Source organism: Benincasa hispida, chromosome 3, assembly GCF_027475165.1.
Source record: "Benincasa hispida cultivar pf3 chromosome 3, pf3_genome.v1.1, whole genome shotgun sequence".
Taxonomy (NCBI): Eukaryota; Viridiplantae; Streptophyta; class Magnoliopsida; order Cucurbitales; family Cucurbitaceae; genus Benincasa; species Benincasa hispida.
Window position 1 is genome coordinate 8474934 of NC_143480.1, and position 72089 is coordinate 8547022.

The 72089-nt window shown below is 34.4% G+C and overlaps 2 protein-coding genes, 2 long non-coding RNA genes and 1 pseudogene across 12 annotated transcripts; 1 reads left to right on the top strand and 4 right to left on the bottom strand.

Moving 5' to 3' along the window:
- Positions 1 to 3187: 3187 nt before the first annotated feature.
- LOC120073421 (GDSL esterase/lipase At1g28570-like) lies at positions 3188 to 20774 on the bottom strand (annotated as a pseudogene).
- A 2193-nt stretch (positions 20775 to 22967) lies between these two features.
- On the bottom strand, positions 22968 to 26642 carry LOC120073802 (tRNA dimethylallyltransferase 2-like). 9 transcript variants are annotated; one of them, XR_005480803.2, is made up of 6 exons: positions 26208 to 26642; positions 26015 to 26094; positions 25428 to 25508; positions 25254 to 25343; positions 23685 to 23778; positions 22968 to 23192 (listed from the first exon to the last, which is right to left on the bottom strand). XR_005480803.2 is itself a non-coding variant. In XM_039026650.2 (6 exons), the coding sequence occupies exons 1-5, from the start codon at positions 26356 to 26358 to the stop codon at positions 23746 to 23748; spliced, it is 435 nt and encodes a 144-aa protein (XP_038882578.1). In that variant the 5' UTR covers positions 26359 to 26642; the 3' UTR covers positions 22968 to 23192; positions 23724 to 23745. The 9 variants fall into 9 exon arrangements, 8 of the variants coding, with proteins under 8 accessions (XP_038882578.1, XP_090167580.1, XP_038882579.1 ...); XM_039026650.2 differs by having other exon boundaries at positions 23724 to 23778; XM_090311454.1 differs by having other exon boundaries at positions 23720 to 23778.
- An 18902-nt stretch (positions 26643 to 45544) lies between these two features.
- LOC120072679 (GDSL esterase/lipase At1g28570-like) lies at positions 45545 to 47553 on the bottom strand. Its single transcript, XM_039025120.2, has 5 exons — positions 47092 to 47553; positions 46765 to 47010; positions 46531 to 46679; positions 46190 to 46460; positions 45545 to 46084 (listed from the first exon to the last, which is right to left on the bottom strand). Exons 1-5 carry the CDS (start codon positions 47360 to 47362, stop codon positions 45831 to 45833), a joined length of 1191 nt encoding a protein of 396 aa, XP_038881048.1. The 5' UTR covers positions 47363 to 47553; the 3' UTR covers positions 45545 to 45830.
- Positions 47554 to 49372: 1819 nt separating this feature from the next.
- Positions 49373 to 51439, bottom strand: LOC150037001 (uncharacterized). Its single transcript, XR_016528768.1, has 5 exons — positions 51134 to 51439; positions 50923 to 51039; positions 50665 to 50833; positions 50516 to 50580; positions 49373 to 49552 (listed from the first exon to the last, which is right to left on the bottom strand). It is a non-coding gene; the product is annotated as an uncharacterized LOC150037001 (long non-coding RNA).
- Positions 51440 to 57098: 5659 nt separating this feature from the next.
- Positions 57099 to 58100, top strand: LOC150037002 (uncharacterized). Its single transcript, XR_016528585.1, has 2 exons — positions 57099 to 57494; positions 57837 to 58100. It is a non-coding gene; the product is annotated as an uncharacterized LOC150037002 (long non-coding RNA).
- The last annotated feature ends 13989 nt before the right edge of the window (positions 58101 to 72089 follow it).

Here is a 72089-nt window from a genome sequence, read left to right on the forward strand (position 1 = left end):
GGGTGGGCGAAGCATGCTTCGGGTGATTTAATAATTTGAGTGAAAATCTGAAAATTTATGTCATGATGAATGCTTGAAAATTTTTGTTTGCTCTGTTTGTTGTTTCCTTTCAATGACAATTTGATGATGCACTCAATGGGTTGCTTCTTCTTAAAAATGAGTAATTTTCACAATTTTAAGCTTTTTAAAAAAAATCATGAGAACCATGTAAAATGAACCTAGGTTGAAATTTTTTCTATTTTAAATCCTTTAAAGTCTTAGAAACGGATTATCCATCTTGGATTTTCGATGTCACATCGAAAGGCCCCCTATTGGCTTGAGAGCAATTTTTAGTACCTAAAAGTAAAATTAGATAGTGAAAAAATAGCAACCTTGTGTGAGAAAAATAAATAAATAAAATAGAATTATACTAGTTGCTTTTCTCTTCTGGAAAAAAAAAATAGAGAGCGAGAGAGAAATGCATATAAAAATGAGGCATAACTAGTGTGCCTACAAAAAACAAAAGAACAAAAATAAAAAATTGTGCGTGTGTGCATGGATAGAGGTAAAAAGAGCTACCTCCATCGTGTCCAGTTAGGGCCCGCGAGAAAAGAGTGATAGGTCCCGGTGATTGAGTGTGAAAGCTACTCCTCTAGGTAAAATAATGCCTTCTTCGTTTTGTGTGCATGATTGGGCACTCCTAGATAGTGGTGCTCTTTGATATACAATAACAATATGTCTCGAGCTGATGACCGAGCCAGAGTAAAGGGAAGATGAAATGAGAATAAGATAAAACTTTTTTGGATACTTTTCGATTTACGAAAAAGTTTCTTGTCTTAGTGTTCAATTCATACATGGCTTTGATTGAAAAATAAATTTTTATAACAAGTCTCAATTGAGTGATTGTTTGATTTTTGATATATGATGCGACCCTTAATACTGTTGAGATTAAAGAAAGGACTCGATGAATAGAGTGAACGATTATCTTATCAATTTCCACGACTTAGTGTTATAATCTTGCTCAAGATGATCAAGTCTTAAGTTGGGGGTGTTTGTTCGCTTTCAAAAAGAGTTATCATTCCTAGCTTAATTCTAGCTCGTTATCGGATTTTACGTGTTTATTTTTCTATTTTGTAGATATCGAGCAATCATGAGATAGAATTGGCGATTTTGAGCCGAACGAGGTTAATTTGAAGCAATTCAGAGTTGATTTAAGCATCTGGGCTTCAAAGGAATTGAAATTACCAAATCACCGTCGAGTATGGTCAGCCGTCGAGTATCATCGAGTAAAATTCTACAAAGTAAACAAGCATTGAGCACTGAGTAAACGAGCAGTGAGTATCGAGTTGTCAAGAAGTGAGTAGCGAGTTTCTGGTAGAACACTCAGCGTTGCAATGCTCTTCAAAAGCCTTAGTTCAATGCTCATTCAGCATTGGAAGGCAGTAACATCATGTGCTGGGCAGTGTTGAGCGTCACGATGCTCCAGAGTTGGGTCATCGTCAGCGTTGCAACGCACCTCAACACTCAATCTTCAACTATGTAAAACAGAACACTCAGTGTTGCAACACTCCTTCCAAGTGTGGCAATGATGCAACGGTTGACGGATAATTATTCAACGTGTGGCGCAACCAAGTCGTTGCAACGCCTACCCAATGCTCTCCTACCCTATTTACCAGTGTCACAACATTGCATGCAACTTATAAGTATTGCGTTGGTGTTCAACATTCGATATGGGAGAAAACAAGCAACCTCCTATCGAATTCCTCAAGCAAAAATACTTCCGAATTGAGTGAATTTTGAGAGCTTAGTTCAGTTTTGTGAGCTATTGAAGCCAAATTGCATATCAATCATCGCCATAGTCAGCCTCGACTCTTTTCTTTGATCATTATAATTCAAATATGCCTTTTAGAGGCTAGGTAATTTTATTGGGATAGTTTGTATGTCTTAATTCTTGAAATTTACTAGTTTAATCTATTCAATTGTTGTGAACCCTTTGGGTGGATTTGATTTATTAATAATAGAATTTTGATGAATTTTTCTGACAAATTAATTTATTGAATTTCTTGTATGCAAAATCATTCTAGCCTATGCATAATTGATTGATTAAGTTGCATGTATTAGGATCGCATGTTTAGGGTCTACACTGTTTCTGGTCAAATTCAAGTATGCCCTAGTATAATCCTTACCAAATAAATCATGTCATAAGATGTGTCTGTCTAGTTTGTAGTATGTCTTGACAATTGAGTTTTAACTTGTATGTCGCTGAGAAGAAAAAGTGTTAAACTGAATTAGAGCTAATTAAAATTTTTATCAAAACTGGCTAATTGGGCTATTAGAATTTCTAATAGGTTGAGGGGTTCACATAATTGGAAAAATTAACTAGTATCTAATGATATAAAATAAAAAACATACAAACTAATCCCAAAATTTTTCATCAATTTGATTCAACCCTTTTCTGTGTTAACTCTTATTTATTCCTCCTTGTTGGATTTTTAATTTACTTTATAAACAAAATCAAGAACCATAAAAAATCCCTTTTTTTGGAATTCATAAACTGGTCTAAGTTAATTCAACAGCCTCCCTATGGATTCAACCACGATCTTACCACTTTCCTACATTTGCATATAAGTCTTGGATCGGTGAAAATAAATTATCTTTGCTCGGGTCGGGAGCGGTTATGACACGCTAGTCTTGGAGTCCGAACAAGAGTCTCTGTAATTGTGCATCTATTACAGATAACTACTGCATTGTAATTGCTTATCATTGATATTAGTGAAGTTATCTTTTCTAGGCATCCTACCCCCCAGACGTAGGTGATTTACACCGAGCTAGGCTACCAATCTCCGGTGTTATGATTATTTCTTCTTTCTACATTTTTTTATAACTGTCTTGTGAAATGCTATAATATAAGTCATAAGATTGTTAACGTACAGTAAATATCTCCTTATCTTTTTTTTTCACACAAAATACATGAGATTTTAGATTTAATTTTTATATCATTTTGATTAAGTAAGAAAACTCAAGGTGTACAAAAGCAATTAATTCTCTAATTTCATAATATTGCACGAAAACTTATATGGTTGCCAAGTATAAAATTTAATAAATTTAACCAAGCCAATATTACAATAATGTGGCCTTAGAGGCCTCAAAATTAGGACAACTTTCACACACATACAAGCAAAAGAGAAGGACAAAACAAACATAAAGTTTAATGCAATTGAAGTAAGTTAGTTGTAAGATTGTGTGGCATGCATAGAGCAGTGAATTGAGGATGAGTATATGGGCCTTGTAATAAAGCATTGGCAATTAGCCTATATGTTGCTTCTGTTAAGTGCAAACCATCCCAACTAGCATACTTGGAAGGATCCTCACACATTGTTTTTGTTTTTGCTTCCAATCCATATGTCCTACCTTTCTTCAATGTTTCATGTGTATCCACCAAACAAGCCTGCAAGTATTTGTCAATCCTGCATTACACATTACCAAACACTTAGAAACAAATGAATCCCAAATTCATTTTGTATTGATTTTTTCTTGAAAATTTGAAAAACATGTCTATGTCTATTTAGTAATGTTTTTTTTTTCTTGTTTCTAAATAAGTCCAAAACGATCTCAAAATACATACCAAAATTTTTTGGATGATTGAAGAAATGCATGGCCGAATTGTAATAATCTGCATATATGACTTGGACATTTGGATGTCGAGTTCGAATTCGATTCAATTCTTAGAGTATTGATTCAGCCAATCCAAACAACCATTTTTAGAGTATTGGATTGAAGTTGAATAAATTTTGAGATAGGTTGGGATACATCCAATTGAAAGATTTCCAGGAACCGTTAAAGTTTGTACACCTAATTGAATCAACTCCTGCAACAATCAAATTGTAGAAATTTCTTTAGAATTGGATTAGTAAATACGATATTAAAGAATAAGATATCATATTCATAAGGTAATTGTTGAACCAATTGCTTTAACCACCAATGGTACGAGTGATTTGATTTCTCCAAAGCTATGTCGATCGAAAAATGGATAATTGTAATCATTGCCTCCTATTTCTTCCACCACAGAGCGAATTTTTCACGATTTTTCTGCATCCTGTAAATCAAAGTGAAAATCAAATCATATCTAAGCTTCCATTTAGAAAACCTAAGTTAGGAGACATAAAATTTAGGTTATCAGTCTATTATTAAGGGAGAAAATTAATGAGAAAAATGGCTTCAAAATGTTTCTGTTTACATATATTTCCAACTTTCGGCTTTTGAAGAATACTTTAAAATATTTTTCGAAACATCACCAAGCTGCATACAAAAATTTAGGTAAAAAGAGGGAAATAATTTAACAAGAACCAACGTTACCAACTCGTCTAAAATATTAGAATATTTGCAATTTTTGCAAATATTGCTGGTGTTTTGCAAAAATATGACGATCTTTGAAAACCCATTTGGATTGATTTGAGAAAAAATATTTTCCAAAAATTCATTTTTATTTATATACTTTTGACAAAAATGGTTGAAAATATGTTTCAAAAGCTATTTTGAGTGGTTGCCAAATACTTCAATTTTTTCCAAAATGACTTATTTTTTTAAATTAAACACTCAAAAATGCATTTTAAACACTCTTAGACTTGTTTGATAATCATTTAGGTCTCATTTGGTAACCAATTCGTTTTTTGGTTTTTATTTTTTTAGTATTAAGTCTATTTCCTTCACATTTCTTACAATGATTTACATCTTTCTTAAGTATAATGGTTGAATTTTTAACCAAATCTCATAAACAAAAACAAGTTTTCAAAAGCTACTTTTTTTAGATTTCAAAATTTGGCTTAGTTTTCTAAACCATTGATAAAAATTAGATAATAAAGGAAGAAATTAGGAAATTGAAGTATTGTCTATAGACCACAAAATCAAAAATTAAATGGTTATCAAATCGGACCTTAATTTTTATTTTTAGCTTTTGAAAAGCAAACTTACAAATACCTCTACAACCTCTAAATTTTTTGCTTTGTTATCTACTTTTATCCATGTTTTCAAATACCAAGCTAAATCTGGGAACTAAAAAAAGTAGTTTTAAAAACTCGTTTTTATTTTTAGAATTTTGCTAAGAATTCAACTTGTGCACATTAGAAAGATGCAAACCGTTGGAAGAAAATGAGAGAAAATAAAACTTAATTTTCAAAAACAAAAAATTAAGGTCATGTTTGATAACCATTTGGTTTTTTGTTTATGTTTTTTAAAATTAAACCTATTTTATCCACATTTCTAATAATAATTTGTATATTTCTTAAGTATAATTGTTCAATTCATAGTCAAATTCTAAAAATAAAAGCAACTTTTTGAAATCTAATTTTTTTTAATTTCAAAATTTGGCTTTGTTTTTTAAATCATTAGTAAAAAGTATATAACAAAGAAAAACATATGAAGGTGGAAATAATATCATAAGCTTATTTTTCAAAAACAAAGTGATTATAGTCTAAAAAACGAATAGTTACGGCCTTAGTGGTTGATTTTCCCCCTTTTCTCTTTTAGCAATACTTGTTTCCACACAATTTTTTTTTTAGAGAATTCCGTTAATTCCCAACCTTCCGCAAAACCATATTTAAATTTTAAACAAAATTTAAAAAATTATTGTTTTCCCATATCAATTTTTGGTTTGGTTTTTTAAAATATATTTAAAATTACATCATAAGACAATAAGACTTTAGAAATCGTATTTATAACCTTAACTTTCAAAGACATAAAACATAAAACAAAAAACAAAACAGCATATAACAAATTAGGTATAACAATAATATATCATCATTCATATGAGTCATAGAAGACATATTTAGGTTATGAAAGATAGACATCCCATCTAAAAGCTAATAATACAACACAATACAATTCAATTAGAAAAAATGATACCCAGCAAAGAAAAATAAAGTATGTCATTGGTGTATTATTAGGAAAAAATAAACTTGGGTGTAGTTCGTTTTTTATGCAGTCCAAAAAATATTCAATTACAATTGGTCATGTGACAATTTTCTTTTTAAAAAATAATTATTTTAAATTTATTTTTAGTATGTAATGAAAAGGGAAGCATAGATTAAGTGTAGTCAAGTTGTATGTAATTATTGTCCTATTATTAATACATTAAGGATGTATTTGGAATACATTTTCAAATATTTAATTTAAAAAATAAGTCATTTTAAAAAAAAATTAGAATGTTTGGTAACAATTCAAAATAGTTTTTCAAGTATATTTTAATATATTTTTATCAAAAGTGTTTAAATAAAAATATTTTTTAAAAAAAATAATTTTTTTCAAGTCAATCCAATAGGTTCTAACTTATCATATAGTAATGACCGATGATAAGTGAATGTACTATAATAGGGCAATGATTAGGTATAGTTAGACTACACTTAGTCCATGCTCCCCTTTTCCTTATAAAATTTTTTTCAAAAAATGAACTTTTTCTTTGAAAAAAATTATCACATGACACTTTCATATTGGTTGGTATCTGACCACACAAAAGATGAATGAAGTTGGGTTGCTCCCAAATTTCTTTTGTATCGTACAATATGTACATTAATAGTTCTGTATATATTATTGGTTAGGATCGGTTGTTCATTAAGGATATATTGATCTTTTATTTTCTTCTACCTCGGTTGGAACTTCGTATTATTCTTTTCTTGCAAATTTGAAAAGTGGTTGTTGCTACCATTCTAAGTAATTCCTAATAAGAGTATTAACAATAGAGTCTATTATGTTATGGTTGAATGAGAAATTTTGGACCAATCACAAGTCACCACATTGTTTGTTAAATTAACGACGAATTTCTAAATCATTGACTTTGGGTCCAATTAGAAGTTAACACATGTCCCGAATTGAATTGAAGACAAGTTTCGATGACGTCACGCGGATGAATCAGATGAGATCAAATTCAATTTGATATTATTATTTAGGCCTAAAGTCCAAACTACAAAAAATGTTGAATTGGACTCGAATTCCAGATCAGGCCCAAAACCAACTAATTAGACCCAAGGGTTAGGCCCATGGACCAACCAAGCCCACGAAGCCCACCTGAGAACTCTATAAATAGAGAAGTTCTCTTCATTTGTAAAGGTAACATTTTCTACACTTAGAAGACCCAGAGAGAGTTCATTAACAAGCAGAGGACTCTCAAGACTCCTAAAGCTGCACTCCTATAAGGCAGAAGACCTTTGAAGACACAAATACTCTTCCAAGACTTTTACTTCAAGCTTTCAAGACTCCTGAAGCTGCACTTCTATAAGGCAGAAGACCTTTGAAGATACAAATACTCTTCCAAGACTTCTACTCCAAGCTTCCAAGACTTTTACTTCAAGAACGTTCGGTGCTTTCCTTCTCCAAGTCAAGCATATTCACTCAACTGAGAGAGAATCAGAGGATCAAATATTAGAGATCGAACCACATCGCATCAAATCAACTCCAACATCAACACCAACTCAAGTTCAACTCCACAAAATACGTTTCTCTGGAAACCTCGTGCGAACAAATTGGCACGCCCAATGGGAGCTCTTTACCTCTCATCTCTTTCTCAGCATTCAAACAAGCCAAATGACACCAAAGAAAGTTGCATCCAAAGCTACTGTCGCAAGCAACACTTACATAAGCTCTGTCATCACGGAGGAAATCTAGGGCCAGCTGATGGAATTTTCTAAAGGCGAGATCGTCATCAGAGAAAATCCCTTGTTTGAAAACTATGCTTCTGTTACTGATCTATCAGAGAAAAAATCACATCTTGATGTAGTGTCTATCATGATGACTGACATAACGACTGAGTCAACCATGGCAGAGATTGAGGTAAAGATAAACCTCTTAATGAAGGCTGTAGAGGAGCGAGATCATGAAATCGCTGCTTTAAGAGATCAGATACAAGCTCGAGATACTACTCAATCAAGCCTAGCACCCACGATGAAAGAAATCGAGAAGGGGAAGACCGTGCTACAAGAAAGCCAATCGCAACAGTCAGCCTCGGTGGCCTCTTTGTCAGTCCAACAACTATAATACATGATCATGACCTCCATAAGAGCTCAATATGGAGGGTCGGCCCAAACCTTCTTCATGTATTCCAAGCCATACACTCAGAGGATCGACAACCTGAGAATGCCTACTGGATATCAACCCCCAAAGTTCCAATAATTCGACGGAAAGGGCAACCCAAAACAACACATCACCCACTTCGTAGAAACATGCAAAAATGCGGGAACAAGAGGAGATCTACTGGTCAAACAGTTCGTCAAAACCCTCAAAGGGAACGCTTTTGACTGGTACACAGACTTAGAGCCTGAGGAGATTGATAGCTAGGAGCAACTTGAAAAAGAATTCTTGAATCGCTTCTACAGCATCAGACGCACTGTCAGCATGATGGAGCTGACAAACTCCAAACAACGAAAAGGGGAACCAGTCGTCGACTACATCAATTGATGGAGAGCTCTGAGTCTGGATTGCAAAGATCGACTCACCGAGTTGTCTTCTGTGGAAATGTCCACGCAGGGTATGCACTGGGAACTCCTCTACATCCTACAAGGGATAAAACCTCGTACATTTGAGGAGCTGACAAAACGTGCTCATAATATGGAGCTGAGCATTGCCAATAGGGGAACTAAAGATTTCCTAGTCTCTGAAGGGAGAAAATACAAAAATGATGCCAAGAGCACTGAAAAGATCGTGAGTAGTGCCACAAAAGAATCTATGGTCGTTCATGTGACCCCGCTAAAATTTTCCTCCAAAGAAAAACAAACAAAATTTGAAAGAAGGCACAATGAGGGCGAGAAGCATCGTCCAACTCTTAAAAAATGACAAGAGAAGGTTTATCCATTCCCTGACTCTGATGTGGCAGATATGTTGGAGTAACTACTAGAGAAGCAACTTATTCAGCTACCAGAATGCAAGCGACCGGAACAAGAAGGAAAAATAGATGATTCTAACTACTGCAAGTATCATCAGGTCATTAGTCACCCAGTTGAAAGGTGCTTCGTGTTGAAGGAACAAATTATGAAGTTGGCTTGTGAAAAGAAGATTGAGCTAGATTTGGATGAAGTAGCTCAGACAAATCACACTACAGTAGCGGTGACTTCAAATGTTCCAATACTGTCTGTGTCCCATGCTCAAAGACAAAGTCCCATCCAGTTTGGAGAATTCGAGCCTATAGTTGTTCGTTTCCAACAAGAGATTCAAACAGCAAATTCCGAAAAGAAAGATGAGCTTGTTGAAGATGAAAACGAAGGGTGGATAGTAGTGACTCATCGAAAGAGAAGACAACCAAACTCCACCTAAAAAGAGTTGCGTTCCTATCGAAGCTATAGAAGAAGAAACAAAACTCATAAAAAGAAAGACAAAAAGATGACACGGAAGCCTAAGCCTGCTAAGAAAGAAGACAAAGACTTCCCTCAATTCCAACGGCTGGAAACTTCGGCAGAATTTCTCCCAAGAAGCTTTCTCAATAATCATCCAGAGAAAGTATCAGAAGTTATTGCATGTCACACTGTCGGTATAGTGGAAGTCGACAACAATCATGTGACTGCTGAAGAAGTCAAAGACTCAGAAGAACTGAAGCAAAGAACTTTTGTCTTCGATCATATTAAGCTTTCAAGTGCTCGATCTTCAGTCTTTCAAAGATTGAGTATGGCCACGGTAGGAGAAGAAGACCAATATCCAATGACTACTTCTGCTCGAACTTCAGCCTTCAAAAGGCTAAGTATATCCACATCAAAGAAAGATCAACCTCCAGCATCTGCTTTTGATCGTCTCAAGACAACAAGCGATCAACGTAAAGGAAGGATGAAAATCTTGAAGCCAACGTCATTCCATGAAGAAAACAACGACGAAAAGATTCACAGTTGTGTCCCTTCACGCATGAAGAGGAAATTTTCTATTGACATAAGTACAGAAGGTTCCTTGATAGTGAAGCCAAAACTCATCATATTAACGAATCCTACAAATGAAGAGGATAATCAAAACCATGATGAAATAAGAGCTTCTGAAGTTTAAATGAAGAAGCTCCTCATCGCAAGAGCCTAATCTGCATGATGCTCCTAGCCCGCATGAGCTTAAAATGTGAACGGCGCCTAAAAAAATTGTATGAACTACGTTACGACTTGATCTCTTTCATTATAAAGGGTACGTAGGCAACTTAAAAAAATTCAATTTCAGCCGCGCATAAAAAAAATCTCTTCGAACTACATTATGACTTGATCCCTATCATTAAGAAGGGTATATAGGCAACTTGAAAAAAACTTCAAGTTCAGTCCAGTAAAAAAAAAAAGAAAAAGAAAAAAATACTTGAACTACGTCATGATTCGATCCCTTTCTTTAAAAGTACGAAGGAAACTTAAATAAATTTAAGTTTAGTCCATCAGAAGAGGTACCACAACCACCTAAGTATAATACTACAAGATTGATGTTGATCATCCCCGTCAAAGAATGACACTTCAGATTGAAGATGTTCATCCTTATTGGGGGAAACACAATGGGTTGAAGATGTTCATCCTTCGTAAGGATCCAACACAGTAAATAAAAGGCACACACGTGGAATGCACTTCGCTTCCTCTTTAAAAGTAAACTTATATGCTCCTCCATCTTCAAGTTTAGAGGCTCCATCGAAGTTTCATCTTCATGCTCAAAATCATAAAGTCAAGCCTACTGTCAAAGCTTCATGCTTCATCAAACCCAAATGCAAAGAATTGTCGATGCTTTGTCAAACTTAAGTGCGAAGGTCCTGTCGATGCTTCTCCATATTTAAGTTCAAAGGCTACATCGATGCTTCTCCATCTTTAAGTTCAAAGGCTTCGTTGATGTCTCTCCATCTTTAAGTTCAAGATTGGCATGCATGGCCCCACTTCCATCTTCAAGTTAAAGGTCGGTGTGCATGACTCTGCTCCATCTTCAAGTTCAAGGTCGGTGTGCATGGCTCGGCTCCATCTTCAATGACTCGGTCTACAAACTAATGACGTGGCTTTGCTTCATCTCCAAACTAATGACATGGCTTCGTTTCATCTCCAAACTAATGACACAGCTTCGCTTCATCTCCAAGTCATGGCGTGGATTTGTTTCATCTCTAAACTGATGACGCGACTTCGCTTCATCTTGAAAGTCGTGGTGCGGTTTCGTTGCCTCTCCAAAATATTGGTACAACTTCACCTCTTCTCCAAAATTTTTGTAGCTTCGTTTCCTCTCCAAAAATGTGGGTGTGGTTCCACCTCATATGCGAGATCAAGTTTGGTTTGTCTAGCTCTATCTCATATGCGAGGACGACTCTAGTCCATCCGGCTCCACCTCATATGCGAGGACAACTCCGGTCCGTCTGGTTCTGCCTTGTAGGCGAGATCGACTCTAGCCAACCTGACTCCATTCAAAATCTTGATGGCACATTCTTCTCATCTTCAAGGTTTGATGGCATATCCGCCTCATCTTCAAATACTCAACGGCATATTTCCCTTATCTTCAAATTTTGATCAAGGAGTAACATAACAAGGTAGACCTTTCCGATATCCTCCCGAGGGTGATCGAATGGGAGAGTTGTAAGCCTTTGCGGGACCCCTCCCATGACGATCAGGATACACGAGCGGCGCTACAAGGTAGACCTTTCCGAGACCTCCCTAGGGTAATCGAATAGGAGAGTTGTAAGCCTTTGCGGGGTCCCTCCCATGATGATCAGGATACACGAGCAGTGCTACAAGGTAGACCATTTCGAGATCCTCCCTAAGGTGATCGAATGGGAGAGTTGTAAGCCTTTGCGGGGCCCCTCCCATGACGATCAGGATGTACGAACAGTGCTACAAAGTAGACCTTTTCGAGATCCACCTAGAGTAATCGAATGAGAGAGTTGTAAGCCTTTGCGGGGCCCTTCCTATGAAGATCAGGATACACGAGTGCACCAAAGACGGGTCGATGAAATTAAAAAAAAAAAAAAAAAAAAAAAAAAAAAAAAAAACTTATTTTGTTGTACTTCTTTGATTGCACCATAACTCCTACAAAAAAAATAGTAGGGGAGCAAGTTAGTAAAAAAAATTTAAAAAAAATAAGAAACAAAAAAAAAAGAAAAAAATATATATGAAAGTAAAAAAACAAGGAAGGGAAGCCCTAATTCCCCATCTTTCCTTCTTTCTCCCTTCTTCTCACTTACAGCTTCCTACTGCAATTCAAGGCTGATTTGCAATCCAAGTCCGATTGACAAAGGATGTAAAGAATGTAAGATCGAAAGAGAACCACAATTCAAACTGCAAAGAACATAAGAACGAAGAAGATCACACTACAAGATAAAGAAGAGCATGCGTCCTGCCAGTACTTATATAGTTAAGTTCGATGGGATTTTTTCTACTAATCAGTTGAAATCTGATAAAATCATGGGTTACTCGAACTGAATACTGTTTATTTTATTGTGGAACTCCGATTCTTGCTGAAATTAGTTAAGAGTCAACAAAAAATATCATGTTCGATTAGAGGCTGCCGGAATTAGGGGTCACGGTGGAGTTTTGAATCCCCAAATTCAACGGCGAGGAGTTTTGAGCTTAAGACTTGAGAGAATTTGGCATAAGCCAACAGTATGGAGAAGGAAATCTCGCTAAGGCCGGTATCGCTAGCCACAAAGCAGACGGCTGCCTGAGATAAAAAAAAAAAGAAAAAGAAAAAAATTATTAATAAAAAAATAAAATAAATAATAATAATAATAAGGGAGAATCTCACTCGAAATCCTCTGGCTGGTGTCGCTCTCTCCCATAATTTCGCTCGAAATGCTCTCGTTGATCTCGCTCTCTCCGGTGTCACTATCTCCAAAATCTCGCTCTCTCCCACTTTCTCGCTCACAATCTCGCTCTCTCCCACGATCTCATTCTCTCCAAAATCTCGCTCTCTCCCACGATCTCGCTCTTTCCAAAATCTCTCTCTCGCTGGTGTCGCTCTCTCCCACAATCTCGCTCGAAATGCTCTCGTTGATCTCGCTCTCTCCCACGATCTCGCTGGTAATGGTTTGGTATCGCTAGTAATGGTCTGATCTCGCTAGTAATGGCTTGGTATCGCTGGTAATGGTCTGATCTCACTAGTAATGGCTTGGTATCGCTGGTAATGGCCTGATCTCGCTGGTAATGGTTTGGTATCACTGGTAATGGCCTAATCTCGCTGATAATGGCTTGTATCTCTGGTAATGGCTTGATCTCGCTAGTAAGGCTATCTTCCAATACATTGGCTCTCCAAAATCTCTTCCATTTAAGTTCAAATTGGAATTAAAATCAATTGTTATTCCAAATCTCAGTCTAAAGCCTCTAATCCAAATTTTTATTCTAAATTCAAGCCAGCCAAATCGAGTGAGATAAATGTCAAATCCGTCCCAAATTAAAATTTGGCCATATCCCAAATTTTATCAATATTCGAATGGTTAACCTTGATATTGAATTATGAACAAAATGTCGAGTCAAAATTTGGCTATATTCCAAATTTTATCTCAAATTTAAATCAACCTCAGTTTCTATACTCATTTCCAAGTAAAAATGAGCATATCCCAAATTTTTATCTCAAACCAAAATTGATCAAGATTCAATTTCACCCCAAATTCTATTCCAAATTCAAATTAAATTAAATTTGCAATTAAAGTGGAACATAAATTCTACTTTAGTTCAAATTAAAGTTTACTTAGCAAAAGTGTGTCAAACGAACAAGATTTCAAATCAAAATTTTGAGCTAAATTCTCATATTTTGATCATGGTGATACATCAAATTAAAATAGTAAAAAATCATACTTTGATCTCAAATTACATTTTTTTCGAGATTCATCCACCCATATACGTGCATAAATCTTGAAAATGGGGCATTTGTTGAATGAGAAATTTTGGACCAATCACAAGTCACTACGTCGCTTGCTAAATTAATGACGAATTTCTAAATCATTGACTTTGGGTCTAATTAGAAGTTGACGCATGTCCCGAATTGAATTGAAGACAAGTTTCGATGACGTCACGCGGATGAATCAGATGAGATCAAATTCAATTTGATATTATTATTTAGGCTTAAAGTCCAAACTACAAAAAATATTGAATTGAACTTGAATTCGGCCCAAAACCAACTAATTGGGTCCAAGGGTTAGGCCCATGGACCAACCAAGCCCACGAAGCTCACCTGAGAACTCTATAAATAGAGAAGTTCTCTTCATTTGTAAAGGCAGCATTTTCTACACTCAGAAGACCCAGAGAGAGTTCACTAACAAGCAGAGGACTCCCAAGACTCCTGAAGCTGCACTCCTATAAGGCAGAAGACCTTTGAAGACACAAATACTCTTCCAAGACTTCTACTTCAAGCTTCCAAGACTTCTGAAGCTGTACTCCTATAAGGCAGAAGATCTTTGAAGACACAAATACTCTTCCAAGACTTCTACTTCAAGCTTCCAAGACTCCTGAAGCTGCTCTCCTACAAGGCAGAAGACCTTTAAAAACACAAATACTCTTCCAAGACTTCTACTTCAAGCTTCCAAGACTCTTGAAGCTGCACTCTTATAAGGCAGAAAACATTTTAAGACACAAATACTCTGTCAAGACTTCTACTTCAAGCTTCCAAGACTCCTGAAGTTGCACTCCTATAAGGCAGAAGACCTTTGAAGACACAAATACTCTTCTAAAACTTCTACTTCAAGCTTCCAAGACTCCTGAAGCTGCACTCCTATAAGGCAGAAGATCTTTGAAGACACAAATACTCTTCCAAGACTTCTACTTCAAGCTTCCAAGACTCCGGAAGTTGCACTCCTACAAGGCAGAAGATCTTTGAAGACACAAATACTCTTCCAAGACTTCTACTTCAAGCTTCCAAGACTCCTGAAGCTGCTCTCCTACAAGGCAGAAGACCTTTAAAAACACAAATACTCTTCCAAGACTTCTACTTCAAGCTTCCAAGACTCTTGAAGCTGCACTCTTATAAGGCAGAAAACATTTTAAGACACAAATACTCTGTCAAGACTTCTACTTCAAGCTTCCAAGACTCCTGAAGTTGCACTCCTATAAGGCAGAAGACCTTTGAAGACACAAATACTCTTCTAAAACTTCTACTTCAAGCTTCCAAGACTCCTGAAGCTGCACTCCTATAAGGCAGAAGATCTTTGAAGACACAAATACTCTTCCAAGACTTCTACTTCAAGCTTCCAAGACTCCTGAAGCTGCACTCCTATAAGACAGAAGACCTTTGAAGATACAAATACTTTTCCAAGACTTCTATTTCAAGCTTCCAAGACTCCTAAAGCTACACTCCTATAAGGCAGAAGACCTTTGAAGACACAAATATTCTTCCAAGACTTCTACTTCAAGCTTCCAAGACTCCTGAAGTTGCATTCCTATAATGCAGAAGACCTTTGAAGACACAAATACTCTTCCAAGACTTCTACTCCAAGCTTCCAAGACTTCTACTTCAAGAACATTCGATGCTTTCCTTCTCCAAGTCAAGCATATTCACCAAACTGAAAGAGAATCAGAGGATCAAATATTAGAGATCGAACCACATCGAATCAAATCAACTCCAACATCAACATCAACTCAAGTTCAACTCCACGTGTCTCTCTGGAAACCTCGTGCGAACAGTTATATTTATAAATCTTTTAAAATATCACTATATACTTCATTATTAACTCTAAAAGTATCGATGATAATTACTCTAAATAAAAATGAGTCGAACCATGACAATGAAAGAAACGCACTTGTAGTTGAAGTGGATGCACAAACCGAAGAATAAGCGTTCCTGAACCATTCCAACTGAACCGACAGAGTAATTTGTGGGTACTTTAACAATAAACTTTTCTCGGAGATACGATGCATCGAGTGCCGTTGCTCCAACAACTGCAAAATTCAACCCCTTCTCGAATTCCTTAACGCTCATCCTCTGTCTTTCTACACCCATATACGGCTGCAGAAATGGAAGTCCTAGTGATTGAGCTGTAAAGAATAATACACATCCATCGCAATATTAATCCTAACAAATTGAAAACAGAGCAAAACAAAGTAAAAAGAGCAAACAGGGTAAAACAGAGTGTCATTGATGAGGAAAAGAATTTACCAATGAAGTCTATAATTAGATGGGCCGGTGGGACGACGGAAAAAGGTGTCTCCATATGGAAGAAAGCAAGAACGTGGAGGTTTGTTAGACTGACATTTATAGAAGACGTTTCCAGTATCGGAAAGGGAATCCCCGAAGTTGAAGATGGAGGTGAAGCAATTACCCAAAACACTTGAAGGACTCGAGGCTATTATTGCCACTGAAAATATGATCAACCATCGACAACCATAATGTAGAGTATGAATTCGATGAATCCATGGAAACCACACAAAACTTTGATTCACTTTCACTTTCGTTCAGCCAAAGTTGAAACATGCATTTAAACTATTTTTCTCAAAAGAAAATTGCATTTGGACGCTGATGTAAATGTGATTATTTTTTTTAAAAAAAAAAAAAAAACGTGTAGTTGTTCAATAATCATTAATAATTAGGAAATTCATATGTCTCCAGCAACATTTGATATGGTTATTTTCAAGTTGTGTTAAAGATTATGGTAATACTCGAAATGTGTGCGTGGCTTCAAAATTTCAAAGATATAGATAATTTAAATTTTTAAAATTTCATAAATTTTATGTCTAGTTAAATCTTTAACAAAAATTTGTACAAATTTTGAAGGTTGAGACTAAATTTGTAATGTAAAGGTAACGATTAAAGGGAAATATTTTTTTCATTAAAAAGAAATAAATTTAAAAGATGAATGATTAAATTAGTTAAAAAGATTAAAATGTTTCAGCCCCAATAAAGTATTCAAGATCTGATCTTCCATATGGTGGGGGGGAAAAAAATTCATATCTACCATCTTTGTCCGCGCATATATTGGGCACGAGGGAGCGGTATCTCCATTTGTTGATATTTGATCATGTGATTTATTATTTCCTTTATTCTTCTTTCGGGCTACATGTGAAAGGAGATGGTTTTTTTTCTTTCTTTTTTTTTTTTTTTTTTTTTTTTGAGAAATCATAGTTTTTAATTAATTGTTTATTTAAACACATGTTCTTTTCGAAAATTCAAACCATAGATCTCGAGTCAATAATAGTCTCATATGTCAGTTAGTTTTTTAAAAACAATTTAATTACACTACAAGAAATAATAGTTACGATAGCTAATAAAAAAAACTATAAAAAAACTTTTTATAGCCTTTTTCGGAGGTTCTAACAGCGCATGTTATTAAAAGTCTAGGACTTTTTATACCCTTTTTGTAAAGCTATAATAGATGCTATAATAAAATATAAAGATATAGTATGTATATAAGGCTATGAAAATATTCAATAGAGTTAGTCATAATTAAAAGCTATCTTTAACATATAATAGCTTGACTCAATGCTATCTTTACTATATAATAGCCTTTTCTTAATGCTTTCTTTGACCTATTTTAACCTTTTTTAAGGCTATTATATCATACGTAAAGAAGCTTTGACTCAAATACCTCAATTTTTTATTTTTTTTATAACTAACTTTGTGATGTAAATGGTCAACTGGTATGCTCTATAAATACCTCCGATCTTTAAAACAAAAATAGAGAATTATCATCATTTGGCCTAGTTTTCTGTAAACAACAAAACTGTACGCAATCTTCATTAGTAAAGAACTTGGATCTTTCCGTGGACGTAGGCAATCTTGCTAAACCATGTAAACTATGTGTTTCATCTTCTTACCTTTATCTTTATTGTTCATACGATTGTCTTCTTTCTGCAAACCGCACACCATACATTCACTATTCAAATCGCATCGAATAACAGAGTATCGAGCTCAATTGTGCATCGATCTTTGCTATCAAGTAGCTTCGAGTTGATCATTTTCACCTTCGAGTCGCACCGAGTATTGTTCAAGAATCATCGAGTAAGATTGAGTATTACTTCAGTTGTCATCGAGTTTCATCGAGAATTTAACATAGACTTGTCAGACGAAGAAGGGAATTCTCATCGAGCATCGAATAGGAAAACATCGAGCGTCAAGTATCGATCATCGAGGATTTGGTAGAATATTTCTTTGCCTTTTCTTCATCTTTCCAGCATTGATCTTGAGTATTTGGGCCTAGTGAAGAGTGGTTAACCCAACAATTTGTGGTATTAGAGCGTTTGAAGATCATCAAGGTCAACATTCTTTGAGCATCAAAATACTCAATAAATCTAGACTCGATACTCGATCAGATCAAAAATGGTTGTTGCAAGGCATGAAATTGAGAAGTTCGATGGGAAGGGCGATTTTGGCCTATGGAAGGCCAAAATCAAAGCCACTTTTGGACAACAGAAAGCTCACAAGGCCCTTTTAGACCCGTCAACTCTGCCATCTACTATATCAACTCAAGAAAGGGAAGAAATGAAGATTACAGCATATGGGACTCTGGTTTTTAATCTCATTGATAGCATCTTGAGACAAGTGATTGATCAAGACACGACCTACAAGATGTGGGTCAAGCTGGAAGGTCTTTTTGCAACTAAGGATCTCTCCAATAAGATGTATCTAAGGGAGAAGTTCTTCACGTTCAAGATGGATTATGCCAAACCTCTTTCAGATAATTTGGATGAGTTTAAGAGGATAGTTTCGGAGTTCAAGAGCCTTGGCGAGAAAATTGACGATGAGAATGAAACCTTTATGTTATTAAACTCTCTACCCGAAGCCTATAAAGAGGTGAAGAATGCCTTGAAATATGGCATAGAATCAGTTACCACTGATGCCATCATTTCAGTATTAAGAACTAGAGAGTTAGAGCTTCAGTCAATCAAAAAGGAGCAACCTAGTGCAGAAGGACTATTTGTCAAGGGGAAGAACAAGCAGAATCAATCTAAAAGGAATAAAAATCAGTCAGGTGAAGAGCACAAACCTAAGACCAAACTGAGATGCAACTACTGCAAGAAGAAAGGTCACTTGATGAGAGATTTTTATAGCTTGAAATGGAAAAATCAGAAGAAAAAAAAAAAAAAAGAATCGGAAGGGAAAACAACCAGAAGCTTCAATGGTTGAGGTTCCTACTTTTATTTTGATGCCTTAGCCTCCACTAGAAACCAAACCAACCAAATCAGTCCTCTTGGGAAGCATAACTGGGTACTTGACTCTTGTTGTACTTATCATATGACACCTTTTAGACCTTGGTTTAATACTTACAAGGATATAGATGGAGAATTTATGTACATGGGAAACAATGAAGCCTACAAGATCAAAGGAGTTGGTTCAGTATCCTTTAAGCTAAAGGATGGATACAATCAAGCTTTTAAGAAATGTGAGACATGTACCTTTGCTCAAGAGAAACTTGATATCTTTAGGTATGCTGGACTCCATTGGGTGCGAATGCAAAGGAAAAGGTGGAGTTCTTGAGGTGATCAAGAATTCCAAGGTTGTGTTGATTGGTGAAAAGTTCAATGACCTTTATATTGTGAGAGGAGTAGAGATGATGACAAGTGCCTATACGATTTTAACAGCACGCTTAACAGAGACTGACTTATGGCACAAAAGACTATCCCATATTAGTGAAAAAGGGATGCAAACACTGTCCAAACAAGGTATACTGTCCAAAGGTATCAATGAGCACCTTTCCTTTTGTGAACATTGCATTCTAGATAAAGCAACCAGACAAAGTTTCACAAAATCTCAGCATACCACCAGAGAAACATTGGATTATGTCCATTCTGACCTATGAGACCATCTCCTACACCAAGCCTTAGTAGCTCAAGGTATTTTCCAACGTTTATAGATGACTTTTCTAAAAAGAGCTGAATATACTTTCTTAAAACTAAGAACCAAGTTTTTGGGAAGTTTAAGGAATGGAAAGCCATGATAGAAAATCAAACATCTAAAAGGTTAAAATACTTTAGAACTGATAATGGACTTAAGTTTTGCAATAAATACTTTGACAAATTTTGTAGTGAGAATGGTATAACTAGTCATAGAACAGTGAGGTACACACCTCAACAAAATGGGGTTGCTGAGAAGTTAAATAGAACCATAATGGAAAGGGTTAGGTGTTTACTATTTTATGCTATCTTATGAGAAAATTATTGGCAGAAGCTACAACCTATATAGCGTATACCTTGAATAGGTGCCCTCACACATCTTTAGAGTTTCTTACCCCTAAGGAAAAGTAGACTAATCATCCTCCTAATCTAGATAACCTCAAGGTCTTTAGATGTGTAGGGTTTGTACACCAAAATAAGGGAAAGTTAAAGGCCAGTGCAGTCAAGTACATGTTTGTAGGCTTTACAGAGTGTGTCAAGGGGTTTAAAATGTGGCATCCGGTTGAGAGGAAGTTTATAGTGAGCAGAGACATCATCTTTAAAGAAGAGAAGATGTTTATGTAAAAGGAGAAAAAGCTTAAGGATGAAGGTGAGTCATCCAACACAGGAATGAGGTGGAACTACCTACTGAGTAACCAATAGAGTCTAGTCAACCTAATGACACAGGAGAAACTGAGGAAGATGTAGGGGAACATGAGGAGACAGCAAGTGAGCAGCCTGATTTAATGTATGTCTTAACTAGGGATAGACAAAGGAGACCATTACACCTCCAGCTAGATATATTGAAATGAACTATATGAATCTGGTTTTGAATGTTATTGTAGCTTCTACTAACCAAGAACCAATAACCTTTAAGGAAGCAACAAGTTGTGCTAATGCAAGGGATTGGATAGAAGCTATGAATGAGGAGATGCATTCACTAAAGGTGAATGACACTTGGTCTTTAGTTCATCTACCAAAGGGTTACAAACCTGTTGCCTCTAAATGGGCCTTCAAACTTAAAGAATGAGTATCATGTGATCAAAAGCCTAGGTATAAAGCTAGATTGGTTGTAAAGGGGTTCACTCAAAGGGAAGGAATAGACTATTCTGAAATTTTCTCTCCAGTTGTGAAACAGACTTCCATAAGACTTCTTCTATCCTTAGTTGCTCAAAATAGTTTAGAATTGTATCAACTATATGTCAAAACTGCTTTTCTTCATGGACATCTAGAGGAGACAATCTATATGATGCAATCTAAAGGATTTGAAGTTAAAGGAAAAGAAAAACTCTATTGCTTACTCAATAAATCTATATATGGGTTAAAACAATCACCTAGGTGCTGGTATAAGAGATTCAATGACTATATTTCTAGCATTCGATTCAAAAGAAGTTCATTTGACATATTTGTTTATGTAAATACAGGTTCTTACAAGGACAATGTTTACTTACTCATATGTGTAGATGATATGTTACTAGCAAGTAGGTTCAAAGGAGATCTAACCCATGTTAAAAACCTCTTAAAAAGGGAGTTTGATACGAAGGACTTGGGAGAAGAAAGCAAGGTCCTAGGAATAGAGATCCAAAGGAACAAAGAGGAGTCTATTCTAAGCAGCATCAATTAGTCCAATTACTGTGAAAAGATCCTTAAAAGATTCGACATGAATGATGTTAAACCTATGAGCTTACCTATTGCTTATCATTTTAAGCTTTTCTCAGCTAACTCTTTTAAAGATTCTGACCAAGAACATCATAAAAAAAATGGTTGTCATACCATATAGTCAAGCAGTCGGAAGCCTAGTATATTTAATTATTTCTACCAGATCTGATCTCTCATATTCAGCTAGCTTAATTAGTAGATATATGTCTAATCCTGGTAAGAGACACTGAGAGGCTACTAAATGAATCCTAAGGTACTTGGTTTGGTCTATAAACTCAGGATTAGTATACCAAAGGTCAGCTGAACCAAACTTAGAACTTTATGGATATGTGGATGCTGACTATACTAGTGATTTGGACAAAAGAAGGTCCTTAACAGGTTACTTTTTCCTTTATGGTCCTAATCTGATCAACTGGAAAGCAACACTACAACCTATAGTAGCCTTATCTACGATAGAAGCTGAATATATGGCTTTAACAGAAGTAATCAAAGAGGCATTGTGGATTAAAGGATTGCTGAAAGACTTTGGAATAGATCAAACAGTGGTGAAACTCTACTATGACAACTAAAGTGCTATCCATTTGTCCCGAAATCCACAATACCACACTAGAACTAAGCACATTGATATCAAGTATCATTTCATTAGAGATAAAATTGAGACAGGGGAGATAGAAATTTTAAAGGTTCATACTTCAGACAATGTAGCTGACATGTTAACAAAACCTGTTTCAAAGCTTAAATTGATTAAATATTTAGAACAGATTGGTTTCAAGCTTCCAGAAACAAGGTAGACAGAACGGTCAGAATCAGGAAGATTAGAAGATTGCAAGGCATTAGAGTCAATGTGGAGAATTTGAAGAAGCTTTAACTCAAATGCCTCAATTTTTTATTTTGTTTATAACTAACTTTGTGATGTAAACGGTCAACTAGTATGCTTTATAAATACCTTTGATCTTTAAAACAAAAATATAGAGTTATCATCATTTTTCCCAGTTTTCTGTAAACAACAAAACTGTACGCAATCTTCATTAGTAAAGAACTTGGATCTTCTTGTGGACGTAGGCAATCTTACCGAACCACGCAAACTCTGTGTTTCATCTTCTTACCTTTACCGTTCTTGTTCATACGATTGTCTTCTTTCTGCAAATCGCACGCCATACATTCACTATTCAAATCGTATCGAATAACAGAGTATCGAGTTCAATCGTGCATCGATCTTTGCTATCGAGTAGCTTCGAGTTGATCATTTTCACCTTCGAGTCGCAGCGAATATTGTTCAAGAATCATCGAGAATTTAACAGTCAAACGAAGAAGGAAATTCTTATCGAGCATCGAGTAGGAAGACGTCGAGCGTCGAGTATCGATCATCAAGGATTTGGTAGACTATTTCTTAGCCTTTTCTTCATCTTTCAAACATTGATCTTGAGTATTTGGACCTAATGAAGGGCGGTTAACCCAACAATATATATAGCTTTAATCTTATGCTATAACAAACAACATTGAAGTTATGACCATTTACATTACAAGCACTTGTTTTCAACTAAATAAAGAAATGAAATACTTCATAATGTATGCATTAAATACAATGACTTCCTTTTCATTATTGAAATTTAGGAATCAATTTACATTAGAAACTAAATAAATTATCCAATAATTACAAGAAATACATCAAGTGTAATTTGCAACTATACAACGTTCACAAAATACAAAATTTATCAAATATTAAGGATTATAGCATCATGGAATTGAGCTTTCCGTCTTTGATCTTTCCACGCGTAAAGGTATCATTTCATCCACCTACATAAAAAGTGAATTAGTATCCGTTTGACTTCCAAAACGACTTGAAAAGTGTCTAAGTATAACTTTGAATCTCATAACTACATAAAAAGTGCATAATTGTCATTTTGACTCTCAAAACAACTTTAAAATAGTGCTTCATTAATAATTAGCAAATTTACCATAGAAATATTATATTAATACACAAAATAACAAATAAGAGATAAAGACAAAAAATAAAAATATGAACCAACTTCCAATTTAAAGAGCCTTATAGCTTTTTTTTCCTGTTCGTTGTTATATTATCATAGAGTAAACAAAACATACAAAATTAATAGTTGATATGAACTTCCATCTCTAAAATTCACAACTCTACTCCGTGTTCCCAAACACCCTTAAACCCTTAAACAACTTAAAACAAGAGACTGATGCCTATCAAACACTTATGATCATAATACAAGGAGTATAGTCTCGATCAATAGTCGAACAATGAAGAATAAAAAGCCTACACACATTTAAATCAAACTGCAAGAAGAATGGAAACTAACATACTTCAAGTCTGTTCACTGCCAATTCAAGGGCTGCATATGGTTTTAGTTGATCCATTCTGTTACAAGAAGAAAAATGCAAACACTTGAAATCACTTTTTTGCTTGCCTAAAGACAACCAAAATAAATTCAACTCTGACTTAGATAATGCAAGAGATTTGAACAATACTTCATATATCTCATGGCAGAACAATGTTTGCTACATTAGGAACCATGAAAGTTTATCCGGATTGAAATCCAAGGATATATTGTCTAAGTATCAAGTAACACTCACCCCAAAGCTATAAATTAAAAGCAGTCACTTACCTCACTCTTTCAGAATTAAGAACCATTCATTTATCCTTACCTTCTTCATTGCCCCACCAGTTGCATTGTTGTTACGCTTAACAAACACAAACCTTAATCAATAGAGAATTCAACCACTAAAAGCCCATAAAAAGTTTCACATCCAAATATCAAACAGTTGATTAGTCTATTATGCCTCATTCTGACAACCAAAACCTAAAGCTTATTCTTCAACTAAAAATCAAAATTAAATTCCCCTCACCTCTACAAATCGAAACTAACACTGCAGCCAACATCTAAAAATCGAAGTTGCAGACCTCTTCTAAAAATTGAAACCGATTCCCTAGTGGTCCTCTAGAAATCAAGGCCGCGACCTTATCCTCCAAAAATTGAAGTTGCTGTTGCAACCTTTTTTTTTTTAAACTCGCGATGTTTTGCAACCCTATGAAATTGAACAAGAAACCATCTTCCTATCTTTTAGATAAATAAAAAACATGATTAAAAACAAAAAGATAAATCTAATCACATCAGCTTTGTTGTAAACGTAGGTCGAACCATACTTTTCACAGTAGTAGCAGTCAAAGTGGTTGACCATGAAAGTTCAAGCACCACGCTGTTAAAAAAAAGAATACTGCAATCTTTTTCAGTTTCTTCAGCAAAAATATTATCAAACATTTTTATATACAAGCGATTTTCAAAGTAATATAATTGATAGATAGAGCATAATACCCTTGCTCTGGGCTTAAGGCATTTAAAATAAAATATGTTGCTTGAATTCCTTCAGCAAAATGGGTTAAAGTGACTACAAAAATACATGTATAAATTAAAACTTTATGCTAAAAACCACTGCACATTGTTATCCATAACTGCTCAATATTGTACTTATAAGCATTGTAACATAAGAACAAACCTAAAGTATCTGACACATTAAACATATTCGAACAGGTACATAAGAGAAACTCACTTGCTTCTCATTCACAAAGATGCTAACAAACTTGCCAATTTTTCCAGCTCTCTTTAGCATTCTCATACCAGTATAAAAATACTAAATAGAAGAAGCATACAAGGTGTGAACAAGACGAAAGTTTTAATCAACAAACATGTTACATATATCTTAACAATCACATATGGTATGTAAGCTATAAACTGAAATTCAAGAATCTCTCCACCTATGGCCTTCGATGCTTGCCAAGAGTCCATCCATTAAAAATAACAAGAAAGGAATTTGGATGAAGTAGAAGAAAATCACCCTGATTAATCTTTTTAAAGCATCTCTCTTTTGAGCAATTAGAATGGTCGCTGTGTAAGTCAAAGATTGTGTAGCTTTGTTGAACTCAACCTACAAACATGCCAAAGTATAGTTAGGATGCAACAATACACGCATCATAAAGAAGTAAAAACACTTCCTCAAACACTTCTTGACCTCATATTTTTTACATGTACAAATCTTCTCTATGGAAAATTGTTGCACAGGCATCAGTTGTTTGAATGCTCCCATTGTAGACTTGAAAAAGATAAATACATAGGATGAAGATACAGATAGACTTTCATATTTATATAGATAGATAGATCAGGAGTATACTGCAAATGATAAAACATTGTTTAAAATACACATTAAAAGTGTTTCAAAAACTATTTAGAGTGGTTTCCATACACACGAATTTGATCTAAAATGACTTATTGTTTAAATTGAACACTTGACAATATATTCCAAACACACCATTAACTTCTTGATCTTAATTGAGGATACTATTGACCATGTTCAGGTCTTCAGGACTAGAAGCAGAAATTGAACCTTAGTAGAAGCTCATCGACCCATATCACTGAAGATAGCAATACAAAACTACAGTAGAATAGGACAAGTACATTTTTCGACCACGCTAGCATTCTTTTCAACGGAATAGAAAACGTCACACATCAATTTTCACCTCTTTCAATTTACATCTCAGAGAATGCATAATGAACACTAGAAGCAAAAACCTTTTGCACGATACAGTATAGCTAACTCACAGGAATGGCAGAATCTTGAAAGTATTTAGCCGTGAATTCGACGTCTGGACTCACTGTACCAAAAAGATGATGAGGTACTCCTAGATAACGAAACCCATTGAAAAACCCAAATCAGAAATCAAGAGAAACCAGGGAAAGCACAATCTCGCCAACAATTGAAAGAATAGCATACAAATAGAGGTAACTGACTGACCATTTTGATCTTTGGGGGAAACTTTGTTTGTGAGAACGTCCAATCCTCGATAAACCTGCATAGAGTCAGCATTGATGATCTCGACAGGGAAATGAGAAGCCAAATCGATAGCGAGACGGGACTTCCCAGAACCAGACGGCCCCAAATCCATTTATAAGCAAATTAGGTTTTGTCTCTCTTCTGAATTTGGGCGCATAATAGTGGACGAGCATACCATCACCAAGATCAGTGGTGATGGATTTGAGGCCTGCCCTAGAAAAGGAGTAGCGTAAATCGGATTCCATGGTGGATTCTAAGAGAAGAAGAGGTGTGTTTCAGTGCTGAAAGTTGGGATTTGAGATAAACAAGGTTGAGATTTGAGAGAGAGGATTTTTTATTTTGCCTTTAGGGCTGATAGAAAGTTTCGTTCGAAAAAATGACAAAAAGAAAAGTTTCAAAATTATAAAAATAACAAAAAGAATTTATATAATTAAAAATACTAATTAGTAAATGACAAAATTATCCTAAAAATTTAAAATTAAGTACAAATGAAAATGTAAAGATATACTGTTTCAAAAACAACAAGAATCCTACAAATACATAGTATTTAAATATTCCATAAGCAAAATTAAAGTTTGGCAAGTGAATATGTGAAGTAATTGCAACTTCACGACGATATGATATGATGGAAGTATGATTGCGTTTGACACCAAACAAGTTGTAGGGAGTCTCATAATCTTCATTCCATGTGATTATTTTGCTCATTGGATCTTGAAAGTCAACTTTAAACCTATGAATCACAAAAGTTGAAAATGATGTTTAAAAAGTAGAAACAAAAGCAGAAACCATGTGTGCAAGCGAAAAAAGGTCAACAACCTGGTGAGGGTGCTCGTTAAAAGCTAACGAGCCTGGTGAGGATGCTCATTAAAAGCTAACCAAGATTATGGAGTTCAAGAACGAGTTGATGAACCAACATCAAAGACATGAGATTGCAAAGGAGAAAATGAGATTTTGGGGCGGTGAAGAAGATAAAGAAGATGAGATTTAGGGTTTTTTTTTTTTTTGTTATCTTCTTTTAATAAATAATAAGAATTATGATGATGATAATAATAATAATAATAATAAAATACTAATAATATTATTAATATTAATATTAATAATAAGCTGAAAAATATATATATACACCTACCTGTTTCAAACATTTAAAATCTAATTCCCATTTATATGTTTCTTTTTAGGTTCAACAAGCCATTTTTACATGTTTGTATATGAAAAATTGAAAACATCGAAAATATAAAGAAAAAGTTCAAATTAATTTGATAACAAACATATAAACAAATCAAAAGTTAGTTGGATAAAATCAAATTTGAAAATAAAAATAAATTCAAATATAAATTGGAGAGAAAAAACAGTAAGTTTTTGTTTATTTTTCAATAAGTAGTTAGATAAAATCTAATTTGATAATAAAATATAAATTTAAATATAATTCGGTGAGAAAAATCAGGAAGGGAGTTCGTTTATTTACAATTACACTATATTCACATCCACCACAAAACCCTATGAAAGAAGTCTAACTTGTTGTAGAGGTATAGCAAAAATAGCAAAATTGCAAAAGTGAATATTTATTTGTTTGGACAAATTATTGATATAATAATATAATAAGATGATAATGAATAAAAGATAATTAAAAAATACAAAAAAAGATCAAACTTAAATGAAATATACAGTTTATTAGATGATAATATGTATAAAATATTCCATAAAATCCTAATTAAAATAAAAAAAATATAATCTGAATTTAGAATAATAAAAAATGATTAAAATAATATAAAATTTAAAAATGTATTATAAATTAAAATCCAAATTGTGATAAACAAATTAAATATTGATTAATTCTGAATATTTTCGAATAACGGTTAAATCAAATCAAAACAAATAGCTAATTTAAATCAATTAGGGGAGAAAAATGAGGGAGAGATTGATTTATTTTAAATAAATTCGTAGGAAGTTATCCAAATCTAATTTTAATATTAAAAATAAATCTAAATTCCAAAAGAGGAAAAATGAGGAAGAGATTGGACAAAAAAAACCTAAATCGATTTCAACCGATTATTGTGCAATCAACTCATTTTTTTAGGTAGTGATATTTCTTTTCCCAAAACGTTAAAATAATATCAAAAATAACATATACGACTAATTTATTAAAAATATGAGAAATATACAACTAATTTATTAAAAATATATGTATATAATTATGAAAAGCAATATAGAGATTTGAATAAAATATATGGATAAAAGAAGTTTTAATAATATATAGATATTTCAAATATAAACTTGGTAAAAAAATCTGGATATTTTATTAAGATGAGATAAATTCAAAAATTGATTAAATTGAATCTAAAATAATAAAAAAATATAGAGATTACGTTAACTACATGAGCAAAATTAGGAGGCAGTTGTCCTTACAAATATAAAAAATTACCCGACGTTATTCTCTCAACATCTACGAACAAGGCAAGGGCAACTAAGAGATTTAGAAATTTGTGGTCATGTGCAGTTGGCATAAAGAATGAAACCTCAAATTCCGTCATACACTCCAATTCCCAAATTCCGCCATATACTCCAATTCCCCTTGCTTTTATGTGTAGAGATGAAGTGAAATGAAATTTTTAACGTTTTGCTCTCTTTTTTGGATGAGATTCTATAGCCTATATTTTAAAAGGCTATATCCAAAAGTTATAATATGTCATATTTGTTGTAGTGTTAATTATATTTTCAAGAGTTTAATGTCAGACACTCAAAATCGTAGTTTACTAATAATTTTGATTTTTTAATTCCAATAATTGAACGGGGTTTGCAATGAGGATGTCAAATGAATAAAATAAGGACTTCTTCATATATTGCAAAACGAGTCTAAAATATGGCAAAAATAGTCAAATTAGAAATGATTTGCAAATATAATAAGTTTTCCTTTCAACTTATAGAAGATGTCCAAAAAATCCATTGAAGGAAAAAAAATATGTGGGAGGCATGAATCTCCCAACTTCTTTTATAGATAGGATCATTGATAAATTTTTATGAGTGATAGAAGTCTATAATTATTGGGCATTTGGGTCGCTAAGTTAGTTATCATAATATGTGGTTATCATAGTCTGTGATTATAATAGTCAATATTTGGCATGCAAACTATTATAGTATTTATTGTAATAATAGTCTATGTTTAGGATGCACACTATTTTAGTCTTGGTAGAAAATAGTAAACACTCTAACAAAGAGAAAGAGAGATGATGGGTAAGAAATAGTAAACACTTTAGCAAATAGGAATTTTAAATAGGTTTACAATAGATAATTATAGGTATAAATAGTTGTAAGCATCGCTATTATATTTGGAACCCCAAACAATGTAGGCTATTCCACCAACTTCAAGTTGGGGGAAAACACCCCCTAATAACCTCATTTTTATAGATATTATTGATACCACCGATATCTACTTAAGTTATATTACTGAATAGCTCATAGAAAATGTCCAAAAAGCCCCTGAATAGCTCATACCCGAATCAATCAACCCCAATCAACATAGATTAAAATTTACGTTATATTTTCGGGTGCATATTATTTTATTATGAGATTGATGTTTTAATAACATGCAATGAATTGATAAGACTATTGTGGTTTAACGCTTAGTTTTATCTGGTCGAATCCAAGTGAATATTCAACTAGAGTCCTGGTGAGTCGAGGGTCGAACGTAGGAATTGCTTGCAAATTTGCAGTGAAACTAAAAATATGATCGTAGTGCAAATTGAAATGTTTAAAATGGTTAAGTGAATGAGCTATTTTAAATCTAAGTATTATGCGATGAAAATTATGTCTAAGTGAAACAATGTGAATTTAATAATAGATATATGATGAAAGGGTAGAGAAGATTTGTCATTAACACTTCCTAAAAAATTAAGCGGATTATGCAATCAAGCAATGCACTCAATGTTACGTCCAACACTTTGCAGAGTATCTAGCCACATTATCTTATTTCTAAGATGCATGTGATGAGTGCAATATGTAGAGGATATACTTATTTCTAAGAAATATTTTCTCTTGTTTTATGAGATCCAAATCTAAGGTCTTTCAAACTTAGATTAAATTTAATTAGAACAATCTCTCAATTGATTCAAGAAAGTCATATAAGCATGCATAAGATAAGTTGATAGTCTGATTCTCTTGTTATTTAGTAGTGTCAGCTGCACACTTCTCAACCCATTTGACAATTTAGTTATGCATGATATTGATGAAAAAGATGGACAAAAGATAAGATGAACATGTATTCATATTGCAAAGTTTGAATTTGTCAATATAGAAAGTACAATGCAAATACACAAAGAAAAAGAAAGGAGTATAGAATCAAGCCAAGGTCTGCATTGCCTTACTCCCTACGACTCATTTGATGATTGCTTCACTTAGAACATTAAACAGTGGTATCCTTCTTCCTCTCTCACAGGAATCCTAAGCTCTCACTAGGGAATTTCTATGGAAAAATAGGAAGGTTGTTTGGTAGAGTTTCCTCTCAGAATTTTCTCTCGTCTCCCACTATTATATCTGCATGAAAATTACATGGGTATTTATAGGCATTCGATGATGCTTTTTTTCCCTTTTTATTTTATCTTTCTCATGATTGCATTAATGAGGCACATTAAATTCCATATCCTGTGTTGCCGTCTACGACGTGTTAGGGGTTCATTGAATCTTCAACAAAGTTCTATTGCCGGCTACCAATGCAGTCTGTGATTTGACTCCCATTGCCCATGTCATGTCATGCCTCATCGCTTATAATCATGCGATCATCTGCTTTTCTGGCCGTTCTTGTTTGATCACGGTAGTGGGTACTTGGGTTATGCGATCATGCTTTCATCCAGTTGTGCTGAAGGGTATTCTGCACAAAGATAGCAATATCAGTCTGAAATTTAGATATGTTAGATATTGAAAGTGTGTGATCGCATACTCCGTTTTTTGTATAAACTCTTTAGTAAAGAATGTCGAAACTTCCTGCCTTTTTCTTATTTTTTACATGGAAGAGATACTGTCACACCCTCTAACACTCTTCCTTACACTCAGCTTCCTTCAGCACCTCTGTTCTGACTTTCATCTGATCAGCACTTCTTTTCCTTCGTTCAACACACGAATGTCTCTTACTTACTCTTTTCTTAGTGATTTTTATGAACTTAAATGGTTTGTGGGCTAAAGTGAAGCGTTCTGCTCCTTTTATAGGCATCTCACCCTTCTCGTTTACCCAATATCTTTTCCTTTGATCATATCTAGGCGTTTTTCTCTCATTTTGCCCATGCCTAGCCTCATCCACCTCCTATTTGATGTGTCTTCTTCATGCACAGAACTCACCTTGCATGAATATTTATTCGTCCAGCTCCTAATATCTCTGTTTCAGACTTCCGTTGGTAAAGCCATTTGTCCTGATGAGCATATCAATCTTGCGTAACACAGTCCTCAGCTCCGCCCCATCGTTTAGTTCCTGCTTCTATCGCCTAGCTCCAACATCCCATTGTGTAGCTCAATCGTTTAGCAAACGATCTCACTCTCAGCGATCTCACTGATCTTGCTCTCAAAGACCTTGTGCATAGCCTATCGCTTAGCTACTGCAAGCATCGTTTAATTCCATCGTTTATCGCTGATGCCTTATCGTCCAACGCATCCTCTAATCGCTTAGCGTCATCGCCCAGCGCCCGCGTCTACCGCCCATCGCTTAATATTTCGGCTATCGTGTAGCACGTCTGCTCATCGCCTAGCGCAGCACAGCTATCATCTAAAGCCTACGCCCATCGCGTAGCGCCATCGTATAGTCCAGGGCGTCGCTTAACACTTAACGCTATCGTCCAGCTTCTGTGCTTATTGTCTAGCACTTACACTAATCATGTTGTACTTTGCCTATCGTATAACCTGATCGTCTAGTGCGTCACTTCTCATCGTTTAATGTCATGCGCATCTTCACGTTCGTCTAGCGCATCGCTTAGTTCCGCGCATTATTACACAATCGTCCAGCGCCCGCCTACATGATCGCTTACCTCATCGTGTAGCGCCACTCACTTATTAAACGATTGTCTACCTCTTCGTGTAGCACTGCTCATTTTCTACACGATCGTCTACCTCGTCGTTTAGCTCCTCGCATTGCTACACAATTGTCTGCCCAGTGCCTTCGTTTAGCCTCTCGCTTTCTCTGCTCTCGCTCATACATACCCAACGCATGAGCAACTCTTGGCAACGCCTCTTGCCAATACTTCGGCCAATCATGTGTCCAACCTTACAAATTCATGGTTGTTTTCTCATCTTATGCGTTAATGTCTCCTAACACTTAACGCATGGGTCCTTTTTTTACCTTACACTTAGCCAAATTTCACTATTTGAGGCCTAACTCAAAACTACTCAAGGAAAATCTATTCAACACTTAGAAATTTCCTTCACTTCAACATAGGATTTAACTTTCACTTGTTTAATTCCCTTAATCACTTGCTTAAGTAGGAGAAAATGGAAATCCAGGTTTCACATATACAATATCTTGTATTTCTTACAAGTTATCATACCCCTAAATTTAAAATAATGCTTGTACTCAAGCATATACTTATGATTTCTTAATACTTCAATCGCCTTCATGAGTTGCCTAGACCTCTCAAAGTGCCTAACCCAATTTGCTATGCCAAAATTTTCTTAAGTTTTATTCCTTTTTCCTCCAAATTTATTTCTAACCTTGAGAAGCTACAAGCTTAATCTTCAAAAATACTCTACTCATTTCTAAGACAATTTCATATTTTAGAAATGGAGGTTTTTAACAAAAAAATAAATAATAAAAAAAAATTTCTCCTTGCTATTTTATGGAGATCTAGTGCTGATCCAAGCATTTGGCCTTCGTTTTGGCTTGTCCCCACGGGTGTAATGCAGACATCCAACTACGAGCCAGTCACTCTTTTTAGACTAACTCATGTCTTGCCTTTTTATGGTCGTGGAGTGGTGATCATTTATTTTTTGCGTTGATCACGATTCTTGCCTTTGTTTTGGATTGCCCCCACAGGTGTCATGCAGACATCCAACTACGAGCAAGTTCTGATCTCAACGCTATATATATATATATATAATATTTTAAAGATGAAAGAATTCAAAGAGATTAAATGATCTTGAAAGCTTTTAAACTAAAAAAAACTCTCCTCCCCACCCCCAAATTTAGAGGACAGCAAGGTTCTCGTTACTAAAGAAAAGAAATATACGATGGTATTAGAAAGGTTTTGTAAAAGAAGTTTGTCATGAAGCATGCATGCTTACTGAATCCTAGAAATAATTTCAAAAGAAAAGAAGTCCTAAAACTTAATACTAATTCTAGTCTAGGTGTTAGTGTTAGAGCATGATTTCATCATTAAGGTCATTATTGGCAACCAAGGCAACAGAAATATAATAAGTGATTTTCATGTTACAAATAGCAAGAGAAGGCACAAAAGATAGACAAAATTTCCAAAAAACTTATATTCAACTAATGAAGTATGATACATGAAAGTAAAAGAAGAATGGCATCAAAATTTCCAAGGAAGGACATCACCCCCAAATTTAAGCTTCTCCCACATCATTGTTGCAATCTTGCGATGGATCTTCGTTGGGAAAGCACAACGGATTCTGAAGATATAGGGGAATTGGTGGCACCACGATAAGGGGAGCAATAACGTTCTAAAATAAGTCAACCATATGATGGAACTGATTGTGCTGCCTTTCCGTCAACTGCCAAATGAAGTCACACATTGTATTTTGCTGGTCTTGAATAAATTCCTTCAGCTTGCTATGTAGTCTAATGAGTTCATCTTTTTGTCACCTTAGATCATCCATTTACGTTTGGAGCGTTTGCTGCTGTCGTGAAAGTGCATCGAGACCTCCCAAAATCAGTTCGCAGAAGTCATCGTGAAGGAATTTGTACCATTCATCCTCAGGAATGATCCTTTTGGAGTCATTTTCATGTTAATTTTGCGCTTCTTCATCAGGTTGACGTTCACTATCCTCGCCAATGTTGAAGTCAACGCTTGTTTCAGTCCTAGGCGATGGAAGGCTTGGGTCATCAGTAGTGATGCGTGGAGGGATTTTAGGAGAGAGTGGTGGGCTTGGTAATCTAGATGCTTGAGGGAGGATAGAAAGAGGTTCATCTTTAGAAGCTGGTGGCATTGGTTTTTCAAGCGATGTGGGTCGAATGTTGAAGTCAGCGCTTACTCTGAGAGATTCAAGGTTCGGTTGGGGTGGTGGAGATTTTTCTGATTGGGGCGAGGGGAGCGCTCTTTCGTTAACCTCTTGAGCAATAATCACCTTTCTTTTCTTGCACTGAGAAGCTTCTGAGGTAATCTGGGTTTGAGGCTGCCGCTTCGTTTTTTACTTAGGTTGAACTTATTACTCTAATAACCTCATTAAGCAGTGGAGAGAGTTGTTTGTCAATGTACTTTTTACCGCCACATCTTCTTCTTCTCCAAACCATCCTTGGGCCACGCATAGCTCAATGATGAGTGAAGGGAAGAATAATTGCCCTCTTGGTCTATAGAAAAATGACCAAACTTATCCTACGATCAAGTGACCAACATTGATGGGGATTAGTCGCATGATACAGAAGATGACCATTACTCGTCCTCTTGAGACCAAATAATCATGCATTGTGGGGAGTAGCTTTATTTTGATGAAGTATAACCACACATTAGCTTCTGGCATTAGGCTGTATGGTGACAACGTCTTGGCCCCTTTTGGCGAGACAGTCCATTTCATCCCAGGTAGTGCTACCACCTTCAGCGCTTCTTTTTGCTCTTCAGACCTTGGGATCTCAATTATTCTATTTCCTTCAACGACAGGGATGTCCTCCAAGTTGTATAAGTGATTAATTTTCATAACGCCGAATCCAATGGTTGCCTTCTCAACATCAGCTCTATATCGCTCAGAGTAAGGCTTTCCCTCGTAGAACGCGGTCACCACAGAAGGTTTAACCGTTTTGGCCCCTAGGCAAAAATCTTTCCAGCCTAATGCATTGATTATATCACTGATGAAGGGTGGTAAAGGCGAGCTTTCTTGGAAGAAACCCATATCGATCAGAATTGATGGCCTCTTCTTGGGAATTCTTTCTTCCTCTACCGCGAGCGCCTTGCCCTTCTCTTCCTTCCTTACCATCACTTATTTTTGTACTTTTTCTTTTTTAGGAGTGCCACCTACTGCTCCATTTTTCTTCTCTTCCTTTGGTTTTTTAACTTCTTTTCTTTTCCTCACATCCACCTCCCTTATCGCTTTCTTTCATTTTTTTCTCGACACGCTGAACCTTTTCTTTCCTAGCTCTTTCCTTTTCTTCACTTTCTTCGCGCAGTTCTTTCTCAAGTTCTATCATAACTCGATCTGCGTTATCCAATGACTTCTCAGGATGTGATGAAACTTCGATGCACTCTCCTCTTTGCGAATTTTATGATGGAGCTCTGTCGCCGCTATTAAACATTCTGGCTCCTTCCTTATATCACCCAGGCCTTCCCTTACCCTTTTAGCCTTTTTCTGAAACTCTTTTGCCTACGCCTCTGCATATAAGGTGGAAGCACTTGCTTCATTGCTTTTTTTCCTTCCTCTTTTTCCACTTCTTCTTACAACTGATTCATCTTCAACATCGACAACAATTTCACCTTATTTTTCCTTACTTGTCGCATTATCAAGCCCAAGCGGCGATGGCTTAGCCCCAACCTACTGATCGCCTGGCTGGTTTACCACACCTTCATCAAGGGATTTGAAAGGTTTTAGATTTTTTAGAATATCCCCATAGACCACTCTTTTGTCCCTACATCGTGCCTCTCTTGTAGTGGAGGTAGTTGGTTGTAGGTGAACATGAGGAGATGAAGATTGAGACGTGGGTGCAACTAAGGGGATAAGCACAAGGGTTAAATGGTGATGGAGATGCCACCATGGGTGGCGACGCGTAGGTTGGTGCAGGGCCAACAGAAAAGGAGATTGGATTAATGGAAACGGAGGGGGACACCACCTCATAGAAGAAGGTGAAGTAGATGATCAAGCGGACGAAGGGGTGTTTTGGTCAGCCATTTGGAACACTAGAAGAGTAGATATGACGAAAAGAAGGTCGGAAAGCTTTTAAGTTTCACTGGAAAGCCTTTAGGGCATAGAGGGTTTACAATTTGGGAAAGGTTTATGAAAGCGCAAGGAATTATGATACTCGAGAAGAAGGGTTTAAATAGGTGAAGATTGGAAGGGGAAACGATGGACTGCTTCGCGATTCGCAATCATGATGTTGCGCACACTAATGAAGATTGGATGGAATGTCAATCAGCGCATCTTTTCACTGACCTAGGGTGGGATGATGTATCGTTCCCTTACCTGCGATGAGCTTTTTTTTAGATGCGTTGGGCTACAGTTCCCATACATTACCAATCTCATCACAACACTCATCGCTTCAAAAAACTCCAATTACCAGAAAAAGAAAAACAATCTTTTTTTCGATGAAATAAATAATAAAACAGAAATCAACAAGTAGTCGATTAAAATTTAAATAAGCTAGAAGAACAAAAATAAGAAATAAGCGATCTAAATGAAAAGAACAGTAGTCAGAGTAAAAGGATACACAAAAAAAATATGATGCGTCCCATAATGGCATCAAAGTGCAAGGACACCTTATATCACATCATTTAGGCTTCCCCAAATCTATGGAGATTTTTTCGCAATGAAAATCCCCTCCATAGTAAGGCTTGATTCTTTGCCCATTTACCTTAAATACGTTGGTCCCATCTTCACTGATCAATTCTACCGCACCATACCGATAGACTTCTTTGACGATGAATGGTCTTGACCAGCTTGATTTCAGCTTTCCTGGAAAAAGACGAAGTTCGAGAATTAAATATTAAAATTTTTTGGCCAATTTCAAAGTTTTTCTTATGGGTTCGTTGATCATGCCAACGCTTTGTCCACTCTTTGTAAATTTTGGCGTTCTTATATGATTGCAGCTTGCATTCATCTAGTTCCAACAACTTAAGCTTCCTTGCCTCTCCCGTACTTTTCAAATCAAAGTTGAGTTTTTTCGTGGCCCAGAATGCTTTGTGTTTCAGTTCTAATGGCAAGTGGCAGGCTTTCCTGAAGACTAAGGCATATGGGGACATCCCTATGGGAGTTTTGTATGCAGTACAGTAAGCTCATAATGCTTCGTCTAGTCTTTAATCCCAATCTTTTCGTGTCAGGTTAACAGCTTTCTCCAACACTGTCTTGATTTCCCTATTTGATACCTCTGCCTGACCATTTGTCGGGGGTGGTATGCTGTGGCTATTTTATGGTGAACGTTGTATTTGACAAGAATCTTACTGACGATGCGATTGATAAAATCTGTGCCTTCATCGCTTATAATGGCATATGAAGTGCCAAAGCGAGTGGAGATATGTTTCTGTAAGAATTTCGATACCGTGATCCCATCGTTTGAGGCACAGGAAACCACCTCCACCCATTTTGATACATAGTCAACAACTAATAAGATGTAGTTGTGGCCATTAGGCAGTGGAAATGGCCCCATAAAATTGATTCTCCACACATCAAATAATTCCACCTCCAGGATGACATTCATTTGCATTTCAATTTTTTTTTTTTTGAAATGTTCCCAGTGCGTTGGTACCTGTCACATTTCATGACATATTCGCGCGCATCCTTGAATAAGGTAGCCAGTAGTATCCACTCTGCAAGATCTTTGCAGCTGTGTGCTGACATCCAAAGTGTCCACCATAGGGCGATTCATGGCATTGATAGAGGATGCGATGAAATGTCATTTTTGGAACGAATTGTCTCAGGATATGGTTAGGTCTCCTTTATACAGGTTGGGCTCGTCCCAATAATCGAATTTATAGTCGTGCATGAGCCTTTTCTTTTGTTAAGAGGTATATTCTTCTGGAAATTGCTTACAAACCAAGAAATTGACAATGTTCGCATACCAGGGAATGTATTCATTGATTTTCAAAAACATTTCGTCAGAGAATGAGGTGTTTACAGAAGGTCGTACACGATCATTTTCATGATTTTCAAGTCTTGATAAATGATCAACGACCTTGTTCTCTGTCTCTTTTCTATTTATAATCTCTATGTCAACCTCCTGAAGTAGTAGGACCCATCTGATCAATTTTGGTTTTGCATCGTTCCTTATCATCAAATATTTGATAGCAGAGTGATCAGTGTGAATGATGAACTTTGGTCCCAGTAGATAAGGTCGAAACTTTCCCATGGCAAAAATTACCGCCAGCAACTCCTTCTCAGTGGTCGTATAATTCTCTTGGGCACTATTAAGGGTCTTACTTGCGTATGAGATAGGATGAAGAATTCTTTCTATTCGTTGAGCTAATGTTGCTCCCATCGCATATTTGCTAGCGTCGCACATGAGTTCAAATGGTTTTGTCGAATCTGGTGAAATTAGTACAGGAGCTGAGACTAGTGCTTTCTTCAACTTCTCAAATGCATTCAAACAATTATTGTCGAAATCAAAAGGTCGGTCCATCTCTAGCAGCATATTTAGTGGTCCGGTAATTTTTTAAAAATCTTTCACAAATCTGCGATAAAAACTAGCATGTTCTAGAAAACTTCTCAAAGTCTTCACATTCGAAGGGGGCGACAGCTTCTCAATGGCCTCAATCTTTGCTCGATCAACTTCTAGGTCAAACTTAGAAACCTTGTGGCCGAGAACAATCCCCTTGGTCACCATGAAATGACACTTTTCCCAATTCATAACCAATTTTGTGTCTTCACATCTCTTTAAGATTTTCTCTAGATTCTCTAGGCACACTTCATATGTCTTTCCGTAGACTAAAAAATCGTCCATGAATATTTCTAACGAATCTTCAAGATAATTCGAGAAGATAGATAGCCATCATGTACCTTTGAAATGTGCTAGGAGCATTGCACAGTCTGAACGACATGCAATGAAAAGAGAACGTCCCATATGAGCATGTGAATGTCGTTTTCTCTTGATCCTTAGATGCGATCATCATTTGGTTATACCTCGTGTATCCATCCAAAAAGAAAAAGTAGTCATTCCTCGCCAATCTATCCAGCATTTGGTCAATGAAGGGTAAGGGGAAGTGATCCTTTTTTGTTGCGACGTTGAGTTTATGGTAATCCATGCAGATCCTTCAACCGATAATTATACGCATTGGTATTAATTCGTTATTCTCATTGGATACGACTGTTATTCCCCCTTTCTTTGGCACAAACTGCATTGGGCTGACCCATGTGCTATATGAGATGGGGAAGATAATTACTGCATCCAACTGTTTAATGATTTCCTTTTTTACACTTCTTTCATCGCAGAGTTCAACCTGCGTTAAGGTTCAACAAAGCCCTTCTGACCCTCTTCCAATCTGATTTTGTGCATGCAATAGGATGGGCTTATGCCCTTAATATCCGCAAGGGTCCACCCTATGGTTTTTATGTATTTTTTTAACACTTAAGAAGGGTTGCTTCTCTTTCATTGGAAAGTATGGATGATATGATGACTGATAAGGTTTCATTCTGTCCCATGAAAGCATACTTTAGATGGGGTGGTAACACCTTTAATTCCAAGGCTAGAGGTTGTTCTAGAGAGATTTTATTCAAGCCCTTTTCTTCCTTTATATTCAACGGTTCACAAGTTTTCTATACCACGTCATCGCATTACATGATTCGACTGTAATGTAGGCCTCTTCCTTTGGTCCCGATTCTTCATCTATTTCCCAATCAAAGCTGCAGGGCCATTCCTCATCTATATCGCATGAGTGTACTTCATCCAAGTAGCTCATCGCCTTAATGATGTTGAACTTCAACTTTTGACCATTGACATTCATTGCAATCTCTTCTTTATGTACGTCAATCTGAGCTCTTTCAATGGAGAGAAATGTTCATCCCAAGATAATAGAGACATCTTTATTAGCTTCATAATCAAGTATAATGAAGTCCGCAGGGAGGATGAATTTATCCACTTTAACCAACACATCTTCCAACTTCCCTTCCGGATGTACAAGCGATCGATCTGCTAATTAGAGGGTCACTAAGGTGGGAGTGAGTTCTTCAATCTCCAATTGTTTAAAAATTGACAAGAGCATTAGATTTATACTTGCCCTTAGATCGCATAGAGCATACCCAATATAAATTTCTCCAATTGAACAAGGTATTGTAAAACTTCCAAGGTCTCTCATCTTTGGAGGAATTATCATATTGCTAACTTGCATTAGAGCCACCATCTCGTATTTTTCTATGCTTCTTTTCTTGGATATAATATCCTTTAAAAAATTAGCATAGGTGGGTATTTGCTCTATTGCTTCCACAAAAGGGATGTTGATGTGCAACTGTTTTAATATTCCAAGAAAACGATGTTATTGATTTTCATCACTTTTCTTTTTTTTCAGCCCTTGTGGAAATGGAGGTGATTGTTCATCTTGTGGTGTTAATGTTGTAGGAATTGTTGTGGTTATTTCTTTTTATTCTTGTACTTTCTTATGAACACTCTCCTCGAACACATGATCTTGTCTTGTTGACTTTTAGATTCTTTATGCGATTTTCTTTTTACAGCCTCTATTGTTATGCGTCCACTTCATAATTTCACCGCCTAACATTGTTCCTTGCCTTTGTCTCTCATGTGGTGAGAAATTTATGTGGTGCTAGAAAGTGCTTCTTGTTGCCTGTTTTTCAATTCGCCTACGATCTGGCCCATTTTACTTCAAGATTGCGAATGGATGTTGCTTGATTTTGAAGAACTGTTTCTTCATTTGAATGTATTCCTTCAGTAAATTTTCTAAGGAAAAGGATGACTGAGATGAATTGGTTGTTTACTGAAATCCATTTGATCTTTGTTGAAACCCTGGTGGCCCGTTTCTATGGGCATTGTAAAGATTGCCTTGTGCTTGCTGCTGATTACCACCCCAAGAGAAATTCGGATGGTTTCTCCAACCAAGATTATATGTGTTAGAAAAAGGGTTGTTTTTAATGAAGTAGACAAATTGAAGATTGTACAGGCATTCCTCAAAGGAATGAGGTTCCTCGCAAAGGACACAACTTCCATTGTCCATTTGGACAATCGAATTCACTTGCCCACCCTTCGCGCCAGTCTTAGTCATGCTCATTGCCTGTAGCAAATTTTTCATTGCATTAACATGTGTTTGCAGAGATGCGATAGAGTCGTTATTCTGAGTTCTGTTCGTTTTGGACCCATACGCATTTTCCTACCAATCTTCATGATTCTTCGAGATCCGATCCAAAATATTATTGGCCTCAATATATGTCTTGTCCAATAGTCCTCCTACCACGACAACATTCATGACAGTCTCTGATCTTGAGTTCAAACCATAATAAAAGATTTCCATCTAGAGACAGTCAGAAAGTCCGTTATGCAAACAATCCCTAACTAATCTTTTGAATCTTGCCCATGCATCGCTAAGCGTTGTTGATTCTTCCTGTTGAAAGTTTGTAATCCGCTTTCTTTTCTTTGCATTTCCTATTGGTGGGAAGTACTTTTTCATAAACTTTTCTACTACTCGTTTCCATGAAGTTATCTCCCCTGGTTCAAGCGAGTATGCCTATTTTCTAGCTTCATCGCATACTGAAAATGGGAATAATGTGAGTCGTACTTCCTCTAGTGTGATGTTTGGAAATACAAAGGTGTTGTATATTTCGATAAAACTCCTCAGGTGAGCATAGAGATCTTCACTGCGTCTTCCCCCAAATTGACCAACCGCTTGAATCATTTGAAGCATTACGAGCTTCATTTCAAATCTTGTTCCATCCAGGGCTGGTCACATGATTTCTGGAGAGAAATCATACAAGTTGGGTGACGCATAATCCCTGATGGGTCTCATTTGCTAACAAAATTGGGTTGGCAAGTGCTTCATTGTGATTGTTTTCCACTCATAGTTCCTCTAGGTGGTTCTGTTGCTCGACCATCCTACGAGCTCTATTTTTTTGTCTTCTTCTGTTGGCTCTCTATCTTCTGCGAAAAGTTCTCTCTATATCTAGGTCATATACAAGCTTGGGAGTATTTCTTTCGCTCATACAGTGCTTGCGCCTTTCTCGAAGTCAAGGTACAATACTCTAGAAAGTCGAGGTCTGCAAAGACCAATAAGAATAGTTTTAGTAAACTTAGTTACCACAATCCCCTACAACGGCATCAAAAACTTGATGCGTTAATAACATGCGATGTATTGATAAGACTATTGCAGTTTAATGCTTAGTTTTATCTGGTTGAACCCAAGTGCAAATTCAACCAGAGTCCTGGTGAGTCGAGGGTTGAACCAAGAATTGCTTGCAAATGTGCGATGAAACTAAAAATATGATCGTAGTGAAAATTGAAATGTTCAAAATGATTGAGTGAATGAGCTATTTTAAATCTAAGTATTATGCGATGAAAATTATGTCTAAATAAAACAATATGAATTTAATAACAGATATATGATAAAAGGGTTGAGAAAATTTGTCATTAACACCTCCTAAACAACTAAGTGGATTATGCGATCAAGCAATGCACTCAATGTTATGTCCAACACAATCTCTAAGGTCTTTCAAACTTAGATTAAATTTACTTAAAACAATCTCTCAATTGATTCAAGCAAGTCATATAAGCATGCATAAGACAAGCTGATCATCTGATTCTCTTGTTGTTTAGTAGTGTCAGCTGCACACTTCTCAACCCATTTGACAATTTGGTTATGCATGATATTGATGAAAAAGATGGACAAAAGATAAGATGAACATGTATTCATATTGCAAAGTTTGAATTTGTCAACATAGAAAGTACAATGCAAATACACAAAGAAAAAGAAAGGAGTATAGAATCAAGTCGTGGTCTGCAATACCTTGCTCCCTACGGCTCCTTTGATGACTACTTCACTTAGAACATTAAACAGTGGTATCATTCTTCCTCTCTCACAGGAATCCTAAGCTCTCACTAGGGAATTTCTATGGAAAAATAGGAAGGTTGTTTAGTAGAGTTTCCTCTCATAATTTTCTCTTGTCTCCTACTATTATTTTTGCATGAAAATTGCATGGGTATTTATAGGTGTTCGAGAATGATTTTCTTCTTTTTTTATTTTATCTTTCTCATGATTGCATTGATGGGGCACATTAAATTCCATATCCTATCACGCCATCTGCAACGTGTCAGGGGTTCATTGAATCTTCAACAAAGTTCTCTTATTAGTTACCAACGCAGCCTGTGAGTTGACTCCCACCGCCCATGTCATGTCATGCCTCATCGCTTATAATCATGCGATATCCGCTTTTCTGGCAGTTCTTGCTTGATCGCGTCAATGGGTACTTGGTTTATGCAATTGTGCTTTCATCTGGTTGTGCTGAAGGATATTTTGCACAAAGATAGCAATATCAGTCCAAAATTTAGATATGTTAGATATTGTGAGTGTGTGGTCACATACTCCGTTTTTTTTTATAAATTCTTTGGTAAAGAATGTCTAAATTTCATGCCTTTTTTCTTATTTTTTACATGGAAGAGATACAATAACTTATATTTCTTACAAGTTATCAGGGATTTTTAAGTTTATATTTGTGGTGCAAATTATTTTATAAAGATTTTATAAAGGGATGCAAATAGTGTGAGTTTAGAGTTTATGTGTTTGGGTTTTTGATTTGTTTAACATGGAATTCTTAAGTATGGTTTCAGGGTATAGGCTTGTTTTCGACCTTTTTTTGTATTATACAAGTACTAGTATCTTAAATAACATATCTTGTAATAGAAATAAAAATATATTTTTCCACCAATTTTAAAAAATATGTTGGATCTTAGTTATGTCAGTCTCTTTGGTCATTTTAGGATGTACCAATACTATTGAACATACACAAAATACGTTTAGATTAGATCAAAATTTTATGTTGTTGATTAAGTAAAAAAAAACTCCATATTTGAAGGTGTACAAAAGTAATCAATTCTTTAACTCCATAATATTGCCCAAAAATGAGATCTATGAGTGATAGTTGCAAAGTGTAGGTCACCACCATGATGACACACAAAAAAAAATAGTCAGCTTAGATACGTTATTCAAAATAATAATGATGGTAGGTTATTAAAAAAAAAGTTCAAGAAGAATGGTCGATCAAATGTGTTTTTCGAAGAGGAGCTCCAAGTATTAAAATATGTTATTATATTATATGAATTGAATTAAAATGATAAATTGTTGCTAAAGATTCCTTGGGAGATTTGTTATCTTATTTTATAGTTTAATTTTATGAATTACATCTAATTTCATATATACACAAATTTCTTTCTTTAAACTTGGATGAAAACCATGAAACAAATGATGGTTGAATTTACTAGGAACAATGTTTTTTTTCTTTTCAAAAATTCACTTTCATTTAAACATTTTTATAAAAAATTGTTAAAAAAAAAACACTTATGTGTTTTGTTACATTTTCTTAAAAGTGTCTGTATGCATAAGTTTGTTTGGTTTTCTATACACTTAAAGTATTTCTATTAAAATGTTAAATTACTATAAAAGAAAACTATGGGCGTTGTCTGAGTTGGCTGTTGGTGGTGATCATCGAAATTGAACGTTAAAAATGGACATCTTTGGAGTTGGCCACTAGAGTGATCATTAGAGTTAGTCATTAGAGGTGGTCACTAAAATTTGTCACCAGCAGGTAGTCATTTAAAATGTTGGAGGGAGGAAGAGTTGGTTATTTTAACCACTGAATTGTAAATAGTTGAGAATTGCAAATTTAGGATAATTGGTATATTTAAGCCTAAATATTTATTTAATTCTTAATTTAAATTAATTAGTGTTTGATTAGTTGTTTTCATATTTCCTCGTAAGACTATGAATAGTCAATTTATGGTTTGTAATAGAAAAGCTTTTAAATATAGAACTTGTATTCTTTTGAGAGAGTTCTCTCATTTGGAAGGGATGAATTTCCCTTGTTTGGCTATAAATTTGGCATTTGGACTAATATACCTTTTCGCATCAATTGGTATCAAAACTTCAGCTAACGTTCCCGAACCAAAGCTTTTGATTATCCTTTCACTATAGAATATTATTCTTGGAAAGTTCTCTCTCATTTTGGATGGAACTTCCTTTCTTTGATCATGGATTTGACCTAATTATCTTTTCCGTCATCAAAGTATATTGTCTTCTACTTGAACTGATAAATTCCAAAGAAATTGCTATATCCTGAGAAATTGTGTGTATACATATATATATGAAACATGTAGGGCATACCAACTTATATAGTTATATTATGTTGAAATAAGTCTAAATAGGGTGAAGGGTTTACAAACAAACTGTCAACCTAGTTATTACGCTAATTTGTTCTTAGCTTAGTTAAACAGGAAATGGAAGGTTGAAATTTGAGACTAAGAATGAGGAGAAAAAAATCTTCTTTTATTTGAAACCTTTGATGAAATCCAGTAAAATTGAAGAGTATAATTAGAAACCCCAAAAACATCTAAACAACTAAAAGCTCCTAAGAAAAAGGATAACAAACTTGCTAAATAAACTCCTAACAAATGCTGAAGATTCTAACAACAGAAACAGACTTGGAAGATAAAGAATAAAGACTAATTCAACCAATTTGCACTAACCTAATTTGTAACACCTTAGATCTTCACATACAGACATAAGACAAGAACCAAAACAAAAGTGGAGTTTAATCCAATCGAAGAAATTTAGTTGCGACATTTTTTGAAATGCACAAGCCTTTAGTCTGAGGACTAGTATTTGATCCTTGTAGCAAATCCATGGCAATTAGTTTATGAGCTGCTTCTGTTAAGTGCAAACCATCCCAATTAACATACTTTGAAGGATCATCACACGAGGTAAAAAATGGCACTCCATGTTTTATGTGTTCGTTGAAAGTAACATTCTTAAGCCCCAAACAAATCTCCATTGTATTTGTCAATCCTACATTACACATTCATAACTTAGTATTAACAAATCACAAATTTAGAAATCAAGCAGCTTGCAAGACGTTAAAGTTTTCCTAATTGTAATTGAGATTGTACGTACCAAAATGTTCTGAGGCATTACTGAAGAAATGCATGGCAGAATTGTAATAGTCTGCATACATGATACGAACATAAGGATGACGAGCTCGAATTCGTTCCAATTCTTCTTGAAGTTGTTTATTATGGTACTCAGAGAATTGGTTCAGCCAATCCAAACAACCATTTTCAGAGTTTCGAACTGAATTTTCATAAATCTTGAGATATAATGGATTACACCCAATTGGAATGTCCCCAGGAACTATTAAAGTCTTAGCACCCAACTTGATCAACTCCTGCAATAATTTAGTATTAGTTTTCTTTAGCGTGTCAAAGCAAGATGACAGTTCAAGAATAGGGTCTTACTGTGATTGTTGAAGAAATTGTTTGAACCACTAATGGTACAAAGAACTTGACTTCTTCCAAGCTATATCGTTGAAAGAATAGATAATTGTAATCATTGCCTCCTATTTCTCCCACAAGAACTAACGAACTACTAAGGATTTCTCTGCATTCTATATATAGAATTCAAATTTTGATTAATAAAGACCTTTTGTTTTACCAACAGAGTGAAAAAGGGAGGGGAAAGGGGGAACGTACTTGCAGTAGCAGCAGAAGAGGAAGTGCAAAGCGATGAATAAGTGTCGTTAAACCATTGGAATTGAACCTTGAGAGAGTAATTTGTGGGTACCAAAAAAACCCCCTTCTCTCGAAGAAACGACGCATCGAGCGCGGTTGCTCCACCAACTGCAAAATTTAGTCCGTTCCCAAATTCCTCAATGCTAATATTCCTCTTTCCTTCCACTCCTAGATATGGCTGTAACAGTGGAAGCCCTAACGATTCGGCTGTGTAACCAAAAGCAAAACCAGATCAGAAAAATCGAACATATAATTGAACTGGTGAAGAGAAATCAGAAGAAATGAGACCAATGAAGTCGAGAATGAGACGGCCGTCGCTAAACCGGCCGGTGGGACGATGGAAGAAGGTATCGCCGTAAGGGGAAAAGCAAGAGCGGCTTGGATCGTCAGAAGCACAAGTGTGGAAGAGATTTCCAGTATCCGAAAGCGAATCCCCAAAGTTGAAGATGGAGGGAAAGCATCCCAAAACGCCTGGAACCACTGAGCTTAAACCCAGATTAATTAGTATTAGTATTACCATCGACCATCGATTTACGTTGAAACAGCTCCATGAGTCCATGGATTCGAGAAAGATTACACCATTTACTTTTCAACGATGAAAATGGGTGGAGGAAGAACAAGATCTGCTGCGAGTGGGAAATCCGCGATTCCTTTAGGTCGTACGGTGTGGATTAGGGAAACGGCCAGAAACGGGTCAGAAGTAGAGAATCTCGTCGTGCTTAAACAGTACGTTGTACTCGTGGTTGTGATAGTATAGGTCATAATAGACCTTTAATATTAATATTATTGTTTTCAAAATTTATTAGAGAAATATTGTTGTTTTGAAACTTATTAGAGAAATATTGTTGTTTTGGGAGTTCGAGACTAGAGGTCGAATGTTGAGAACTCGACTAATGTTCTAGAGGTCAAACGTTGAGAACTCGACGAACAAAGAAAAACTTGGAAACAATACATAGGCCGAAACTTCAACCCTCGACAAGAGAAATCTCGCGAATCTCGCTATAAAGTAATGAGATGGTATACTATATGTATTGTGTACTCGAGTTGCTTCTAACAACATATGCATTTTTTATCATTTCGAATTAGACGGAGGCTTATGGGATTGACATGAGGGGTGGGGATGGCTATATTTCTAGGACCGAACTCCAGGCGAATATGAAGCGCATGGATACAAGTTATGTCTTGGAATGAAAGACAATTCCGAATTAGCTTTGTCTACGAACAAAATTTTGTATATTAGGTTGTCCAAGGTTATACACATGTCGAGATTGAGGAGATAAGTGGGCTGAAGCAGATTAAGGAGAGAGCGAGATTCAAAGCGAGATAGTAGGAGAGAGCGAGATGTTGAATGAGATTTTAAGAGAGAGCGAGATTCAAAGCGAGATTTTAGGAGAGAGCGAGATTCAAAGCGAGAATGTTGGAGAGAGCGAGATTTAGTTTATATTGACTAATCTGACTAACATTGAACTTGGTAAAATAAAATGGTTGAATAATTGAAAAATGAGATTATTCAGGAACACACATTGAATGCTAAGATTACGCATTGAGTTTCTGGTAGTAGATCCATAATAAAAAATGTGTTTGTGATTGTTCCAGAAGAAATGAAAGCTAGTAATCATTAATGAAAAAATAATGACAATAACAGAGAGAGATCTTAGGAGAGAACGATACTGAGAGAGCGAGATTTTAGGAGAGAGTGATACTGAGAGAGCGAGATCTTAGGAGAGAGCGAGAGTGAGAGAGCAAGATCTTAGGAGAGAGTAAGACTAGAGAGCGAGATCTTAGGAGAGAGCGAGAGTCTTCATTTTATTTGAACTTTCCATAGAAATATATATAAAAAAAGAGAAAAAAGAGCTAATAATCATACTATAATTGAATAATCATTAGATTATAATTGAATATATTAGATTATTATACTATAATTGAATAATCATTAGACAACAAATTGAATATATTGAATATATTAGATTATTATACTATATATTGAATATATTAGATTATTATAATGTAAAACTTTATTGATTACAAAAAAAAAAAAATTGAATATACAATAGATTATTATAAAAAAATTGAATATACAATAAACTATAATAAAAAAATTGAATATACAATAAAATGAATATATAATAAAAAAAAATTATTTATTATTTAATCCCTAACTATCTGGAGCCCGTCTTAGTAACGAAGGACACTTCTTTCGATTATGTCCTAATTGGTTACAAAATCCACATCGTTGTCGAGTGGCTGGTTCTGTCCAATCTATCTCATTGTGATAATGTGAACTTTTCGGTCTACCAGATCTTCTCAACAACGATGGATCAAGATGTAAGATGGGCATATTAAGGTGCGTGATCCAGTAATCTTCATGCGGTACAGATTAAAATTGAGGAGAGTATGTAACGACCCGACCCCCTAGGACTTAGGTAAGGCCGTTACTAAAATAAATGCATGCAAAGAATTTAAAACGACGCTCAGTTATTTGAAATAAATGCTAATTAAAACAAGAGAAGTTCAAAAGATATTTATTAAATGCAATTGTTAAAAACAATAATAGGGTACCCATAAATCATAAAGGTTAATAAATACATATGAAAAATAATTCTTAATAATAAGTTTCAAACATCAAGACTAAACATTAAGAGAAACATGAAAAGAACTCTAAATCTCATGATGCGGAAGCGTAAAAACTAGTCCCAGTGACACGATCACGAATTTCGCTGCGCCATCGCCGGTGCATCTCTACATTTACCTGAAATATCAACATAAAAAAGAATGGGTATGAAATACTCAGTAAGTAGCCCCACCACTGGGGTCAGGCTAGACATCTATGTCCTCTAGATACCCGCATATGGCTCATAAACACATGAAACAGACAAGAGACTGAGTCATATCCTATTGTAGTTAAGTATGCCCACAAAACTAGTGGATCCCGAAGGAAACATAAAACTGGTGAATCCCGGAGGAAACACAAACTGGTGAATCCCAAAGGAAACACAAACGGGTGAATCCCGAAGGAAACGCAAACGGATGAATCCCAAAGAAAACACAAACGGGTGAATCCCGAAGAAAACACAAACGGGTGAATCCCGAAGGAAACACAAAACGGGTGAATCCCGAAGGAAACACAAAACTGGTGAATCCCGAAGGAAACACAAAACGGGTGAATCCCGAAGGAAACACAAAACGGGTGAATCCCGAAGGAAACACAAAACGGGTGAATCCCGAAGGAAACACAAACGGGTGAATCCCGAAGGAAACACAAAACTGGTGAATCCCGAAGGAAACACAAAACTGGTGAGCATCTAACTAATCAATGAGGATATTCACACAGTCTTAACGTTCAAAGAATCAACATCGTTCAATTCTAAAACATACATGAAATCCTTGGTACCATGGCTCCATCACATACACATAATCCTCAACAACATATTATACAACATTCATGTAGATCTTACATCAAAATTCTACAACATACAAGTATGCCTCAACACCAGCAGATCAGACGTCGACATAAGAAAACACATACCATCACATACTAACGATCACGTGCTTAGGTGTGTATTTAAACAATTCAGTACTCGTGCCAGAACATACTTTGATTCAGGTCATATTATCAATCAACATGCTAACAATTTACCATAACATACACTCACCATGCTAGCATACAACTAAAGTCTGGCCCGTGGGTAGTTTCAGTGGTAAGATTACTTACCTCAAATAAAATCCAAAAGTTAAGTCAAGCGAACTTTCTAGCTTTCCACAACTTTGAATGAGATCCTAGAACATGGACAAAAATCGTTCTTAACCTTTAAGCCCAATTTTTAAACACTAAATCATTCACAAATTATCAGCACAACTTACCCAAAAGTGGTTTGACCAAGATCACCTCAAAGTTCTAACACCAAAATTTTGTTGGAATCAAACTCAAGTCGTTCGTGTCTAAATTCAAAACTTCTCCAAAATTTGAATCTAAAGCCCAAAGTGTAGTTTGTTCCAAATTGTCTTCAGTCTCTCAAATAAATGCCTTAATCTAAGCAATTCAATAATAATGGTTAGAACTTCAAACAAATTCCAGCAACAACATTTTAATTCAATCCTTCCAAGGCTTAACATACTTACCAAAATGTTGCTTGATCCAAAATTAGTTTCAAACTCAAATCCATTTGCGAACCCAACATAATCCTGCGCAATGCCTGACAACACACTTCGACCTTAAGATTCCTTCAATGCTTGAATCTATGGCCCAAACATAATGGGTGTTAACAATTTTAGCCAAAACCAACCGAGTAACCAAAATCTTCAAGAAAATTCTAAAAGACTCATATCTTACCCAAAACTTCACCACAAGCCAAAATCCGACAAACGGCAGTGAAGAGAGGCAGTGACCGACGGAGATCGGTAGCTGGGCTGGCGGCGTGCGAACGGCCAGTAGCAGAACTAGACAGATCGAACGGCTCTCGACGGAACGTAGTGGACGCCTTCGGATCTGGGCTCTCGACGGAACGCAGCGGACGAGGCGTCTGCTCTGACCAGCCGGCACGCTGAGGGGGCTTCGAATCGCCGGTTGCTCGTCGGCATCGGGTTCGACGAAAAATTGAGCTGTCGTCGACGGCTAGGTTTTCTCAGGGGGGAGGGGGCGTGTGCGGTGAGGTTGAAGAAGAAGATTTTAAGTTTTGTTTATATAAAAAGAAAAATAATAATAAAACTAAAACTAAAAAGGAAATAAAATAAACTTTATTTTATTCCTTTCCTTATTCCATTTTATACCATTTAAATTTCTTTCCTTTTCCAAGAAAAATAAATTCTTGCCATAAATTTATAAATTGAGTTTGACAACTGAAAAGAATTTGAATAATTTCCACGCCAACACTTAAATCCTCGCACTTATACTTTAAATTCAAAAATTCCAAACGTGCCCTTCCACTAAGGATAATTACTGAAAAGGGAAAAATTACATTATTATTAAATAAAAAGGCGCGGGATGTTACAGAGTAACATTAAGCACGACAATTTGTAGTAGTCCTCAATAAAATCTTCGTAGTTCATGTTAAAATGTGAGCAAACGGCCATAAAATGCGAGCATTGAATGTCGAATGCTTACCACTTGTTACATGAACAGTACCGCTCGGTATGATGGCTTGTTCGAGATCACTAAGTATGAAACACCTGAGAGAAATTGTAACACACGAAGAGGTGTGATTAATTTTAGATCGACATGCTGGTATAATTGCAGCAGCGAACAACCCAACAAATGGTTGGACGGGACCGAAATGTCACCATCGTTTCTGCTTACGACATATCGTCAGCAGCTTCAATAAAAAGTATAAATTTAATTCATTGAAAAATTATGTTTATCGTGTCGGATGTCAGTTTCAAATTCAAAAGTTCAACAAAGCAATTGAAGATATCAAAGGAATAAATCAGAGCTGTCTAAGTTTTTTTAACAACATTAGTTTAGAGCAATGGACTCAAGCACATGATGGAGGATTCAGATATGGGTGGATGGCGACAAATCTATCAAAGTGCATAAATGGAGTCCTCAAAGGACCTCGAATGTTGCCTATAAATGCTCTTGCTCAGATAGCATTCTTCAAATGCATGAACTATTTCGAGAAAAGAATAGCAGAAATAAGGGATGCATTAGAGCGTCAAGATAAATACACCTGGTAAATATTATTTTATATATATATATAATTTATTAATAATTTATTTCAAACATATTTTATAATACTAAGTGGAGTAAAAATCCAGGTATGCACACGATAAAATAAATAAATGGGATGCACGATCTAGTAAACATGAAGTACAATCATACGATCGGTATGAAGATGTGTTTCATGTGAAGATCGGTCGTCATAGTCTCAATACCAAAGGAGGAAATGTTCAAATATTGAGGCTAAACAGGTCTGAGCGGTACTATTCATGTAACAAGTGGCAAGCATTCGACATTTTATGCTCACATTTTATGGCCGTTTGCTCACATTTTAACATGAACTACGAAGATTTTATTGAGGACTACTACAAATTGTCAACGTATGCTGAATGTTACTCTCCTCAATTTCAACCTGTACCGCATGAAGATTACTGGATCACACACCCTAATATGCCCGTCTTACATCCTGATCCATCGTTGTTGAGAAGACCTGGTAGACCAAAAAGTTCTTGTTATCACAACGAGATGGATTGGACAGAACCAGCCACTCGATAACGATGTGGATTTTGTAACCAGTTAGGACATAATCGAAGGAAGTGTTCTTCGTTACTAAGACGAGCTCCAGATAGTTAGGGATTGAATAATAAATAATTTTTTTATTATATATTCATTTTATTGTATATTCAATTTTTTTTATTATAATTTATTGTATATTCAATTTTTTTTTATAATAATCTATTGTATATTCAATTTTTTTTGTAATCAATAAAGTTTTACATTATTCTTTACCCTCACACTTTTTTCTACTATTCAATTATAGTCAATTTTAATATATATATATATTCAGATCATGACTTTAAACCCAGGACCTATTGATCCTGATGTTTTGTACGACCAGTCCATTCATCGATCATATGTTGTATGGCGAGATCGTACTACTGGAGAAATATCTTGCAGACGTCGAGAGGCAGGATTTATTCAGTTGGACTGACATCTAATCATAGCCTTGGTCGAGAGATGGAGGCTCGAGACGCATACATTCCATATGTCTGTTGGAGTATCACTCTACAAGACATAGAAGTGTTGTTGGGGTTACCTGTTGACGGTGAGCCGGTAACAGGAGTGATGTACGATGATTAGTTAGAAGTTTGTCAACTGTACCTTGGTGCGACCCCACCTGCCGATAAGATTAAAGAATCGAGGTTAAGTTTAATATGGTTAGGAACACAATTTCATGAGCTCAAAAATGATGCAGACGAGAAAACCGTCATAAGATATGCGCGAACATATATACTACAAATGATGGGTGGAAGTCTGTTTTCAGATAAATCAAGTCATTTTGTTCACTTGATGTTCCTGCCACTGTTAGCTAACCTCCATGATGCGGGCGGTATTCGTGGGGTGGAGCATGCTTGGCATGGTTGTATAGACAACTATGCAAAGCAACAAGACCTGAGGTTCGAGAGATAGCTGGGCCTTTCATACTTTTGCAACTATGGGCTTGGGAGCGATTTCCAACAATGGCTCCACAACTACATCATGTTAATGACGCTCAGTTAGTTGGACGAGCCTACGGTTCTCGGTATGTTGTTTTAATTCAATTTAATTTTTCTATCACTGATCTAGTTAATTTAAATTCTAAATTATCAATTTAAAAATTTAGGTGGAGAGACAAATTTTGTGTGACTAGGACAGCCACACATGTAGTCAACCAGTATAGATACATGTTTAATCTGCTTCAACCTGAACATGTACATTACACTAAACCTAATTGATTATTTTATTCACATTTTTATTGTATTTGTCTTTAATATTCTCTAATATAATATTTTGTGTTTCAGGTTATTTGGGAGCCGTACAAAATTATTGTGCATACTTTGCCTAATTTTTGTACGAATGATCAAAACATATGGCAGACGATGAGTCCTCTCATATGTTTTCACATTGGTGAGTGGCATCTTCCTGACAGGGTGATGAGACAATTCGTTTTCAGCAGGATGTCCCATCGCCTTGTAATACTGAACCCGTACTGCATGATATTGAACTAAGTTGTACATTTGATAGTGCGATGGCACTATCATGCAAGGTTTATTGCAGTGGGGGTTTCTCTTGAATCGTTTGACACAGATGTCACTCCAGAATATATTCATTGGTATAATAATATCACAAGGCGCTACGTCACTCGTCCGAGAGCAACTGTGGGTCATCTAGTAAATGAATGAATATTATCTATTTTTTTAATTTAAATTTATTTTAAATATTGTTTAATTGTTTTATAATTCACAGAGATCGAACAACAGTAGACTCCATGAGGTTGCGAATGATCCGAACCAGGTTCTTGCTATATGTAGTGACAACCAAATCTATATGGAGGAAATTCATTATATGTACGATATTTCTATTGTTCCTCCACCAGCTCCTAGACGTAGAGGACCTGTTCGAGAAGAGGATGAGTTTGATGAAGTTGCACATAATGTGGAAGAGTTGCCCCCTATGACGCAGATGAAGAGTCAAACTGATTATGTTAGTCCAATGATGATGATGCCAACATTTGGTTCAGGACATTATAACTCAGAGGCTGGTCCTTCGTCTTCATACGTGCATGGACATGGCTGGGGTCGTGGAGAGCATAATGAATATTTATATTATGAATCGCCTGCAGAGGTACCAGAGCAACATCAAGAAGAACCCGAGCAACCTCAAGTTCGAAGTCGACGGCGACAACCAACTCGAAATCGACGACGTCCGCCTTGTGGGACACCTTGATTTTTGTAATTATTTTTATATAAATGAGATATTTAATTTACATTTTTTTTATTTTTATGAGTTATTGTTTTTTTTAATTTATTCTTTTTAGAGTTTAAATAAAATAATAAAATATTTTAAGAAATTATTTTTATAAAATGGAAAATTAAAAAAAAAAACAAAGGATTAGAAAGAAAAAGGTGGAATGTGTAATAATTAAAAAGGAAAAAAAAAAGGAAATTTGTACGGTATTCTTGCTCTCTATCAAAATCTCGCTATTACGCTCTCGCTTAAAATCTCGCTCTCGCTCTCAAAATCTCGCTTCCGAATTTGATTAGGAAGTTCAGTGGAAAAAAGAAGGAGATTCATTAGCTCATTATTTAGTCAGACTTGCTAAGATGATAGAATCTGTAAAAATTATTCAACAAGTTTTGGAAGGAATTCCAGGGAGACCTTATGAAAATTTAGAAATACGATCTTTTGATAGAGGAAGGTCTCCGGAATGATAATTAAACAGACTCAATAATAATGTTAGGAAGGGCAAGGTCGAGGGTTCAAAGTTCGACGTACAAATGAAAGGAAGGTTGAGGGTTCAAAATTCGACCTATCTAGGTCGAATTTCAACCCTCGACTTATTTTTTTTTTTAAAAAAAAAACAACATTTTTACAAATAGTTTGAAAACAACAATATTTTCCTAAATAGTTTCTAAAAGGACAATATCCTTTTAATTTTCCTGGTCATAATCGGTGAACATTTATGAATGGTTTTATTTACTTATAAAATTTGTTGTTTTTTAATACATGTTGATTTTTTCATCTATTATTATTATATTTTATATGTTTGTTCCTCGTACTTTTGCAATATTTAGTTATACTGTAATTATCGTTATTTAACGTTTTCACATCTCTTTCTTACAACATAATCATATATAAGTGTATAGAATATTGCTTTTAAAATGTATATGATACTATAATTATCACTACTTTAAGATTTTTCACTTATCTTTGTGTTTCTATCTTAGGGGAGGCTTACAATAACACTTTTCTTGTTTTATATTTTCACTCCAAAAATCTATCAATAGAGTTTTTTTTCCCTCAATGGTTCATGTTTTTGCTCATTCATCTGTACATAATTTTAAACGACGCCATAATTTTAAATGACGTTCATTCTAAAACTATAATGATATATAGTTATTTGTCAAATTAGATTTTTTAATTTAATTATCAACTTTGACTAACTGTTATTTATCTAATTCAAATAAACTTTTTATCAATATTTAGGAATGATTAGTTATGTAAATAGAATTACAGACTTCAGTTCGCTTCATTGGTAAGATAATTAAAAGGAAACAAAATAAAAGGACCATAAAATGCATTAACTGTAATTTAAAAGTAATCTAAAACATAAACTAAGAAGTTGGTCTAAACAAAAAACATAAATTCAAAAGTTTCATTTTTAGTAACCTTTAATCCAAAATAGTATATTCATAAGTGATCATATTCTTTTATGCTTGATTCAAGTGAATGTCAAAGGATGGGTCATTCTTGTCAACATATTCTTTAGATTTTTGTGGCATCTTGCCCTTCAATGCATCAAAATCCATATACTACATCCTTCAATGGGACTGATTTTGCAGCTCTACGTCAATCCATTTTGTAACATCCTGATTTATTTTGTAATTAATTTTTTTTTATATTGGTTATTTTGATAAATTATATGAGATTTATGTTTTTTTGGTTCAGCTAAAATATGATTTAATTATTTGGAATTATTTGAGTTTTATTTTGGTTTACATTTGGGAGATTTGATTATCTATAGAGATAATTAAATGTGTTTATTAAATTTTTTTTTTTTTAAAGAAAAATATATATAAGTATATATATATTTTAGAAATTTATTAAGGAATTTGTTACTTTTATTATATATATTTATGGAAAGATTAAAGAAAAGAAAAAAAAGTAAGTTTTTTTTCTCTCTCTCCTCAACCCACGCGACCCCCCTTTCTTTTCTTCTTCTTCCGTTCCTTCCAACCCTAGCCGCCGCCGCCGTTGATCTCCTCGCCAGCGCCGCCTCCTCGCTGCTTCGCGCCAGCGCCTCGCTTCGCCGCGTCAGCCTCACCTCGCCGACGTCAGCCTCGCCTCGTCAGCGCTAGCGCCAGCGCCGTTCCATCGCCGCCGCGCCCAGTCGTCCGCCGCTGTCTCGCCGACGTCAGCCCCGCCGTCCAGTTTTGCTTCTGCCGCTGTGCCCAGCCAAGTCGACGCCGTTCGTCCGCCACTGCCTTTTTGAGATTGGGTAAGAGTTGATTATTTTGGGCAAGGGTTGTTTGAGTCTTTTTGAAGTGTCACTTGGTGTTGGAAACAATTTTAGTTATGATTTTTGAAGATTCTGGGACATTGCTATGAAAGACCTAGATTAGACCTATCAAATTTTTGTTTGTCATTATGAGCATCTTCAAATTTTTAATCATATTATATATTATGTATGTGATGCATGAATAGACCAGTAGAACCAGTAGAGCAGTTTATTATCTCGTCTGCCTGCAGCCCACTATTTTTTTTATTTCTACCTGAGCCGTTTAATTGGTTTGCTCATGCATAGTCTGATCCCAGCTTACTGATTTTTTTTTTATTTCAGGTAAGGGCAAAGGACACCGGAACCTTTTCTTTTCAAAATCATGATTATTCTATTTTAATTACTTTTATCTTTCCAATATTTATGCATGCATTAGCGATCCCTTTTTAGTAGTCCTAGGAGGTGGGGTTGTTACAGTAAAAAACTTAATTATGTTACACATTTCCTCTCTTACCTTCTCTAATTCTTCTATAATCATCCCTAACTATCAACAATTAATAATTAATTTAGTCAATATAATAATATTATTTATTTTTAGAGTATCAATTACATACAATTATACTTTAATTATAAAAGCTTACATGTCTTAAGATGATTTGTATTGACTTCAAGTTTGGGTCAATCATATCCGACCTTCTTTTGACCTTTTATTTTCAACAAATGGAAATTATTTGTAGTAGGGTACAAAGTCTACAAGTTTAGTACAGTGCTCCATTATACTTTACCTGTTTATTCTGGTGGGCTATCGAGGCTTGCACCTCAATCGATGAACGAAACAACTGGTTGCACGGGTTGATGGTCTAATAATTTCATCCTATCAGTAGGTAAATTAAAAAAAAGTATTAATTTTGCTTCTCTTCTACCATCCCTTTTAATAACAAAAATAAGACATTGTTTTTAAAATGAGTTCATAGTTTCGGTTGGTGATCCCTTAAAAATTAGACATGATCTTATTTTTAAAAAATAAAAAATCAAAACAAATATTAGGTATTTTGAATATAAAAAATCTCACATGTAGTGAAGAGTATGTATGTCGAACCTTTGTGAACACCTCCTATTGACGGCCGGAGCAGGAGCAACTCTAGAGAATGATTGAATGAAGAATGGTCGGAGCACCTGTAGACCTCTAAGAGCATAAGCTTGAAGATGGAAGAGCATGATGGAAGGATTGGGAAGAGGAAAAGTTAGGATGGGGAAGAGGGAAAGTTCGTGGGAAGAGAAAATGACAAGAGGAAAGGTTGAGTGTAGGGTTAGGTTCTTGGGGAAGATAAATGTGTAGTAGGTTTTAAAACCATGTTGGTACCTTTGGATAGGTATAATTAGAGTGTATCTAAATTGTTGTCTTATCAAGCATTGTATCTATGTGGTAGGGGTAGTTTGGACTTTTAAATTTTTATTTATTATTTTTTTTATTCCGGATTGCTATTTTTACAAATGGAAAGTAGGTTTGCTAATTATCCAAATGAAAAGTTAAATTATGTTTTTTTTTTTGTTACCCATTTGTAAACCCACAAACCTAAATTATAAGGATCCAATTCAAATTATAAGGTTTGGAATTAGTTTTAGTTTTGAATTGGATTGAGTTAGATTATATATATATATATATATTTGGATTGGTTTTGGGTTACACTTTTAAAATTTAGGTGAAACCAAATCAACCTGAATTTTTAATAATAATAATAATATTATTATTATTATTATCATTATTATTTCTATGGTTAGTTAGATCTTAGATTAATTCACATGCAGTTCATTAGCCAATGGTGTCTCTTATTTCTTAGGCTACCTGACAATCCTATTTCTAGGCTCTTAGTTCCATATCTTTTTGTGATAGTTTATATCCTAACCTTCACGATATTACTCCACTAGATTGTTTAATTGAGTGTTCAATTTAACTTAACAACTTTTATCTTTTAAAATTAACAAATGAACTGCATAAATTAAGCGTATGACGCATAAGCATTGCTCAAGCCAAAAAACCCTTAAGGTATCCACGTTGCCAAACCCTTCAAAGAATTTAGACCATGATTAATAAATAATGATTAGATTTCATTAAATTAAAAATCATGACTACAAGGTAAATGTGTTGAGGTTGATGCCCTAAATCTCGTGGTCTTGTAGTTTGTAAAATTGTATTTGTGCCAACATATTATTTATTTAATAAAATAAGTATTATTTTATTTGAAACTTAATTGCATTAACCCATAACAAATAAACTAAGATCCAAGGTTATTGGATGTAACTTAAACATGTATGTGAAGAAATATAGATTGATCATGTTTAAGTAATAACCTGAACTAGTAGATGAATAAGATTGGACACCTTACCTTAATAGCACTACGGATATGACCCACTTTGTAGTTGTTACATTTGTTGTAAAATGATACAAATGATCTGATTCTGATCATTCATGTGGAGACATATGAGTAGAGGTATCCTATACAAAGAGTTTGTATAAGATCGAACCACAAAATGAATAGTCTCACTTTATAACAACGTTGCTAGAAGAGTCTTACATTTCACCAGCATGACCATATGTGACTTGACCTTAATCCTGAGTGAGTTATGAACTTCTGCCTATGAAGGCGGTTCTTTGATCTGTATGGGGTGAGAGTGGTCAGATTCACCGATTCAATATGCCTACCATTTTGGAGATTTGTCTGATTAGGGAGTTAGGAACACAGCTACATAAGAAGGAATTCACTCCTTCACTATTGTTAGGGTAAGTAGATAAATTGCTCCCTTAAGGGCTGATTCCGAGTTTTGAATAATGTGGTGTCACACCCTCTTCTGGCCCGAGAGGTTATAGTTGGACTATGACTAATTGTTCATTAAAGGGATCAATAGTACTTAAGGAATTAGATGTAACTACAGGGGTAAAATGATAATTTTGACCCAGCTGTACTTATGAGCAATTTGTGAAGGGTCAACGTACTATTGATTGGTTCTATCCAATGGATACAAAAAATATATCTGTAATGCGAGGAGGGCAGTTTTCAGCCTTTAGTGGAGTGACCGATAGTTAATGAAGGTTGATTAATTTAATTAAAGAGTTTAATTAATTAGCTAAGTATCATTGTAGTTTCAATCTATAGGTCCGTAATGTCCCCTTGTTATCTCAATAAGGATTAATGATATAATTAATATAATGTATATATACATTATAATACAAAGTCTTGATGAGAGAAATAAATATTTGAATATGTTTCAAATATTAATTATATGAATGTGATTCATATAAAAACTATAGGCTAAAATTAATATGAATATGACTAATATTAATATTATAGGTTATATGAGAGAATAATAAACTTTAGGTTATACTATATGTGATATGATATAAACTATAGGCTATATGTTATATGTGATATAACATGTAATTTAATATTTAGATATATATTAAGTTAATTAATACATATATTATTATTAATAATAAAATTAAAATTATTTGAATTTTGAAAATTAAAAAAGGGAGGGATTTATTTTGATAACTTCCCTTAACCCTTTTTTTTTCCTCTTTTTTGTGGACATAGAATAGTTGGTTTTTATGTATTAATCATTTTCATCATCATCCATCTTTTTCCAATCTAGTAACTGTGTAAAATCTCTCGGCCAAAATCTTTTCTCCCTTCATCAAAATTAAACATCAGAAGCCCACACCTCTCTACTGATCCTCATCCTTAAGAATAACGAAGAAGACATTGTGGTGGTGTCCCCTTTGTCACTATTGTGTTCATGGAATTGCTGAGTTCGTGAGGAGAAGTTTGAGTTCGTGCTATGAATAAGAGAGGAAGCGAGAAGACGGTTCTTCAAGGTTAGTATTACGTTTTCCTTTTTCCTATTTGTTTTTCACAGTAGAAGCATGCTTAGACTTCAATATGCTTATCCATGTTTTTGTCCTTTGGTATTGCAATGTTCTGTAAAACAAAATCAAGACACAACGCATTCAATGCATCCAAAAAACTAAGACACAACAGTATGTGGTAGGCATACAAGTGGTTCGTGTTCAAATTATAACCTAAAAGGTTTGCAGTTAATGGATAAGGTTGGGTACCTTATCTTGGTAACACTATAGATACGACTCATTTTGTAATTGTTAGACGAGTTATAAATGTTACAAATAATATGAGTCATATTGTTCACGTGGAGACATGTGAGTGGGAGTATCCTGCATAAAAAGTTTATACAAGACCGAACCACAAAATGATTGGTTTCTCTTTATAACACTATTACTTGAAGAAACCAATATTTTACTAGGATGACCATAGATGACTTGATCTTAATCCTGAGTGAGTTTTGAACTCCTGTTTATAAGAACAATCCTTTAATCTGTATGGGTAAGAGTGGTCATGTTAGCCAACTCAACAAACCTACCATTTTGGCGATTTGTCTGAGTAGGGAGTTGGAACACACCTATACAAGAGGGAATTTGCTCATTCCCGATCATAGGGAAAGTAGATAAATTGCTCTCTTAAAAGCTGATTTCGGGTCTTGAACAATGATGCCTCGACCTCTCACTAGCCCGAGAGGTGTTAGTTTATATTTGGACTATAAACTATTTGTTCATTAGAGGAATTAGTGGTACTTAAATAGTTAGATGTAACTACAGGGGTAAAATGGTATTTTGACCCAATTGTAGTTATGAGCAATTTGTGAAGGGACGACCCACTATTGATTGGTTATATCCATAGGCATAGAAAAATATCTACAGTGCGAAGAGTGCAGCTATCGATCATTAATAGAGTGACTGGTAGTTAATGAATATTGATTGATTTAATTAAAAGAGTTTAATTAAATTAATCTCATATCATTGAATCTTCTAATCTATAAGTTCATAAAGTCCATTTATTAACTCGCTAAGGATAGTAAAAAGGAATGATTTGAATTGTTCAAATTTATTAAATAAATTTTATATTAATATAATTAATATAAAATATAGTGAATGATATGATCTATAATCCAAACTATATTATAAGGAGATGTATTTTAATGAGATTCAAATATTATATTTATATGAATTGGAATCATAAAGAGATATATGCATATAAATATGTGGTACTTGTATGTTAATTAATTAGTTGACTTATATTAAATTTGATTTAGTATATAGTTATTTAATTTATATTTTAATTAATTAAATAATATTTAATCGATTAATTAGCTAAAAGGAGGAAAGTGGAAAAGCTTGGAGAAGTTGTTACTCTCTCTCCCTATAAATATACTATTATAAACCTTTTTAGGGCAAGGGTTTGTTTTTGTGAAAAATGACCTAGCCTCTACCCTTCCTCTCTAATCTCTCTTCTCTAAAAAGAATTTCTCTATAAAAAAACTCCTCCATAAAAAAGTCTTGGAGCCCACACTTCCAATCCTTTTTTTTTATTATTCCAAGAAAATAACAAGGTAGCCTTAGAGGTGGTGTTCTTGTTCGTTGAGAAGCTCGAGATTGTTCGTGACCTTTGGAGGGAAGGACGTGAAGAAGGAAAAGAATTCACAAAGGTGAGTTTATTTCTTCCTTTCTTCTTCATTAGAAGGATATTTAGGTCCTTTTATATGTTTATTCTTTGAATATTTCCATGAGTTCACTGATTATAGTTTCTCACAAAATTGTTTTTTTAAATTGTAAGGCGATCACACGCTTCCACGGGAATTGGATTCCCTTCAGTTGGTATCAGAGCCCAATTTTTGCAATTTTGATTTTTTGATTTTTAGAAGAAAAATTAGAGAAAAAAAGGTGGGTTGTTTTCTATGCATTATGAATGTGGGTTTGCAAATAGACGTTTACGAATTTGGCACTTTAGATTACTGTTTTTACTTGATGAGTCACAAGTTTTGCAAGTGTTGCTGATGATTGCGATGAAAAACGGAGGATTTTGCTGCAAAAAGCAAATTGTTGCATTTTGTGATGCATGACGCTAGGATATAGCGTCACGACGCTCTGAGGCGAGGTGCATGCATGGCAGTCCATCCAAGCAGTTGCAGGTTCAAGTCTTCCTCCGGATTTTGGCTACATTTTTTTTTTGTTTTTTGTTTTTTTAGTTTATTTTAATTAATTAGATTAATATAAATTAGTTATATTAATTTAATAAAATTTTTTGGTGCCAAATCGGTCTATTTCGCTATTTAATTTAATTTTTCATGTGATGTATAATTAAATTAGTAATATGCATAATGTATGTTATATAATTTAAAATCACACCTTAGAATTAACATGTTTCATGCATATTTTTTAATATAAGTGTTATTATATGGTTGCATGATTAATTAAGCATTCTCATGCATCATACTAGAATATATTGAGTATGATAGCGTGTGAATTATTTTCATTAGTAATAATATAATTGTTATATTGTTTAATGGAAATGAATATGTATGCTTATTTTCATGGATGATAATTATAAGTGTAATTATTATTGGATGAAAAGAAACTTTGCATTGAGCATGATATTACTTAGATAAATATAATTGTTATATTTGATCATTATCATTAGATGCAAATTATTGGTTTTAATAATTTCATTATTTTATAATAGTTATAAATTTAATGAATTAGATTAAAATCTAATCAATATTTGCATACAAACATAGGTTTAAATTAATTTTAAATGGTTTAAAATTGATTCACCTAGACTTCTATTAAAGGTATTGCTAATATGATTAGAAATAGGTTAATCTTTTAATTTGTTTTAATAGGATTAAAATGAATTACGTAAAAGATTAGACTTATAAAATAATTGCCTATAAGGGACCTTTGTCCAAGAAACACTCTATCTAAGTTGGGGTATTTGAGCTGACGGAAATTGAACACAAACCTGGGAGGTGAATTAGTCAAATATTTTATAAGCATGCAATTAATGTTTTTGTTTATTAAAGAATTTGATAAATAAAATTTCATGTTGTTAAAATATTCAATATAAACGTTACATTGAACAAATTAACAAGGGCTTAGTTAAATTATTTAGCCATATTTTTCTGAGTTAATAAACCCATTTTTTTTAACGCACTTAGTGGGAGAAAAAAGGCATATATGATATGTTATTTTTTCACTCAAGTTCTCCCTAAAAGTTCACAAGATGAGATTCATGCTCGGCTTCGTGGTGCCCTGGACGCACTCTCCCTTAGGAAGGTGTTTGTATGGGTAAATATCAAAGTGAATGGAGAAAGCGTTTATAGTAATTGGGAGAAAGACGTGTGTTAGCACATCCTTAGCATATCCTGCGGTCTCCTTCATTGGTTTGAAATATTTTTTTCCATGCTCGACCTCATGGCACCTTAGGAGTGTCCCCTTAAGAAGGTGTTTGCATGGGAAAGGGACATAACAAACTCCAGAAATAGATAAGATCGCTATAATTAATTACATTGATTACGTTCTATCCTGAGGCAGACTGGTTGGGGCAGGATTATAGGGTTGAAAATGAAGGGTTACACTTACAATAAAATATTAAAGGTAGTTAATGATTTCTAGACCAAATCAATAGTATGATTTCTAGACCAAATCAATGGTAATTAAATATTATTGGAATAAGAGTTATTCTTATGTAATATTTGATTGATAATGTCTCAATTTAGTGAAGGAGTAATTGTTCGCCTTGAGGTGGTATTTATTCTAAATCAATGAAGTATCATTACAAAATAAAATGATGTTGGGATCATTATTTCTTTTGCTAAATGGATAGGATCAAAACGATTTTTTGCATAAGTTTCTAATGTAAGTAATTTGTTTTGTTTCAGCAAAATGACTAGTGCTACATTGAACATTCTTAAAGTTGAAAAATGAACTGGAGAAAATTATAGAACTTGGAAGAATACGATAGATACTGTCTTGGTTAGACGACCTTAAATTTGTTCTGACAGAGGAATGTCCTTTGGTCTTTGGGCCTAACGCATCACGAAATGTTCGTGATGCTTATGAGAGGTGGATCGAGGCTAATGATAAAGCCAAAGTCTACATTTTGCCAGGCTAAGTCTGTACCTCCTTCCTTTTCCAATGTCAAGAAGTGGAAAAAGAAAATGGGTGGAAAGGGGAATAAAGCCACCACCACTGCTACTACTATAGAAAAGGACAAAGAGGTCAAGGCTGTAAAAGGAACTTGCTTCCATTGCAACCAGGTTGGGAACTGTAAAAGAAATTGCCCTAAGTATTTGGTCGAAAAGAAGAAGGCAAATATATATATATGATTTACTGGTTATAGAAATGTATTTAGTGAAAAATGATAATAATACTTGAATACTTGATGCATGAGTCACTAACCATGTTTGTACTTCTTTACAAGGAATTAGTTCTTAGAAGCAGCTTGAGGCTAGAGAGATGATTCTATGGGTTGGAACAAGGGAGGTCGTCTCAACGGTTGTAGTTAGGAGATTAAAATTATTTTTCAAGTCAAAGTTTATATTGTTGGACAATGTTTACTATGTTCCTAATTTTAAGAGAAACTTGATTTCAGTTTCTAAAACACTCTTAAAATATATGTTTTATTCGTGATAATGTGTTTGTCTCGAAAAAATAGTGTTGGTATATGTTCTGCTGAACGAAAGTAACTTATATGTACTAAGGTCGTTAGTATCTAAAGTGCTCCATAATGTTGAAATGTTCAACACTGTAACCACACAAAACAAAAGAAGAAAGGTTTCTCCAAAAGAAAATGCTCATCTTTGGCATCTAAGACTAGGTCATATTAATATCAATAGGATTGAGAGGTTGATTAAGAATGGACTGCTAAATGAGTTAAAAGAAAATTCTTTACCAGTATGTGAATCTTTAGAAGGAAAAATGACAAAATGACCTTTTTCTATAAAATGTTATAGAGCCAAAGAACCCTTGGAACTTATACATTCAAATCTTTATGTCCCGATGAGTGTTAAAGCAAGAGGAAGGTTTGCATACTTCGTCACTTGCTGACGATTATTCTAGATATAAGTATGTTTACTTGTTGCAACATAAGTTTGATACACTTGAAAAGTTTAAATGATATAAGGCAAAAGTTGAAATTTTATTTGGTAAAAAGGTAAAAACACTTCAATCAGATCGAGGTGAAGAGTACATGAATATAGGATTCCAGAACTATATGATAAAACATGGAATCACATCTCAACTCTCAGTACCCGATACACCTCAACAAAATGGTGTATTATAAAGGAGAAACATAACCCTATTAGACATGGTTCGATCCATGATGAGTTATACTTCTCTACCTATCTCATTCTGGGGTTATGCACTGGAAATTGTAGCATAAATTTCGAACCAAGTTCCATCAAAGAGTGTTTTTGAAATTCCTTTTGAATTATGGAGAGGTCGTAAAAGTAGTTTACGACATCTCAAAATTTGGGGGTGTCCAACACATATACTTGTGGCAAACCTGAAGAAATTAGAACCACGTTCAAAATTATGCCTATTTGTAGGCTATTTCAAAGAAATGAAAGGTGGTCAATTTTGTGATCCAAAAGAGAATAAAGTGTTCGTATCGAAAAATGCAACTTTCTGAGAGGAAGACAAAATTAGAGAACATAGACCAAGAAGTAAAATCGTATTAACTGAAATTACCAAAGAAACTATTGAAACTTCAAAATGAGTTGTTGAAGAAGGAAGCACTTCAACAAGAACTGTTGATATTGCTTCATCCAGTCAAACACATCCTACTTAAGAGTTGATGGAGCCTCAACGTATGGTAGGATTGTAACCCAACCTACTCGCTATTTGGGTGTAACAGAAACTTAAGATGTCATACAAGATGATAACGTAGAAGATCAATTGACCTACAAGCAGGCAAATGGGTGATGTGGACACGGATGGGTGGATTAAAGCTATGAATCTAGAATGGAGTCTATGTATTTTAGTCCTGTCTAGAAACTTGTAGACAAACCTAATAGAGTTAAACCTATAGGTTGCAAGTGGATCTACAAGAGAAAAAGAGGTGTAGATAGAAAGTGCAAACCTTAAATGCGAGATTAGTAGCAAAAGGTTATACCCAGGTTGAGGGAGAGGACTATGAGGAAACTTTCTCACCTGTTGCTATGCTAAAATCTATCCGGATTCTCTTGTCCATTGCCACATATTATAACTATGAAGTATGGCAAATGGATGTCAAAATTTCCTTTTTTAATGAAAATCTTGATGAGATAATCTACACGTCTTAGCCAAAAGAATTCATTGAATAAGGAAAAGAGCAAAAGGTTTGTAAGCTAAATTGGTCCATTTATAGATTGAAATAACCATTTCGATCTAGGAATATGAGGTTTGACACTACGGTCAAATCTTATGGCTTTGATTAAAATGTTGATGAACCTTGTGTTTACAAGAAGATCATCAATAGTTCAATAGCTTTCTTAGTGGTGTTTGTGGATGATATGAATTCACTAGGAATGACGTAGGTTTTCTGAATAAAATTAAAGAATGACTAGTTGCTCAGTTCCAAATGAAAGATTTGGGTGAAACACAGTTTGCTCTAGGGATCCAAATTATTAGGGATCGTAAGAATAAATCACTAGACTTGTCTCAAGCATCGTATATTGACAAAATGCTTGTCAAATACTCAATGCAGAATTCTATGAAAGGCTTATTACCTTTTAGGCATGAAATTATTTTGTCTAAGGAACAATGTCCTAAGACACCTCAAGAAGTTAAGGAAATGAGATGGATTTTCTTCTGCAGTATGTAGTCGTATGTATGTCATGTTGTGTACTAGGCCCAACATCTGCCGCAGTGGGAGTGGTTAGCATATATCAATCCAATTCAAGATTTGATCACTAGATAGTGGTTAAAACTATTCTCAAGTATCTTTGAAGAACAAGAAACTATATATTTGTGTATGATATATAATATAACCTATGGTTTATTATTCTCTCATATAACCTATAGTATTAATATGAATCATATTCATATTAATTTTAGCTTATAGTTTTTATATGAATCACATTCATATAATTAATATTTGAATCATATTCAAGTATTTTTTTCTCTCATCAAGACTTTGTATAATATATCATATACATTATATTAATTATATCTTATAAAATTATCCCTTTAATTATAATAAACATTGGTCTACTGATGTTAACGAAATTAAAAAAAACAAATACCAACAAAAAAAAATTCTATAAAAAATGTTAACAAAATTTAAAAAGAAAAAAAGAAAAGGGAATTGAGATACCTAATGGAAAATGAGGGTTGAAATTAGCTATTTATAGAAAAAAATTTAGATCTCAAATCATAATTTGATTTGATTTTTTTTTTTTAATAAATTCATTTATTTAATGTGAAGTGTAGATTTTTAAAGATAATTTTGATTTTAAAAATCGTGAATAAGAGATTAGAGGATAAAATGTGATTTGTTTTTAATTTCTTATACCTTTATTTAATTTTAAGTAGATATTAGAGATAAACATGATTTTAAAAAATCATGAATAGGAGATTATACAATATGATTTTTTTAAATCCCTTCGTTTAAAGAGAAGTAGAAATGATTAAAGATAAAATGTGATTTTTTTAAAAATATCTTTTCATGAATTAGAGATTAAAAAAAATCGTAAATAAGGAATTAGAAGATAAAATACGGTTTTTTTTTTTTTTTAAATCCGTTTATTTGAAGAGAAATAGAGATTATTAAAGATAAAATATGGGGTTTTAAAAATATTTTCATGAATTAGAGATTAGAGAATAAAATGTGATTTATTAAATTTCTTTTCTCTTTATTTAATATGAAATAGATATTAGAGATAAATGAGATTTTTTTTAATGATTTAAATTTGAAATTACATAAGATATCCCAATGATCATCAAATATTTCTCCCATACTACTTTTAGATATAGTATAGATTTTGGTTCATTTTTTCATAGTTAAAAATATCCCTATAATTTTATAGGTATTGTATTATTTGGGATTTAGTATACATATATTAAATAATTATAACAAACTTTTAAAATAAAATACATGAAAAAAAGACATGGGAGGTTTTATAAAAATAAAATAACAAACCGTTTTTTTGTTCAGAAACAAGAAGATTCATTGTTAAAAAAATAATAATAAAATTTTGCTTTTATTTCCAATAGTTTCCTTTTTTTTTTTCTTCCAAAAATCATTATCTTTCGAGAAGTATAAATCAAAGAATTAACGTACCTATGAAATAATAATTAAGTTATATTATTGTGTTGGATCACTTTTATTCAAATTATATCATTTATATTTTAATTTTATTCATTCATCTATTTCTATATATATATTTTTTCTCTTTTTATACTTTTAGATTTCATGTAAGCCGCATGCGTCGTACATGTCTTCCAACTAGTTTATCATAGCAAAATTATAATAAGTAAAACAAGGACAGGTATATATCAATATAGTACCATTTAAAAATAATTGCATATCAAATGTTGACCAACTTTTAATTTTTTTTTTCATTTCCAAGTTTGCCCTCCTCTATTCCTCTTCTTTTTCTTTCCCTTTTTTTTCCCCATTTTTTCCCCATTTTTCTCCTCCTTTTGCTGCCGTGTTCTCCATTTTTTTTTTTCTTTTTTCCTATTTCTTCTCCTCTCCCATTGTGTGTTCTCCATTCCTTTTTTTCTTCTTTTTCTTCTTCAGTTGGCTTCATTTTTTTTTAGTTTTTTTTTTCATTGCTTAATTTTACTTTTTACTTTTTATTATTTTTGTTTGTTAATTTTGATTTTCTACCTTCATTTTTCTTCATTATTAATTTTTCTATTGCTTACTTTTACTTTATATTAAAAATTAATTAATTAAAGACAGAATTGAGAAAGCTAGGTTTCAAACTAAGGAACTGAAAGAAACTATTTTTCTCAATTTCTGAAATTTGATATCTTTTTTAGAAACGAAATGAGAAATGAGAAATGAGAACATTACAAATGAGTCCTTTTTTTAGGACTTTAAAAGTATGAAATTTTGCAATAATAAACTTTTATCACTGTTAGTCTGTGATATTAGTAATAGACTTAGTCTATTGGTGATAGGATTCCATCACTGACAAACTACGTGAATCAGTAATATAATTTAGGTGGATATCAGTAATATTTGTGTATTGATGATATCAGTTATTAGTGATATCGGTAATAGAACTTAGATAGATATCAATCATATTCACGTATCAGTGATATCAAACTTAGGTAGATATCAGTGCTAGAAGTTTATTAGTGATAAAAGTCTATCAGTGATTGTCATGATAAAAGTTTCTCGGTAGTAGCCACTGATAGCTTTAAGTGTTAATCTTTCAAACTGATAGTCACTAATGAAAGTCTATTAGTGATAACCACTAATATTTTCTATCATTGATAGCTTAATCTTTGATGATTTTCTTTCAAATTTAATAGCCACTTATAGAAGTCTATTATTGATAGCCAACTTAGTGAATTTAATTAATAAAGTTAAATCTCGAACTAAAGTGTAAGTGTGATGCCTAAAAGTTATCTAATAGCATATTATTAATGATAGAAGCTATCAACGATAATATGTTATTTTATTGTAAAAAAGAATGGCAGAAGCCATCTTTGATAGCATGTTATCAGTGATAAAAGTTATCATCGATAACCACGATATAAGTGATATAGTGATAGAACTCAAGTGATATCCATATATCGATGATATCAATGATATAACTTAAGTAGATACCAATGATATCGATGACAGTAGTGATATCGATGATATGACATAGATATCAATGATACTCACTTATAGATTTCTATCACTTATAACTTTACATGTTAATCTCTGGAAGTTGATAGTTTCCTTTTAAAGTTGATAACCACTTATAAAAGTCTACTAATTATAGTCATGATAGATGTCTATCAGTGATAGCCACTGATAGCTTTGAGTGTTAGTCTTTCAAAATTGATAGTCATTGATAAAAGTCTATTAATGATAGGCCACTAATTGTTTTATATCATAGATAGCTCAATCTTTCAAAGTTGATAACCACTAGAAGTCTATCACTAGTAGCCACTGATATCTTTCTATCATTGATAGCTTAAAATGTCAATTTGCTATTGATGAAAGTCTGGTAGTAATAACCATTGACAGCTTATGTTAATCTTTTAAGATCGATTCCATTTTATGAAAGTCTATTAGTGATAGCCACTAATAAAAGCTATTAGTGATAGTCCCTAATAGAAGCTGTCATTAATATTCATATATTAGTGATATGACCTAAGCATATATCAACTAAATGAATGATATTGATGATATTGATGATATGGATTAGATAGATATCAGCGATAGTAACTTATAGACCTCTCATTGATATACTTCTATCATTTATAGCTTTAAATGTTAACCTTTGAAAGTTGATAGTTTCCTTTAAAGTTACAACTGTTTATAAAAGTCTATTATTGATAGACACTAATAGCTTTAGGTGTTAATATTCAAGATTGATTCCAATTGATGAAAGTGTATATAGCTACTAATAACTGATAGAAAATTGAAAACTAATATTTCAAGTGTTAATATATCAAGGTTGTATTAATATTTCTCAAATTGAAAACTATCGTTAATAGCAGCTATCAGTGGTAGTAATTGATAGTAGCTTATGGTGGCT

What these genes read in the sequence shown, in the direction of transcription:
- LOC120073802 (XM_090311452.1), bottom strand. Translation starts at nt 26,358, where the DNA reads ATGGATTTGGGGCCGTCTGGTTCTGGGAAGTCCCGTCTCGCTATCGAT. An exon ending in TTCAAGATTCTGCCATTCCT is followed by an intron (nt 25,509 to 26,014) that starts GTGAGTTAGCTA and finishes ATCTTTTTCAAG; the next exon opens with TCTACAATGGGAGCATTCAA. An exon ending in GTACATGTAAAAAATATGAG is followed by an intron (nt 25,344 to 25,427) that starts GTCAAGAAGTGT and finishes GCATGTTTGTAG; the next exon opens with GTTGAGTTCAACAAAGCTAC.
- LOC120072679 (XM_039025120.2), bottom strand. Translation starts at nt 47,362, where the DNA reads ATGGACTCATGGAGCTGTTTCAACGTAAATCGATGGTCGATGGTAATA. An exon ending in TCTCATTCTCGACTTCATTG is followed by an intron (nt 47,011 to 47,091) that starts GTCTCATTTCTT and finishes TTGGTTACACAG; the next exon opens with CCGAATCGTTAGGGCTTCCA. An exon ending in CAATTTCTTCAACAATCACA is followed by an intron (nt 46,461 to 46,530) that starts GTAAGACCCTAT and finishes AAATTATTGCAG; the next exon opens with GAGTTGATCAAGTTGGGTGC.